Genomic DNA, 68159 nt, shown 5'->3' with positions numbered 1-68159 from the left:
AGAGCAAGCTGAGAGCTTTGCTCATAGCAACAGTTGACACTTCCTGCCCCCAAAAAGCTTTTAACCTCTGTCACCCTGCAGAGTGAAGAGTAGGTGAAGCATTGTGCATTTTTACAGTCCTTTGTATGGTTTGTCTGTGTCAATTATGCTTCCCTGAAAAAATATCCCACACACAATCACAAGTTCTATTGTTCGTGTGACTGCTCTGAAGGCAGCAGCAGACGTGACAGTAGCGTCCACGTGCAGAGAAGTGCCCCACAATGTGATTCTGTCAAGCACTTTTAAATGTTTAAAATGAAAAGATTTTATCGAGAAAGCTCGGAAGAAGGAGAAGAAGAAGATGTTTGTTCAGCGAGTGCAGGCGCCTGCACAGCTGCCTGAGAGATGACTTGTTATGACAAGAAACATTACAGAGTTACATCAGCTGTCCAGAATCCATCCCATCCTGCCGTCTGCGAAGGGAAGCACGACGTGATCGTAATCTTCCGCTTTTGGGGCAGCGACTGAAATCGATCCAGACTGGATTACAGAAAGCAGAACAGATTAAAGGGAGGCAAAATCTTTAACATCACACGCACACACACGCACACACACACACACGCAGAGACTTTCATAGATATAACGCAGTAAGCAGCTAACTCTAAAGTAAATGGCTATCACACCCTCAACCTTAAGACCATGTCTTAACCCTCAAACAGTCCTTTGAAGTTATGAGGACCAGCCAAAATGGCCTCACTTCCCAAATATGTCCTCATTTTGCCAGTAGAATGAGCATTTGGTACTCAATATGTAGCAAGTACAAGAAGACACACACACACACACACACACACACACACACACACACACACACACACACACACACACAACACACACACACACACACACACACACACAGAGCAAAGTCTTGGGCAGGTGGCTCTCACAATAAGAGCTGCTGAGTGAAGTACTTGTATGAGATTAATAGTTGAGATAAGACTGTAATAAGAGACCATTGTGGGGGGGAAGAAGATATTAGGGGGGCAGGACAGACTACAAGAGTGTTTTCATGTGTAGAGGAGATAAAGGGAGGGGGAGACTGCAGTGAGAGTGGCAGACTTGTAGAGGCAGAACCCACCTGGGTGTGTGCCAATGGCATGTCAGCGCTCTCTAGATTAAGGGCTATATGTTACCCCAAGCGATTAAAATATTAGGCTGGCTGATTAACGCTGACAGCCTGACCACTGAGTGGTGACTGTATGGGCAAATGTGTCCGTCTTCCTTCAAGCCTGCTCCAAATTCTACTTCTGTGGCCAACGAGACTATGGATTTCTTGAGGTTGTCCTGGCAGACCTTTAGCCAAAGAGGAATTAAGAGATCGGCATGCTTTCCAACAGCTTTAGCTCGGCTTCATCGTTCAGAACCAAAGATTGGGGATGCTGGAAGTAAAAATCCCGGTTACTCATATATCTTGTTTACTATAGGACAAATACACATTATGTAGGCTGTTACTTTTGGGATATTCAACATTTTTTTCTCATTATGAGAGCAAAATAAGTTCAGAGTTGGATGCAAATTGCATAAAGTGACGTGGGTAGAGGCCGCTTTCCATTACTTTTCCATTACTGTCACCCACCTCATGCGCCAGCCTGACACGGACCGATGTGAAATTGAAGGTTCTGTCGGCCAGATCAGTGAATAATTACAGGCAGCCAGACAGGCTGCGCTGTAATTGAATGTAGACCAAGTTGAGATACGATGACAGACAGATTCCCATTAAGCTAATCCACTTCATTGCAGTTTTCCTGTGGGTAAATTATGTTCGTGCAGGGCTTAATCCCCTTACAGAGGCGTCTGACACCTATGCTAAAAGCTCAGGATTGGCAGGGCAGGTTCACAGTCAAAGCCACTGAATGTCTTTGTTGCTTTGATTCTGTTACGTCCTCGGCCAGGCCGGTGACACCTGCTGTTGGTGATTCTTTCCTCTCAGTCTGGTCGGAAGCATCAGACGAGTATTTCGCTCCAAATTGCTACTGTGTTGACATCTGATGCGCTCGCAATTTGTCCTGTGGAGATGATTCCGGCCGAGTAACCTCGCTCCAGCCTCGTTGGTTCACGCATGGCAGACGCTCCCGTCATGTCAGCCGTAAAGGGCAACTCGTTTACTGCGCTGCTGTAGATTCAGTTCTGGTCTGTCATGTACAGAAAGCTGAATAATGTGAAATGAGAGGATAAATGGGAATTTCTTTTAACTTCGCCCTCCCGTAAATTTCACCTAAACGCCTCCTTACACCAACCTCATCATCTTTTCTGAAAGATAACACTTCAGTCAGAGCTTTACTTGTATTTAACAGTTTATGTTCCTTTGTGTGACTGTTTAATAGGTTATTCATTTATCTCCCCACCATTTTAAATCATTTCCAATGCTGTGCTGCATATGTGAATGGACTCACGATTCACGATGTGTGAAGGAGCTGTCTCCTTTATTTTCCGAAGGCAGCCAGCAGCTTCACGCGATCCTGACGGTGATCATGCAAGGTCAGTCTATACTCTGGTGACTCCGAATGAGGCTGAACTTTGCCCAGGTTGTCTCCGAGACATAACACCCCCGCCTGTCGACGCACAACCACAAGCTCAAAGAGACCACGATTCACTCTTGAGAGGGTTGTGTTTCCTCCTCCACAGTCAGTGTGTTGTGAGCTCTGAGTTGTGAGTGATACACATACAATATGAGCAATCTGTGTCATATATATATATATATATATATATATATATATATATATATATATATATATATATATATATATATATATATATATATTTGTGTACATACCAAACAATAAAAGAAAAAACAGCTTTACATGATTATTATAACATTGGCTTTCCCTGTGAGTGATTGCTCACTGGAAGTATCTGCACTGATAGAAATAATAGGAATTTGATGCCCTGGGGGTACTTTACATGCTGCTGAGCAACATGTAAAGCCCTTGAAATGTTCCCTATAATCACATGCACATAAATGCCGCAATTTAACAAGTTAGCCATGCGTTATGTTAATACAAGCATGCCAAAAAACTGAAGCAAAGCAGAATAACTACATAAAAAATTGAATTACAAAGATGAATAAATTCAAGCTTTAACATTTTTAAAAACTCTGCTACTGATATCATTTTAATACAAGCAAAATAAATTAAAATTGAGATACGGTTAATCAGATAAATATTATATTACAATTTGAATTTGTATTTATGCATGAAACCTCCTCAAGGCATATGGAGGGGTCATCTCATTTTAAAGAAGCATAAATCCAGAGCACCCAGTTCACTTTCAGTGACAGCGTAGGATCTTTTCACATTTATCTGCTTGATCTGTCGCTATCTTCCTGCAGCAGTTCCTGCTAAATGAGGAGCTTCTCTTTTATCAGCTGATCTGCGAGCGAGGTAGCCATAGCGAGGAAAGGGCTCAAAACAAAAACAACAAAAAGCATTCGGAATTCCAAGCATAGCTCTGTCAGGCACTCATGAGTCACCACAGAAGGTAAGCAGACTTTGAAAACTACACTTAAATCCCAGCTCCCCATCGCGAGCATGTGAACTCCCAGCATGACTTGCTTTGAGCTGAAGGAAGAGAGTTTAATTCCAGATAAAAGCCTCTCCCATCAGCTTAAACAGAGACACACCAAGCGTCTCCCTGTTTAAGCTGATGGGAGATTTTTTAGAAACTTTTGTTTTTTTCAGGTGTTTTATAATGTCTTAACGTTTGTCACTGCAGATGAGACTAACAGGATCACTGGCAAGAATTACCAGATTTGTCAGCTACCTCGCTAATATCGAATGCAGTGTTTATTAGACACATAGAACCATCAACATGTCTGGTGCTACAAATAAAGGAACATTGTTATTAATCTAAGATAATCTCTTAGCATTGGAGTTTGATGTAATCGCACAGAAATAGAGATAGAATCTTTGATTATCTTCCAATGAAGTGTTTCGCCTTCTATCCAGAAGAAGCCTTCTGGATAGAAGGCGAAACGTCTTCAAGAGAAGAAACCCAGTCCAGTTGACAGAGAAAACTACCTTGGATACAATGACCTGGATGACTGAGAATTTACACAGACATCTTACTTTAATCTATTCTTTTCCAGTCTTAATTTCCATTTCCCCCCGACATGCCTCTAAATTTGCTCTGTCTCTGCAGAGGCAGGGGTCCATCATCAAAAGTCCTTTGCCCCAATTCCAAAAAAGAGACTCCAGTCAGGAGCACAAGCTCTCACTGTACCTGAGGGACAGACCGCATTTTCCACCAAAGTAATAACAGGTTTTCGCTCTGTTTGGAATTTTGGTGAGATGAGAGTGAGAAGGAGGGGAACAGAGGTGCTGGCTTTACTTGCAGACTTCATTTTGTGCTGTGTAAAAATTGTAATCAGCCATTTCGATTTTAAAAATTGCAGATTTAACAGCTTGTCTGTTAAAAAAAAATCGAATCACTGCCTTCTTCCCTGCTTCATTAGTATTCAGGTAACATCTCACTGGAAGGACCGATGTGATAGCATCCAAGTAGTGTATTAGATTAAATCTAACTAAACTGATTTCCCCTCAAAGATCTCCTAACAAGATTTCTCTTTAAAACTCTCCAGCCTTTGGCCTCTGTTCTCCGACCTCTAAATTTCCAATGCTGTTCCTACCGAATGGACTCCTAATAAATAACAAAGTATTTCTGTCTCCTTCCTCCTCTTCTCCTGCAGCTCCGTGGGTGTATGAGTCTCCAGTGGTCATACTTTATAAGGCTTCTCTCTTCTTTTTAAATGATACCAGACCTGCCCTCTGCAGAAGTGTCAGATAAGAGCGTAATGCATCAACCCGCGGGGCCGCATCCAGCTCGTAAATCACATCACACTTGTGTTGGAGTTTTAGCACTTTGTCCGTATGAGCCGGCGGTAGATGGAGGCTTGAGATGATAAATAAGGAGTATTTACATGCTTGTTTGTTGATGTAAAATGGATTTTTTCATCTTTACTCCCCTCCCTCACAGGCGTTTCCATGGCGGTGCCGTCAGCTGAGACATTCAAGCAGAAACATATTTTATTAATGAACGAGATGGATGTGGAAGCATCCATCATTCCCTGGGTTGACAGAGAGAAAAAAAAGCATACGCCAGGCCAATTGGCTGGAGTTTACACAGCAGACCCGGGCAGATGTCATCAGCACGCCTGACAATGAGGCCAGAAAGGAAACGAGCTGACGCCAGAAGAGCTGGCAAATGTCGTCTCTGTCTTTTTCTGCATGTTTGTCAAGTAAACTCTGACAGGAAAAAAACGAATCTGGTCTGACTGTCGACCGTGTGATGTAACCACTGTGGCGACTGGAAGAGAAACCATGTATGTCTCTAGTTAACCGGCAAGTTGTAGGATGAAAATCTGAATAACCGCTGTAGATAACGCGGCGCTCAAATGAACATTATGTGACAAGAATGTGCAAAACAGATCCCTGTTTTTCTGGCTTGGACCAGAATGACGTCTCTCCACTGTCCCAACCCCTAACCAGTGAGGGCAGTAATGTAGAAAACGTCCCTCCAGGTCAAATTAGACAAGCGGGTAGAAACAACCCTTTACGTGGGCCTAATGTGGTCACACTGGTTGGAGTGCATGCTGAAATGTCATTAACCCTCATTTTGGTTTCTCAAAGGTGGTTCCTGAGTCCAGAGTGACTCAGCGACCCCAGAGATCATTGTTCATGAGTGTTTTGTCCGAGTGGCCTCGGCACTCTATTGTCCCCCCCCGCCCTGTCTACGTGCCAGCAGAGGTCATTCTGGGTGGCCGTGCGGTGACAGCACCACAGCCGCTGCTCCGTGCAGAGGAAGGTGTGTTTGTGTAGCACATGGGGCAGACAGTGATACCTATCTCAGGCATGTCGAGTGGGTTTGGCCGACCGCAGTTTGAGTCTTTGTGACTTCCAGCCACGACAAGCTCAGTTAAAGGCATCTGCAAACCCTTTAGGAAACTCCACCTCATTTTCAAGGAGTGACCTCACCTACCAGATGGCTCATTGTTGTTGAACCGCCTGTCTGAGTTTTAATTACAGCCCACACGTCTTTTACCTTAACCCGCTGCATTAAATGCATTCAGCATGGCTACAGAAACCTAAAGCACCAGGTGCATCTCCCAAATATACAAGGATCTGACAGAGATTTCATTATCAGAAAACGGTGTACGTGAAGGCATCTGCGTCTCAGCGCCTCCAGTCTGGTTCCAATGTATGCGCTTCAACTAATGTGTGGAACACATTCTCTACGTGGACCTCAGAAGGAAGTATAATCCCAGCTGTACCGAGCCGACGTGGTGGGTCTATCATATCATGTTGCATGGATGGAGCCTCCTTTTGGACTCAGAAGGGAAGGCTGCCAATCCTTCAGGGTCACATGCTCGCCACTTGACGTCGTCTTACCTCTATGTAAAGGCCAGGGTCACTGACCCCGATGATGTCATCAGTGGGAAGCAACAGTCCAGGCGCGTCTCATTTACAACTGGAGATGAAGACTGAGTCCGGCTTGTAGTCTCTGACCAAAGGTCAATGTTTCCATGGTGCCAACCACGGTGATCACAACGTGAAGGAGACCGTCACGCAGTTGTTGTGACAGGTAAACACACACAGCCAGCCGCAGCCTGACGATAAGGTGTGTGTGCTTGAAGTCTTATCTTCCCCCCCCCCCGTCTCCATTACAGGTAGGGGAGCAGAAACGCTGTTTGCGGAGCGTCAGCCTCAGACGACTAAGTGGTTCATGAAAACAGTCACGGCAAACTAAAACAGCCCGTGTTTCTTTGCAAAGTCAACACTGTGGGCACACACATGCAGATGTCCACTCACACCGACGCACACACCAAGAGTGATGACCCTTATCTCCGGCGCCCATTAAGCGGTTTGAGCATGCCGCACTTGTCGATTTCTAATGAATTCCCCACGTGAGAAATGGAGGCAATAAAAAGGGAAGGGATGAGGAGAGGACCCGGCACCGTGTGCAGTCTGCGCCGTATTAAAATAAGGGTTGTGTATAACGTGCACTGCCCTGGCCATGGTCATAGTCCGCGCCCTGTATCATTTTTATGGCATGATCACTCTCACATGCCAGCGCGCAACCAAAGGACAACTCTCCAACACCCAGGCAGACCGGATCACCTACTATCATTCAGTCTGTCCTACCTTCTGCCACCCTCAGCCATTTGTCACATTTTTATCATGTCAACTGTCAGTCTGGATTCAGCTTGTGTGGTGTGTTTATGCATCTCTTTATTCACGCATCCACTCCCACCAGCCTTGGGAAGTAAGCGCCATAATAATCACAATCAGCAGTTTAGTATCACCCTAAATCTTGTTGCATGAAGCCTAATGTACTTACGGCTTATGCAATTTTGTTTTGTCAGTCAGGTTAACCTCAAAACGTACCTGTATTTCTTTGTCCATTTGCTTGTATTTATTTTCCCTTGCTAATGAAAACACATTTGGTCTATCCCATAGACTAAATAAAGGAACACCTATATTCTGTTTACATCCCATCCTATTTGTCTCTGTTGAACACGCTCAGGCTGGAGCCACAGTGACTCACCCTTTATGTACAAAACACACTGATGACATCGTGTTTAATATGTAATGTTGAAACTGAAATATTTGCATGCGTTTATAAGTATATATTTGCACTATGGAGGAGTTAATGTGGATGTATATGTATGTAAATGGATGTGGGTGTAAAGTTTCCCACACTCTCCTGTTTCAAAAGTGGCTTCATATTCGATGTAATCAGGTGCATTTTCATTCAGATAAAGCTTCGTTATCCATTATGAAGGAATTCCCGAGTCTCTTTAAAGCGCCTTTTGTTTTTATTCTGACACATTCTGTAGTTGATAAAATATACCAATTCGAAAAAAAACATAATCTGACTAAACACAGCTTTGTTTGCACGACAGCGGTAAAATGCCCTGAATGATCAAGCTATACTTCATGCAGAACACTGCATATAGAAATAAAATTCATTGATAAAGTTTCACCCAATGACCCAGTCGTCGTGAGTGACGATTGTATGTAGATTGAGCTCTTGTTGCTGTTTCCTGTTTGAATACTTCAACATTTTTACTCCCTATAAATCCAGTTGTGGTGAGGAAAGAAAACAATTGTGTCTTAATTGCATTGGAAGCCAAATCTTCATTTATTGCAGCATTATAATCATGTTATTCTCAAATTAGCATCAGTGATTGAGCCTCTCAGTTTGTAACGTTGTATTTTCACCCAAATTTGAATAGTCCTGATAGATTTGTCCAATAATGTTGGATAATAAGGACCGCATTTGGGTATGAAGTGACGAACCTTTTGAGTCATATCGTGTTAGCTTTGTCATTACTTCCTGTTGTGTGGCTTTATGAGAAACAGAAGCGCAGCATCTGCTCTTCTCTTTGGTGCCTGCGCACCGACTCTTCATCTGTGAGCTCTGCATTCAAATGTTTCTATTCACGTAAGAGTTGGAGAGACACACAGTGGGAGTGTGGGTGGGCAGGACGAAGGTTTGCGACTCCAACTCTGAATATATTCCTTTTTCAAAAGGAGATTATCTTCTGGACGGCAGCTCTGAGCACCTAAGAATCACATTATTATTAACCAGTTTTAAATGGACAACCATACACCTTCACCTTCCTTTAGAGATCAAACCAATCTGTCCCACCACCTGAGCTTGTTTTTATATTTGTTCATCCTGACCATGGCTCGTGTGACCTCAATCTTCTGTTTGATGAAACTTAATGAATGAACAGTCGCACATGCTTTGGAATGTCACACCTCTAAGCTCATTAAAAGGCGTGTTGAAGCTATTCCTGTGTGTGCTTGCCTTGACTGGGATGTTTGACTTTAGCTTTACGGTCACGAGCAACTGTGTGGAGGGAAAGAGGGTGAAAACATGCAATTTAAAAGTGTTTCATCGAACAATCTTCAATTTCCCCTGCATTCAACATCTTAAAGCCTGAAAAACATATTACTCCCTGTATCTGCTTAGAGAAAAAGAACCGCCCTGAGTCCCTGTAGTGTAACCGGAGTTCATTCCAGTTGGAATGAAATACAATCCTCATATGATGCTGCAGACCACACTGAAGAAACAACGTACGCACAGCTCAAGTTAACCTGTTGCCCTGGAACACCAAACTTATACGGCCTGTAAGCAAAGTGGCGTGCACAAATACAGCAGAAGCCAACATAGCGCTGATTATTCCCAAATGATTATTCCCAAACCTGCATAATTTCACCATGGAAACGCTGAAGCTTCATCTGAAGCGTGATTCCTTGTTTTCCACTCACTGCATCATTCAGATGCAGGACAAGGCCCCAGCACCTCATCTTTTTTTAAATGTTGAATTGATTCTCTGTCAGATGCAGAAAAAGAAAGTTCAAGAAAACTTTAGAGGCACGGTTGTACTCGTCGACGTCGGTCCAACCGCCCAAACCGCCCAAGCGTGGTGGTCGCCCATCAGCTCGATGAAGCGAAGAGGGCGTCAAATATTAATGCCCACGACGTCTTCCCGCACGCACCAAATGTGATACGCGGTAAATTATTGAACGTGTTCAGCAACAATGGAGGGGGAGCGCCTGATATAGACCCCGCGGGCGGCGATGGAGAGACGAGTTAAGAAAAACTGCCGTCTGGCTACGTTTCGCAGTCCATCATCAACAATTCATGAATGTTTTACAGCATCTGCAGGTATGAACAACGCAAAACAATATGATGGTACGCTCAGATCTACAGTCTGTCAGCAATTTACCCTCAAAATCAAAATAAATTGTGTTGATCGAGGCTGCTGCGTGGAACAATGGATTTTTTTCTTTCTTCCCACCTTTTTGTTTTAATTCTGCTTCACTGTGGGGAGGATATTAAACCCGCCCAACAGGATTTCAACCAGGACCTCTTGTTCTTATGCATGAAGATGATTAGCAGAGATAATGAGATACAATGATCCTTCCTGCTGGGGCTACTGTATGTGACTGCCTGAACCACATTCCAGCCCACAGAAAAAAAGAAGAAACCTTCTGAAAGCACAATGTATGTTCCGCATACGGTGCAAAGAGCGCCGCATGCCGCCAATTCTCCTCTAATGTCTCCTTCCGGAGTTAAATGACAAACACCAGGTTACCGGCTCTTCTCTCCAGTGCCCCAAATGGTCACTCAGCGGGGAGCTAACAAGTGGATGACATCCTGTCCCAGGGGGTGACACCAGTGGCAACAAATCCGGGGGGGGTGAAGAGGTGAGGAGGAGGGGTAGCAATGGGAGGAGAGGTGAGAAAACCCTGCAGTCCCAGGACGGCCAAACAAAACATTCGGCTCTCCTCCAATTATAAGGCAGCAGGTGCCAAATGTTGCCAATCCTGCTCATCGCACTAAAGCTCTTTTCGTTATTTATGTGAAAGGTTTCAAGGTTTCGATCAGACGCCTTCCACAATGTTGAGAAATCAACAGTTTTGTCAAGATTTCCACTGAAAGTTTGAAGCTGATGCTAATTTTTATGAATGGTTCAGAGGGCGGGGGATGGCGGCGTTGGGGATGGCGGTGGTGGCGGCTGGTGTGTGTGTGTGTGTGTGTGGGGGGGGGGGTCTGTTGCGTTCTTTTAAGCCAATCAAATCCGTCGTGTCAGAGTGTGTTGTATTCCTCACACGTGCGTCTGCGAGATTAATCGGGGTCTGTTTGGGTGCCTGTAGAAGACGGTCCTACGGGTTCTTTACGAAAACATATGTGAGCGATTATGACAGATGGGGCCCCCGGACACAGTCTGTGGGGGGGGGGGGGGGGGGGCAGGGTGATGCAGGGTTGTAAGATGCGTGCAGAAGAGCCACTTCTAATGTCTTTTTAACTGGTGCATCGGTGAGACTACTTTAGCTCCGGGAGGCTGATTTTCTGGCATATCAGTTCTTAAGGTCTGGCTGACCACTGGTTTTCCTTCTCATACAAAAAAAAAACATTGACAGATGTTGTTTTTGCAAATTCAAAGAATGACCCCCCCATAATCTCAGAGAATGCTCATCTATCATTGTTTTTGCAACATCTTTTAAGGATTAACTTTCAGTAACCAGAGACGATGCACCAAATTACTCACGCCATCATTCTGCAGTCTGTGTTCTTGTCTCAATACTTCTGCAAGGACAAAAAAATAAAATAATAAGTCACCCCTTACCTAACCTGTTTGGTGAAGCTAAAACTGTCTGGGCCAAGTATAGATCCCTGAGTCACTCCTGAAATAAATCCTACATACTTTAATACAATCCCAATCAAAATCTTACAAATTGCCATATAAAAGAGCAGTAATGCTCGTAACAGCTGACATAATATATCATAATATATTGTATTTACTGATGTCATTCTGTAAGGACAAACAATTACCTAAAAGTGCTTTTCAAACATCATCTGTTTAAAACTAGTCTCGTCACGTTGCATGCGGATGACATGTCGAAGTGTCATTTCACAAGGTGTTGCAACATCACAGTCGGCTATTCTCGTGTCCTCGTAGGTGTGAATGTTACGGAGTGAAAATAGCAAAGGTCAGTAGAGACGGGTCAACGACGCAGAATCCTCATCCGCCAGAATACCGAGCATGTGTTTGTGCACTAAACAAGGTGGTTCCAGTGTGAATGTTTCACCTTTTGTGCGACTAAATTTGATTTTCAGATGCATTAAAACTTACTGAGCTGGGAAAAATATCCATAAAATGCATAAATAAAGGAGTGAACCGACCGTTGAGAAGATGATGGTGTGGGAAAAAATGAATTCCCACCATATGTGCTTTACTCTGTCAATACTTCCAAACTGATTCCTGCTCATTTATTTCCCTTATCTCTTATCGGCTAGCTGGAACTCACCAGCAGCATCTTTCCTTTTGACTGTCAGTTTGAGAAATGGATGGAAACATTACAATCTTATCTTTCACCATATTTGCACTCTTAATAATGCCGGTGAAGAGCTTTGCCGTGACTCCTGTGCATTGTGATCACTTCCTGAAGCCTTTCAACACCGATGAATGATTGTCCCATTTATGCTTCGTTACCTTTGTTACCTTCTGAGAATTAACAGTTCCTAGATCAGCTGAAACAACAAAAGTGCTGCCCTACCCACAATGCCACAGTGAGTCAGTTTATCCTGTTATTGCTCCTCAACAGAAAACTTCATGTCGAAAGTAAACAAGGCTTGGGAAACGCACACAGCGGAGTAGATGCAGAAACATTCACACAGGCAGAGGTACTTATTGTCATGCAGCATGAAGTTTAATTTCTGGGGACACGCAGCAGTTCTCACTATTTAAATGTGGCGAGAATGGTTTCACAGCTCGGGGGGGTGCGGTGGAAATCCCATTACAGGGTACACATACTGGAAAAATGCTGGCTCCGGGGTAAATTAAACGGCTTCTCCCGAATTTCAATAGGCTTGTTAGGATTTTAATGTGGAAATGTACGACAGCGGGCGGGAGGGGGTGGGGGGTGGGGGGGCTGGCTGACATGACCTGAGCTCTGCAACAAGCGTGCTGAGGCTGTAACCTCTGCTTTGCTACGACCTGCCGAGTGGGAGCCACAGGAGGTGATTTGCATGAGACGTGACTGCAGGAATTTCCGTTGCGGAACAAAGCGATAGCCTGAAGCGCAGTGGCAGGTGCATCGCGCCCAGGAAAAACTCATTGATATTCGGGTCAATTCACGTTCCGTTGTTGAGCTTTTCTGTGACGAAGGCTCCAGGAGACCGCCTCCCTTCTTGCCACATTATTGTAACGAGCAGCAAATATAGTAATATGGTGTATTTTCACCATCAACTCAGGATATTTGTTGTGTAAACCCCTTCAAATATTTACGGTGCCCAAGCCTCTCCAAGAATTTGTCTTGCCAAAATAAAACCAAAACATAGCAAAGCTAAGTCTTTTTAGCTAAAGAAAACCGAGTGTTCACCGAGCCTGTTTCCAACTGTGACTGTGTCACAACATAAATCAGTCGGATTTAAAAACAAATAAAAGTAAGCTTGCTGTCTAAATCCAAACTGCAATCTGAACGGTCAGCTCAGCTAATTTCATTCATTTAAGCTGCTGTGTGATGTGGTAGATTATGTTGTCAAGGAACAATGTTTTTCATGAGTTCCTGTTGATATGAAAGCAGAGCTTCAAAGTAGTCGACTCTAGATTCTTCATATTCTGTGTTTATGTTATTATACTGTATCTCTCTGGAGATCAACCACATGCCTATAACATTTTAGTGTCAATTATCATTCCAGCGTGTCCAAGGGGCCTCGGGGGCAGCCTTGGATAACAAATGCTAACAGCGTATGACCCCACCTGAGCGTCACAACCTGAAGATACCCCCACAAAAATGTCAGTCTTCAGTTGACTCTGGGACCTTTAGTGACAGGGTTAACGACAAGGTTTCGATCTTTACGCTCGGGAAAATACTAAATATAAAATATAATTGACTGGTCCACAGGGCCGGGGGGAATGGGGTCTAGATTTGATCGATATAGTCAAGCTGCAGTGACCAGTGAGACTCCTACACTGTTAAATGGCAAATTCTCACATCAGTGTACCAGAGGCAGGCATGTTTAAACTAGATGGGATTTCTGAAGATGAAGAGGATGAATTACATGTGTGTCATTGTACAAAAAAAACACCATATGGAGATCCTATCCAGATCAAAACACACAGCCAGACGGTTGTTCTCTGCAGCAGTAATTTCACATTATCAGCTGAGGAAATCACATCATGACATGAGAGCTTTATTCTGCAGTTTACTATAGGTTTAAAAAAAAAAAAACAAGATTGCGGAAGCAAGAGGTCCGGATTTCATTTGAATTATCCTTATCGAGCAGCAATCTGTTAAAATGATCGGGATTACGTTAAAAGGAAGGAAGGAAGCTGGAACTGTATCACCGTGATCATGGCAGCTACACATCAAAGCAACTTTATGCAGTCACATTTTTACAGATTAAGCACTATATAAGTTTTGAGGCCTGGACTTGCCCTCTCAACTTTTGCTGTGAAATTTACTCTAATGTATATAAGTAGATGATATAAGTAATTTCAGTGTAATTTTGCATTCTTCATCAAGATTACTGGTAAATAATAGTTTGAGCTAACTCTAACTGCATAGACTGTACTCATTAATCACATTTCTAAATTATGTGATTAAAAGTTGCACTGAAACCCTTTAAAACTAAGCTAAAATTGTTAGCCACTATTAGCATAAAAGACTCATCTCTCACCAAACTGACTGAATATAATTAAGATTAATGCAAGTGCAAGGATTTAAGGTTTGATATTATCTTTAATACTCTTTTACTCGCCGGCCTTGATTCTGACAGCGTTAGAGGAGAGAAAAGGAGTGGGGGGGACGTGACACTGCAGTAGGTCATTTCCAGATGGTGGCCATATTGGGAGGTGAAGTCAAGAGTTCGCATCAGTGGGAGAGCGTGATACGCCGCGTTTTTTGGAGGAAAACTGTTCCAGCTGATTAGTCAGCAAGGGAGGAGAGGACTCGGACGTGGCCTCTTTAGGGGATTTGACGGATGGAGCATTTCTGAAGCTCTTCCACAGAAGTGAAGAAAAGTTGAAAGTTGAAAAGAAGGTTAGCGCTGTCTCATCGTCATGACAATCTCAAACTTTGGCACATAATGGAGGAGCTTTTCTCTTTGGATAAGCAGAACTAGAAGCATCTCTCCGGCTCTTTCTTACTCATTCAATGGGAAGTCCTCCAGTTCCTATAAATTCTGAGGATTATTGGGTGTGAAGCTTTTGTGCAGGATGAGAACTCCAGGCTGAGTTGTTGTGCAGGGATTTTTCCCTACAGATCTATACAGAAAAAAAAGCTGTTTTTCCACTGCGACAATTAAATTATGAAAATGTTGTTGCATCCCATATATAATATTTAAAATTCATGTACTTTACACCTAGATTAGAACCACTTCAAACGGCAAAACAGTCAACTAGTATAATTTAGCAGACAGGGGAAGGAGACTGCAGGCAAATGCCTGGTTAATTCATCTTGCTGTCATGGACACTGAAATTCTGCATCGCTGCTTCATTACAATAACAGTTTAAAGCCATAACTCGGCTGCGGTTCAGAATTCAGCCTTAAATCTTGAATTAATCCTCTTGGAGGTGCAGGTAAGCGGGTTTCTCAGCATCATTCGCCGTCTTTCATCCTGCAGCTGACAAAAAACAACAATCAAATTTAGAATAAGCCCTCAACAACGGCTTGTTGGGCTCCTTCCAGTAGCATCTTACAAACCCCTTAACGGCACTAACGATATCAAACACGAGGAAAAAACAAGCCAGTCGGGAAATGTGGGGAGGACAGTGAGAAATGAGGCACTGGACAGTGGAGAGAAAAGACAGTTGTGGGAAAAAGAGCTAAATAAGCGTGATAAGAAGACATTCTTTGAAGCATGTTAACCTCGTTAAGCTGCAGTATATCATCAGCTCTCCAGCCTATTACTCATTAGCAGCGAGGGCTGTGTGTGTTATCACACTCCAGCACACTCAGACCAAGGTTATATCCCCCCATATTTACGCCGATGCACTCTTCAGCCATTTAACACACGGTTAAACATTGGGCAATTCACTGTGCAGGAGTGGCAACAAGGTGAGGCTAAGGTACAGTAAATACGAAATAATGACAAAATAACAACAATAGTAAAAAAAATAATCTCACAAGCACCGCATGGTTGCGGCTTACCCTCTTTTCTGGTGGCAAATGTTAGCGTGGATCCAACATTAATCTTTGTCTCCAGCAACATGTCTTCTTGTGATTCAGTGCTGTTGTTCTTGGTATCACAACAGAAACTGAACCACAGAGAGCAGACATATCAGATCATAAATGCCTCTGGAAACGTTGGCTTTCTCATTCATCGTCACCGATTTTTAAGCAAACAAAAATGGCACAAAATGTAATTTATTGCTACAAACCAGCAACTGAGTTTTGTTTTTATAGCAGAGTGTTCTTAGCAGTTAGAGGGTTACTGTTTTCCCAGGAAAGCGGGCGTGGCCTCATTACTCAGGTTATCATGGATACCAGTTCCCACTGTTGTCTGTGAGACGCCGACAGTATCGGCTCTGACTGCATGCTTCATCCCCTCGTTCTGCTCTCTCTGTTCTGATGTGGGCCACGAGGAAGACTCCCACCGGTATCAGACACACATCCCGTTTGTTTCTCTCCATGGTGCGCATGAAAAGGTTTGGTCACACTCGCAGAGAGTGGTGCCGGCGCCCAGCGCTGTCAGCTTCCCCCGTGAGCCCTGCAGCTAAATCCTCCCGCTAATCTCCAATTAAAATGCTGATAATAGGTGTTTGCCTAACTGGGTGCCCACAACTGCGCCCCTGCTCCGGCCTCCTCGCTCGCAACTTCCCGTCAAACCTGTCGTGGGGGACTTAAACACACATGCACACACACACACACAGACACACACCAGACTCTTTCTGAAGTAAAGGATTGACCTAGATTGAGTCCACTTCACAAACTAATTTCTGCCAACACAAAGGAGGATTAGCAGAGATTAAGATGACAAGGTCTGAGGATTGAGGCACTGCAGGCATAGGCCAATTATAATTGCTGCCCTAATAAAAGGCTCTCCGGGACTAAACCGGCCACTGGAGAGCCTGTACTGAATCTGTTTTGCTCTTTTATTCTTTCATATCTTTTTTCCCCAATGACTGGATACCTTTAAGTCTATCCATAATCCAGTCAAGCACTTAATGGCGACAGCAAAACAAAGCCACATTAATTGTTGATGATGTCAAACATTCCAGCTTGTTTTCCTTGTGGTTGGTCTGGTTGCTTTTCTCCCCGTGTTGTTGTGTCGCTGCTTCCAAACAGGTCACGCCGTGAGCTGCTAACGTGCTCCATATGCGGCTCGCCTTTGTTAGGGGTGCATGTCTGCTCTTCCACCTCTGCTACAATATTCTATAAATGGGCTTTAACATATTCCACTGCTGAAAGGGTGGGATTATAAAACGTAAGGAAATGTGGGAAAAGTCAATCCTCCGAGGATTACGTGGATGGTCTCTATTCCCGCAGTATGTCGGCCATCTCAGAGCGACTCGACAGCTTATTCTATTTTATTTTTTAAGACGTATTTTCTTAATGTAAATCCCTTTCCACCCGAGAATGCACATATAAGGCCCAGAATGACTGGAAGCGAAACAGGGGGCGAAAACATCTGCGAAAGAGAGCCGAACACTTCACACACTTCTCAGCACCTTCTTGAGCAAAAGCTGCTGTCTGAGCAACTCCGGCTGATTGTGGCCGCGACTGTGGGTGTTTGGAAGTGTGTTCAAGCCTGCGTGCGGTCTGCCATGTTTACGCGCACGTGAGTGTGTGTGTGGTCCGGCGCAGAACAAAAGCGGACACTCATCACCAGAGGTTGGCGTCTGTAGGAGAGAGAGGCATCCTTTCATCTTCCTTCATGCTAGCCAAGACCCTGGTGGGGACCACATGCCTGAGCCAGGCCAGGAATCCCTTTTGTGTGATTAATACTATCCCCTGCTGGCGGGGCCTGAGATATGGACACAGAGAGCCCCAACAGGGGTGAGGGCGGCCAAAGGAATCTCTCTGAGGCACAGATAACACTCTGCCAAGGGGGAAAGACAGTTAAAAAGCATTACTCTGCTAATTACAAACTCAGTGGGCCTCTGGATCCTCCCTCTCTTCCCATTTACTGCCATCCCAGCTTCACCTCTGCCACATCTTTAAACCCGGCATGTAGCTAATTGATGAAAGAGATGCGAGAAATGCAGTTTCCAAACCGCAGCCTGCCCTTCAAGTGCTTATAAAAATGCCTGAGGAATTACAGTTGTGTGCACGCCTCATTCGTTAGCTACGTCACAGCAGCGCTGCGTTAATCATCAACATGAAGAGGCTTCGGCAACGCCACTTTCCTACTTTATTTCAGTCTTTTCAGTATAAGTGTGCAGAGTTGCAGCGTGGAGACGTTTGTGCTGGGGTGTCTGCGCGAATAAGAGCAGCACTGACCTTCCTCTGACAGGTAGTTTCAGTGAGAGCAGGATGGGTAATAAGGAGTATCGGTCATTCTAAAACTATTTATGGGGACAGACTGCAGCAGTCCGTAAATGAACATTTAGAGACTATCTTGTAGTCTTGCATCATGTTTGCAAAAATTATAACATCCCTTTGGCCTTTGGATACACAACGTTAACTTTGTTTGTGCTTTTATTTGTTCAGTTTGAATCGGGCCAGGCTGTATGTTTTAAAGGATCTTTGTCGAAGAGCCACCACCTTTCCTGTAAATTCAATGGCTTGATTAGAAGGCCAGATCGTTTTAGCTGCTCATTCACGTCAGGGGAGAATAATGTTTACCCTTTAACAGAGTTTCCTCGAACTGCACGACTCTAAAGTGCCACCAGATTCCCCCGTCATCCCACCTAAACCGCGGGGCCCCGCTCTCCCTCCCTCTTTCCTTTACCCAAGGCGAGACTCCACCCAAATGAAAATCCGTATAACAGCAGAAATTGCAGGGGAAAATGCTTTTGAGCCGCGCTGATTAAAAGACTCAACAGGGCGATTTCAAAGAGAACGTAAACAGCGTTATGAGCCTGCAGCCTGCAGTGACTCACCCCAAACTGTTATTACATTTAGGTGCTTTATGAAACCGCCACATTTCATCTGTCTGTGGTTTTCTTCAATGAGATAAGCAGTGAGGTAAGATAAGTGCCCTTAAAAGCTTCCTTAAGCAGTTAATAAGTATGTACTAATGACCTCCAAACACGCCTTATCAACAGAAAAAATCCCGATAAAGCTGTGGGATTTCCAAAGGGTGAAAGGGTGGTGTGTGTGTGTGTGGGGGGGGGGGGGGGGGGCGGTTCACAGGATCATAAATCTGCAGCTGTCCAAAAACATGACGCTAACATTGTGGATCATCAGGATGGTTATGACGGTGCACATCAGTCTTGTGTCTCTACCTGACATCTGTTGCCAATCAGATAACTGATAGCAAGTTTCACAATGGTGCAATTGTGTTGGTTTGTCGGCACATTGACTGTAGTATGCAGCTAAATCAACATTGTTCAGGTAGCCAACGAAAGCTGAAATTGAATCAAATGCACATCTAAGTGAATGTGGCGGTTATCGAAATGAATCATTTTATCTGCTGTGCATCTGGAAATTGTAGCTCTTGACAAATTTTGACTGGTTTCAATGCAGAATTTCTGCCCAGTTTAAGGTTGCAAACCAACTAATGGTGCATTGAAGTTTTTGCTTTTGAGTATTCATACCTGATTCAACTAAACCTGAAAGAGGCAGGTGAGATATGTGTGGCAGCACGAGAGCATCTGGTTTTAGATCTGACCTTTTAGCCACGTGTGTGTGTCAAACCCCGCTGCTCGAGTAACAACAGCATTTTTCCAAAGGTCTCATTTTCTTCAGAATTATTTCAAAACTGGAGATTAAGATTATGACCCTGGCTGAAGCAACATAACCGCCTCAGATTTCAAAGAGTTGGCCGACAGGTTCATCCAAGCTTGGAAAAATTTGGAAACACATTAAAAACAGCAAATGGAGAAACAAACGGGAAAGCATTATGCATATGTTTCTTCTTGGTTTCCATTCATCTGTTGGTTAATGGAGTCAAAATTAAGTGGAAAATGCTATAAAGAAGGAAAATCAGAGGCCCAATAACCCTTTAAAATCTGTTTTTGTATTCTATGGAGACTGGCTAGATTTCAACAGGGAAATATTTAAAAGAAAAAGAAAAAACAAAGCTTCGCCATGTTCAGAACCTCTGAAATTGACACTGCACTTCCTGACACTGCCGGCTTGCCGGAGGCAGTTTGGTCACCGGCTGCCCAGCTCAATGCTGATGTAAACTCAGGAAACACAGCCGACATGATGACACCGTCTGTGTGTTCAGCGGCACCACCCTCGTGCTGAGGGTGAAGGCTCGGCAGCTCTGCAGCCTTTCACATCACATTTCTGTACAACTGAGATGATCCAACGACCTTATGGATCCGGCAGAGTTGTAAGACTGATATCAGCCCACGTAGTAATTCAGTGTAAATATTCTAAACAATGAAAGCGCCTCTTCTCCCTTCAGTTTGAAGTGTGCTTAAGTGTCCCAGCAGTGCTGGAAAGTTATCCAATTAAACTGGAATTTATGGACATAAATTTGTTTTTAAATCCTGTCGGGAAGAACTGCCCGATAATGAGAGAGCATCTTAAAAGTTGTTAAAGGCTGGAAAACATTCCTACATGTGCACACTTTTGCCGTGCGAATCTCCGTTGCCAGGCAACTGGAGCGTATAGGTAAATAGTTTTGTTTTTTATTGATGCAGGCACAAAAATTCGGGACTTTAGTCTGTTGAGCTGAGCGCCGTCTGAGCCGACAGCACCCGAAGGATTCATGGTGTTGAAGTCTTGAGCTGTCAGGGGGAACGCTCCGGATGAAGGGGGATAACAACTACTTCCTGGAAGACAGGAAGCTTCACTTCCTGTCTTGATTAATGGGGGGACTTTTGGAGCATACATGAGGGACCTCCCACACACAAAATCCTTATTTCACCTCTTTTTTAATCTGTACCTCTTTTGAAAAAAAAAAAAAATTAAATATTTCCAAGGAACCTTAAGAAGAGATATTTATCTGTTGCTTTTGACGTGTCAGCAGGTACTGAGAGAGCTAAAACAGCTCTCAGCTCAGGCTCACCCCTTCCCCCAAGTGTGGAGGTGTACTTTGTTTGGGAATGCGAGGATGAAGGGGGGGTGAGGATCTAGAAAAACTTGTGTCTCTCATTATCGCGTCACTGCTGGTCAGGAGACGTGTCAGCGACTAGAATGTAAACAGTGGGCTCCTGATTTTGGGGGGGGGTATGCATCTGCATCTGCTCACTCTCTGCATTAAACCAAAGGACGCATAACTGGCGCGCTGCTCTGCATTGCATTTCACTGATGAAGGGGGGTTGGGGGGGGCAGGAAGTGAGAGGGGGCAGGCAGTCCAGGCTGGGAGGGAGGAGGGGAGCGGAGAGAGGTCCTTTTTGAGATTTCATGTTCTTCTCCAGCCCCCACAGTTTGCAGATAAAGGTTGCCGTTGCCAAGGTGACTCAGTGGAGAAAGGGAAAGTATCTGGCTGTGTTTCGCCTGTTGTTACGCAGGAAGCCTAGAAGCCAGAGGCATAGATAAGACGGTTCCAGTCCCTCCTCCACACAACAAAAGATGCACGCCTGATACACAGCTCTAAATACCTCCAAACATGCTGGCTGCCGCACGGAAAGATAAACATGTGAACCGGATGATCAAGAGAAACCATTTGCACCACGTTTACAGTCAAGAGGAAAAAACTCTTATGTTTTATTTAGCCATGAATTTCACATTGTGAAAAAAAATCACATGTACAAAATAACACCATAAAAATAGAAATAAACTCTTACATGACAAAAGATATTACTGACGCACATTTGACAGTGCCCCCCCCCCCCCCCGTCTAATTTACATCATTACGAGAAGTAAGACGGTCTGAGACACTCGGTTTTCCAGATAAATCAAAGAATGAGGAGGGCAGGAGCCCAAAGGGAAAAATGCCACTCAGCAATTAGGAGCAAATTGAAGGAGCATTCATTACTCACTGTTGCTGGGGAAACTTGGGCCGAGAGTGGGAGCGGAAGGCTCTTATCTGATTGGTGGGCCAACAATACGGAGCCATGAGGGTCTCCGTTTGAATTGGCCAAGAAAAGGAGGGACTTTTGAGTGTCTTAATAGGCCGAAAATAGGAATCCGCAGAGCTGTCCACTTTGACTTGTTTCATGAATCCGCTCAGAAGGACAAAGTATATACACACATAGCACCAAAACACAACGTCTTACAATGAAATTCAATGAAACCATTAATATTCAATTGTAAAATGTCAATGTTCAGGTCACCAAGACAAACACAGAGACAAAAAACACTGACAAAACTCACTGTAGCAAGTGTTTTATAGGGCGATTAAGACATTTTCTCTTTTTTGGTCTTTAATATCTCGCTTGCCTTTGCTTTTTTTCTGTTTATATGCACATTATTGAGACTATTGTGAAAGCACTGCGGTGTCTGCCCTTGTGGATGCACAGCTCACTGGGTATGACTCTTTTTCTACCTAATGCCAAAGAATACTGCCGGTGACGCCCCCCCACACTTGAGGATACATGTTCGCGCAGGAAACAGTTGTCCAGCTGTCCTGAGGACAGTTGCAAAGACAGTTGCACTCTCGTCTGCGTCAGGGTTACGTTGCAATGTCCACTGACAGATTCTGGTCTAGCTGGATCATCTCTTTTATTCTTCATCTTTTCTGGCAACCAGTCAATTTAAAGTCTTTCGTAGGCTAAATCAGTACGTTTTCAGTGATCTGAGTCATCTCGACATACTCTGGGAGAGGCGTACCTCTGTCTCTTTAAAAATCTCCCCCTAGTAAAGTCGAAACTGTGCAAAATGCAGCCCAACTGAGAGCAAATTGAACGCAACACCTTGCCATGCATGACAAAACCAAGACATACATTCGCTGTAAGAATGCAGGCAGAGATAGAAATAAATAGGATTAAACATATTAACATCACACAATAATCATCGCGATATAAATTAAGACACATTGCAGCAAGTTGAACAAGAAAGTTTCCCAGTTGAGGTTAAGGTGACACGTTTGCCGTGAGCGCGGGGAAAGGACGGATGGGCTCTAAAGGGGTTCAGCTTTTTATCAGATGAACACAAGGAGCGCGCTGCTGAACACGGATCCCCTTTGACCTCAGCTGGCATTAGCCATCCACAACCGCAGCGGGGGTAAAATACAAAAACCTGTTTCAGAAGTGGAACGCTTCTGCATCAGGGTCAAACAAAAGCTTATATAAGAGGAGTGAGGGGAGACTTGCTCCTTCTGTGTGTCCTGTATAAATCAGCTAAACTCTGTCAAAACCGAGTTGCGTTTCGTTATTTAGCACACCGATCATTGCTTTCTCCCCTTTCCTCCCTCAAAAGAAAAAAAACATCCCTCATGCTACTACCGCCACAGCATCTTTGTTTTTTTTAAAATTCACACAAAGAAAAAAAAAAAGAAATTCAGATGCAGCTCTCGCAAACCTTTAGAAAGCTGATGTTCTCGATATGTTTTGCAGTCCTCATATGGCAGCACGAAAGCACTGGAAGGCGACCCATAGCAGGAGTCTGAGCAGCTTGTTCAGTTTTGTTTAGGCTAGCGACCGTTCCACGCCCCCCCCACTTCCTCCGCAGAAGCACGAGGTGACATCATTCCTGGTGAATCGTCCAGCGTCTCTGTCTCTGCATCTTTAGCAACAGCGAGGTGAGTGCAAGCGTCTGTACATTGGTGGTCAGGGAGGGGGGGAGATGGGGTGCTTTTCTTCACATTTAAAGACCAGGAGATGATAGGAAACAGAAAATACCTGCGGAAAAGGAAAGAACTCGTTAATGATTTTTGCATAATAGAATTATCTCTAGACTCTAAAGCAAATAAAGTCGTTAATCCCCGGAGCTCTGTTTGTTTCATTTCAGCATTTGCTGATCAAAACACCATCTGCTATCAACACCTCTAAGGCTCTAACTCGCTAATCCTCCCTTTAACATCTCCCAAGAAGCCACGTAACATCGTTGTTTTACTGACTGGCCGTGTCTTCGGCCATGTCTCGGACGACCAAACCAGCTGTGCGCGTCCTAAAGTGCAATATGATCCCTATAAACGTGTAAACATTCCGTCCCCTATGTTTAAATGTTAAGATGCCACAGCACCGTGAGAACTGCAAACCAGCTGAGGCCGATCGGGTGAATTCAGGAGGGCATGAGTCACTTGTCAACAACCTATATTTACTCACGTAGTTGAATTCTTGGAATACATATCCATGGGGTGATGTCACCTTTGTGACATAATGGTAAGGTGGTGTTTTGCTGGGACAAGAGCTGAACCTCTGTTGAACTAATGAGATCATCAGCGTGGGAATTAGTCATCAGGTTTGATGATGACACTCACCTTCTGAAGCCAACCTGTTGTGGGTCTTTATTAGTCATAATGGATAACAATAGATTTATTTTCCAAAGTATATCATATAATTCAGGTGGCACTGCCACGAAAACAAGCAAGGATCCTCTGCTTACAGCTACAGGCTACTAGAGAAATACAAAATACCCTCCTCGGAGTGAGATTCTTATATTTTCCTTCATAGCTACCATCTCCATTAGCAATGTTCCTTTGCCATTTATTCCTTATCCTCAGGCCTCTTTAGTCTCCCTTCACGGTTCGCACACATCCACTGAGTGGTCTGTCAGTTGCTCTGACAAGCGGGCGCACAAAAAACTAATTTTGTATTAAATGGGTGACAGGATTACAGTCTGCTGGATGAATGAATGTTCCGAGTTAAAGTCTCCTTCCTGGCATTATTAAATGAAAGATTGCGATGTGCCAGACAGTGTTGCTGTCATTCGCTTCTTTAGGGTCCATTTAAGCTTTTAACAGCAAAAACGAAAACATGTGGAACCCCTGGGGGGGTCTTGAAGGGTGCGAGGACTGGGAGAGAGGTGAACGATTACGGCTGACCACATGAGCCCCGCAAACGTCTGGACGGTTTATCATCACTGCACGGGAGTGGGGTTAGAATGAGGCCAAGACGGAGGCAGAAAGACTGTCAAGTTCATGGATAAATGTCCGGAGCGGGCCGCCACTGTCAGGGATTGAGTACATCCAAAGAGGGGGGCAAAAGCCCCCACAACTGTCCCTCGTCTCGGCCCCTGCTGCCACTTCCCTCAGCCGCCTCCACTTGTAACCGATGATAAACGCCCTCCGTTTGGCTGCCTCCCTCTCGGTGCAAAGACCGTAACCTCATCAAAGGGAGGCAGCCGAGAGTGGATTAGCCTCGTCGGGGCGTCGCAGCCCGCTGCTGGCGGCTTGTCTAATTGGTGGAACCCTATTTCCATCTTGGAGGGATTTCCCCCACAGGAGCAATAAAAGCATCCCATTCTCTTTCAATTACCCTCTCTGTCCTTCGGCCCATCCCCACAGTCACATAACTCAGTTAACTAACACACACGAGCCCCCTCAATACCCCCAACGGCCCATTCACTTTTCCTTAAGAGCTCTTTTCATCTAAATCTGTTTCTTAATGAAAGTTTTAGCCTATTGTTGTATTTAGTCCTCTATTTTTTTCTATAGTAAAATATCACTAGATGGATGCATTTGCACCGTGATTTTCAAAGGACCGAGTGACTCAGCGTTGATGCTGCAGGAAAAACGGCGCATTCACGCTGGATTTTATCACGATTCCTTATGAAGAAGCAAAACCAGAAACCGCCAGTCTCCACATGATTTGCGAGGAAACACACAGTGCAACAAAGTTCCTAGCTTTAAGCTTTTCCCTCCAGGAACTCTTGTGCTCATTGTGCACGCTGAACAGAAAATCAATATTGATGCAGCGGAGCCACGATGTTTATTCCATTCTTCAAAACCAGGCACTTACATTAACCACGACGGCTAGCCTGGTCTCGAATACTGGTTTCTGTCTCCATGCTAGTGACTAATGCTACCCACAATGTAACCTCTGAGATGCAGAGGAGGCCGCAGAGGTCAGTTTAGCTCTTTGAAGGGATGATTTTATTTTTTAGTTTCAGTTTTTCCCGTCATGTCTGCGAGGCCAGCCATGGATGGCGTAGACCTTCCACTTCCACAATCCCCTCATGTGGCTCGGATTTGCAGCCTTGTAGTTTTTAATAGAACTCTAATACTTTATTTTGGTCAAACGTACCTCATAGATAGGGTGTCAGTGGATGCTTTGGGGTTCAAGCTGGAAGATGTTTCCAGGTGCTGACGAACGCGGTGGGGATGAGCGAGTACGGCACGGTGGTGATGCTGTTCCAAGCGTCCAAAGTGGGGTCGTAGCAGTCCAGCGTTTTGCATCGCTGCGTGCCAAAGTACCCGCCGACCACGTAGAGTTTGTTCCCCGATGCCACAGCCTGACAGCTCATCCGTTTGGCTGTCACATCGCCCACCTTAGTCCACTGGTAGCTCTCGCTGCTGAACTTGTAGGCCGAGCACGCCGAGAACTCCGTATCCCCGCCCATGACAAAGATCTGGTTCCCCAGCACAGCTGCGGCCGTGTAGCGCCACGGCTGTGGGCAGGAGGCCGGCACAGTCCATCGGTTCTCCAGCGGGTCGTAGCACTGCACCTTGGGCAGTTTGTCGTGCGTGACGCTGGTCCCTCCAAAGGCGAAGAGCTTGAGCTTGACGCTAACCACCGCAGCGTTGCTAACACCCTCTCTCAGAGGAGCCACCATGGTCCACTTGTTGGCCACTGGGTCAAACTGCTCCACCTGTTTGAGCGACACGGATGGAGACGCTGGGAGGCAACCGGTTGCTGCAGTATGGCCTCCGACCACATAGAGGCAGTGTTTCAGCTCTGCAGATCCGTGGCCGAACCTGGCAATCAGCATGGGTGCTGCCTTTGACCATTCCTCATGGACGGTGTCGTAGACCCAGACGTCTTTGGAGACCCCATTTTCCGAGCCCCTCCCGCCCGTGATGTATACCTTACAGCCAATGGCGCAGGCACTGAACTCCTTCCTCGGACTGGGAATGTCAGCCTTGGGGATAATCTCTTTGGCCTTCTGGTCCACCAGGTACAACTTATCGCACATGAAGGTCTGCCCTCCGAGGAGAAAGAGGGCGTGGCTAGTCTTTCGTGGTCGTGCGCACGGGCTGTTGACGACGCCATCGTTCTGCAGGATCCTCAGCTTACAGCGGATAGCTTCGTCCACCAGTTCCTTGCTCTTGGCCTGGGCGTTGATCAGCTCTTCTGTAGAAACGTTCTCCATGAGGAAGATGGCAGGCAGAAGCGCCAGACGAACCGTCCTCAGGAGCTCCGGCAGGTGGCCGTGCCTCTTCTCCAGGTCGTAGTTGATCCAGTTGAGGGCAGCTTCATAAACCAGCCTCTCGTCTTCGGTTTCCAGCTCCTCGTGGGACAACAGTTGCACCACGATATCTTTGGGCAGTTGGAGGAACTCTTCGGTCTTGCAAATAGCGGGAAAGTTGCTGAGGCACATGCCCCAGGACAGCTCTGAGAGCTTGGTGCACTGGTGGGCATCGGAGAGCAACAGCATGCCAAGGCAGTTGGACGGATGCAGGTTTCTCTCCAGGAATTCAGCGCAGGCGTCGCGGATGTCCTGAAACTCCAGCATGTCTCCAGCCTCCAACAGTGACTCCGCGTTCTCCTCGTTGATGACCACCCGTGATGAGTACGCATAATCGAGCAGGAGCTCCAACACCTCCGGGTGGATGGAGTCGCGGAAGTCCACCTCGCTGGCCTGGCTCTCCCTCAGTCCACCACTGAACATGGCCTCGAAGTATCGGCTGCAGGCGGCGAGCACGGCGCGGTGGCACGGGAAGGACCGACTGCCGGCATGGAGGAGGACGTCTGTGAAGAGCCTTTGCTGCCGCAGTGAGTTTAGGTGCATGAGGACGCTGTCAGCGTACGAAGACTTGTGGAAAAGGTAGATGTTCATGGAGCCGGTGCTGGCTCTGGATTTTCGATTCTCATGGACGCACACGGACATTTTCATTGAATCCTGGAAAAAGAAAAGACGGCCATCATTCCGGCATTCATCTTAAGTGCAAATTCAGATAGATTTTAAACATTCTCCGGAGACCGGAGCGCTAAAATTAAATAGGTTCTCATGAAGAGCCCCTAAGCTGAGCAGTTCTCAGACAAGAGTCTGTCACTCACGCAGTGAAAGAAGGAAATAATAGATAATTAGTGCTCTTGATGCTCCATCATTCAAACAACATTCCTGCAGACTCCCGCCCCAACATGAAACTGTCAATCACTCAGCTGCAGCACCGACTCACACAACCCTTTCCCACCAAACACTTACTTCACACAAGGTCAAATGGACTCACACTCACTGAAGTATACACACTAGGTATTTCCTCTAATACAATAAACAGAGTATAACCCACATGAGGAATGATGGAGGCAGGATTTCATTTGACAAGAATGTGAGCAAACAGACATTAAAAAGAAAGGTTTAATGTAAAACAGGCTGTCGGCTGGAAGTGTGGGAATCTCAGTCCAAGGCTTTCCGGATGTCACTGCTGATTTATTCTGGGCCGGGACGCCGACAGGAAAAGGACAGTGTCTGTTTTCTTGCAGTTGCATCATCTCTGAACTCATGGATGGTCAGTCGGCTGTGACTCCGCACGCAAAGAAAAAGTCCGGTGAGGCTTTTCTGAGTGCTCTTATTCATGCCTTTTGGTTCCAACAGAGCTGTTTTGTTCATCGCTCTGAATTCCGCAGACATAATTAAATTCCAATTAAAGTAACTCCCCGAGCCAGCTGCTCTGTCTAATGTTTTTATTTTCACCCAGGTTTGGTGCAGCTGTGACTGGAGAACAACTTGCAGCATCCGTTAGCGTAAATTGCTCAATTTGCGCAAATGCCCAGATTTGATTTAAAGCTAATTTAATAATCCAATCAAGTCTAGTCTAATCTAATAATATATAAGATGTTAACAATTGTTGTTGGTAGTGTCTGCACTGAGACTGACATTAGTTCTGAAACAAATTCTGCAGGAATTTAATGAAATGTGTTGTGTTTTTATTGGAGTTTTGAATTCAACGCTTTATTATACAACAATTATATCATTCCAACTATGTAATAAATATGTGATGGTTCATAACATACTCATTATATGTTATGAAATCATTTTATTACACTTTTTTTAAAGGAAGCAAAAAAACCTTCACTGGTGCATAATGTACAGGAAATAAAATGGCAAATTGTTAATTGTTTCATCTGCTTGAAAGTAATTATGTTTGCATGATCATGACGGTTCATGATGCTTTGATCAGATTAACTAACATGGTGGAAGAAGTTAGTCACATTATTTTTAATTATATTTTTAAAATTGAAAAGACAAAGCCTGGTCCAAAATATTTCTCTCTCATTCACTACTGGGATGAGAAATAAAGCCGAGCTCTTTAAACATGTGTCATTTAAAAGAAACACAGGCAGGAGGAACGAAAATGATTTATCACAAGTTGATGAAATTCCAAACCCAGAGTGACCTTGGTTCGGCAGGACCGGCCGCATTCCAGCACTGACAAAACTGGCAAGTCGTCACCCTTCTGGCCTTTGGCTCAGCTTTAATGAGAAAAGCCTATAAACTACTGTCTCACCTGCTTCTCTCTCATACACAAACACACACTTGGCACTGATTAGACCTTCTGTGTTCCAACTGGAAGCTGAAAACTGTCTGATTTGACTAAGAGATCCTGATAAATCTGTCACCAGATCGCTGATTTTTTTAAATCCTACTCATATAACTATAGGAGGTGAACATAATCATTACAGAGGCGCTGTTGTGTCATTGCCAGTGCTCTGAATTCCAACCATTTCCTCCCCGAGTCCTCATGTTGACAATGGCGAAGCTGGAACTGGTCTTTAAAGCAACAGCAAATAATCCGAGTGAGTCGATGAATTTCCTGGTTATTCAGTCTGTAATTTCCTCTTGAACTTTGAGGCCACTGAACGGTGCAAACAAGTGTAAAATGAAGATAACAGCAACTTAATGTGGCCTTTATTCCTTCGTTCCAGGGACACTTGTGAAAGCTATTTTGTGTGTTTAGCATGAGGTCAGTGTTTAATCAAATACGTGGAGACGTGAAGGAGATGACTTAATCTGCAGGTCCCGATTCTGTGTTTGCACATTTGCAATTTAGATGGAAATTTGAGGAAGATTCGGTTTGGGTTTTGGTGGGTTGAGATGTTAAAGCAATGTTTCCACAAGCGCGTTCTGGGAATGTTCCTGCAAGCCGCCGTGCTTTAATGTGCACGTGTAATCACAGATTATTGGTGAGCTCAGATTAGCTCAGTCACACAGCCATGCAAGAATGCAGATTATTGCTCTAATCTGTTGTGGGTAAACAGGTTACCAGCGACTTGTGCAAAAAGTTCTGGCATTTTTCTGCCAAACGTCTCGTGCCTGATATAGTTTTTGTTCAACAAACAAGGGCGTGTGGAGTTAGAAGTATTGATCAGTCCGTGCGTTTAAACATTTTGTTGCGAAATTCTACAGCTCATTCCCTCAAAAACTTCCTCTTTCTGATCTTTAAATGAAAAAGAAACTGCACATGTATCATTTAAGACCTTTTTCATTTCATTTGCAGTTGATTTAGGATCTGTTTGACTTTTCAAATATCCAAAATGGATGCATTCTCACCACTTCCACGCAGTTAATGAGTAACAGCAGACCAACAAAAGCAGCTATTAATTATCTAATTACCACTGGTGTTTATAGCATTGATGCATTTCCTGGTACAGACTCGGGGAAAAAAGCTATGGAAGCAAATAAATAGGCCAGCAAGGTAACAGACTGAGTGTCTGGGCGGCTTGTCATCATCATCCCCTCACTGCAAACAAATCCACGGGCACCGGAAAGTCTCAGATCTACACAATCGCCATAAGGACCTGAGTGAAAAGGCACGCAGAGCCTCTGGACCCCATCTGAGGCCTGTTCTAAAATCATTGCCAGGTGTTCAGTCAACGAGCGCGGCAGGAAGAGAGACGAGAGGCAGAAACTTCAAAAGTAAACACGGGGGTCATCTGCACCACTGACACGATGCTGGCAGTCAGTTAGGAGAAACATGACAGATGATGCAAAAAAATAAATAAAAAAAAAGATCTAAAAGGATCAGATTTATAAGGTCAAATCCGATCTGTCTTTAAACCAACTGTGGCGTCCAGCCGTGGCCGCGCGGAGACGCGCACACCGGCGACTTTCAAACACCATTACTCACTAACAGATCCCACAGGAAGCGACGAGAAATGACCGATAGATTTACCAGGAATAAATGAAATTAAATATTCTGCGTGCACGCGGGCAACATGACCAAAACTGGTTCAACGATCTTTTGTCCTTCGGCGTGTTTACGCGTCCAGCGCGTCGGTTTCCACCAGCGAGCCGGCGTGAGCATGAAAGAATTCCTGCGTCTATAATGGAGGGTTTGGATGACAAGTGGTGTGAGATTTACCTCTTTGGCCGAAAGCAGGAGTTCAACAGTGTCCGCAGGATCCTTGGAGCATGCCACTTGCGAGTGAGCCACGATGCTAGCCGTGCGCTCTCGGCCAGTCCAACAACTCTTCGGTCGCCTTCCCAAACGCCTAAGACGCGGTCGATGTCATTCGAGTTGACCCTTCTGGGTTTCTTCCCGTTTCCGTTCTGAACGCAGACGCAAAGTTCATGTGCTGATTGAGCTGAGGTGTCGCTCCGGCGCCGCTGCTCAGCTGCAGAGTGTCGCTCCTCCGCCTGCGCTCCCTCTTCTCTTTCTGTTCCATCAATGGGTGTGTTTACAATGGGAGGAGGAGGGGAGGAGGAAGATGAGGTGGGGGTGACTGATGGGGTCTGTGGAGCTTCTCCTCATGCAGGAAATCAAGTGAGGCAAAGATAATACATTGGAGTTTTGCTTTTTGCCCAGTCGTGACGCGTTTTTTGTTTGATTATAATTTGTTTGATTTATAATGATAAAAGTTTTTGGTTTTTTTTAAAATAATGTGTTCTCTTATGTCACAAAACATATACTGTTGCCTTATAATAAATGGAATGTCGCACTTCTTCTCATCTGTTCAAATCCTTCCCCCACACTGCATGGTGCTATAGGGCTTAGCCTCCGTTCTTTTCTTTTCTTTTCTTTTTTCTCTGAGTAAAAAGCAACAGTGGATGCCAAAGCTGTTTGTTTGTCTCAGTGAACCTCACCGTGAATGTCACCGACAGTGTCATCATGCGGAATTATGAAGGCATTTTGGGGTTTTGGGTTGGGGAGGTCCGGAGGAGGAAGTCCATTTTTATCCAACTTGCATGAGTCACATCTGTGGCCCTCCATCTGTGGTCTGATGTGGTCCTGGTATTTCTGGCTGTGAACTCCTCATTGGACCTCCGAGGCCATAATGCTACTATTATCGTTATTGTTTTGTTGTGGACAATCGAGCTGTTACACAACTATATCCTGTTTCTCCCCCTCCAGGACCCATAAAAAAACGGGAGGGGGGGATGGGGGGGAGTAAAGTTAAACTTCGAAATAAAGTAATCTCACACGTTTACTGCAAATTGAGTCTGGTTGATGCTTGTGGCAAGAGCGACACCTAGGGGACAGATTGGTCCAAACGCACAATTATCAGGATAAATATTTAAACGCTGGCTCAGAAACAACCTCCTCCCTACAGCAGTAATTTGATTGTATTTCCTTAACCTGATAAACGATTGACACATTGACTTCAGCACATACATAAAAAGATAATGTACACCTAGGAACAAAAGGCATTTGCTCTTTTGAAGATAACCAAACGGTGGAAGGTTTTTGTGTGGAACGCTATGATAGTTATTCCTGCTAAGCCAACAGAATCAAGGACACATGACCAGGAAGTAAAAGGAACACCTTAACGATCATGGGTGAGATTTACATGGGAACAAGGCTGCATTAGTAGAACTAAGGTGTCACATTGTCCACAGTCCCTAAACCGGTTTCTGTCAGTGCCAACAAATAATACTGTGTACAACAGTATTTTAACACAGATAGCCATCTCACCTTCTAACTTATCTTTACTTACAGTACAAATAAGATGCATAGAAATTCTGAACAATAGATTCAGTGGTCAGATTGATGTGACGCAAAAAATGTTTGATTAATTAGACCTTTTAATTTTGGATCTGCATGGGTCCTTATGCAAAAAACTGACAATGCCGATTTCTTTCACTGATATAATCAAAGTCAGCGGGTGGTGGTGTAATATAATAGGGTATTATTTATTTAGCCGCCATTATGTTGAACGTTTAACTCAACTAGGTGTAAAAGCCTGAACTACGGCTTCTGCTTGCGCGGTTACTCAACCTTCTAAGTTCTCACAAACCCATGTATCAAATGTTATATACTTGAGATGACAAGAGTTACAGCTGATCTCATATAGGATAACCATATGAAAACAAAAACCGTTGCAAACATATTTAGTTCTAAGGACAATATTTTAAAGATAATTAATTAAAAGTTAATATTGATACGTTTCGCACTCATTGATATAAAGCGCGTGATTCCCCTTTAAAGGTTTCACTCTACGGTTTACTTCCGCATCACAAGCCCCGCCCACCCGGCGACAACATATTGCCGCTCACGAGACCCGGAGATAATAAATCAGTTTTCCTACAGCCATGAACGTGTCCACGAACATCCTCGCGCTGCTCTTTCTCGCCCTGGGCTCGTGCCAGGGGCTGCGGCGACACCACGTCGATGGAATCGTAGAAGAAGAGATCGAGTTTGTGGCGCAGCCGTCCAAATTTGGCTCCCTGTGGCCTCTGCCGCAGAAAGTGCAGATCTCTCAGGTTTCGTTCAAGTTGACGGGCTTCAGCTTCAATATCGTTGACGCCAAACAGTCCTCGGCCGGGCCGAGCTGCGCCCTCCTGCAGGACGCTTACAGAAGGTGCCAACCGTGTTTGGTCTTCGCTTTTTTCGTGACTCGACATGTGGTGACTTGTGTGACAAACTTCCCTTTTTTCTCCCTGTCCTTTTGCAGATATTATGAATACATGTTCGGCAACGCTAAAAGGTCCGGTAAAAGCAAAAGCAGGCGAGCTGGTCCCTCTGATCTGACAGAGCTGCAGGTGTGGATCACCTCAGCGGACTCCGACTGTGATGCTTACCCCAGTGTGAAGTCTGACGAGTCATGTGAGTGGCCTCTTTCTGGAATCATCCGTATCCGTTTATGGAGCCGATTTGTGCCTCTGCAGCATTAAGGTGTCGATCCCAGAATTATTACTTAAAAACACAGTGATGTGGGGAGAAAAACAGGTAGTAGGAAATGTGTTCACACTTTACAGGAACCGAGAGAGCGCCATGAAGATACAGTATTACACAATCATACCCTGATTCTTTTAGATTAGAAAACTGATTCACTTCCTTGGTTGCAGTTGCTAACAGTGAATTTATAGGGCAGAGTCCGTGTTATTATAGCAGACTATAATCTTCTAACCCTGTCAGTCCTGTTTCTACAGATGAGCTGACAGTGGATCAACCCTTTGCTGTGCTGAAAGCACCGAAGGTGTGGGGAGCCCTCCACGGTGAGTAATCTCTTCTAAAGCTGATTTTAATTGCTCTGTTTATGCCCCTTCACACTATACTATCCCCCTTTTTTCCCTATTACTCACTATAAAGTTATATTCACCTATGTTACCTGAAATATTCCCCTTAGGCTTGGAAACTTTCAGCCAGTTGATTTATGAGGACGACTATGGCGCTGTAAGAGATTCTGAGAATATTTGAGTTGTTTTTGGATTGTGTGAGCTCATTGAGGCTGATTTATTCTTTGCGTGCAGAAAAGCATCAATGTAACGTCCATCAGCGACTTCCCCAGGTTCCCTCACCGGGGCATCCTGCTGGACACCTCTCGGCATTTCCTGCCGGTCAAAGTAATCCTGGCCAACCTGGTGAGCCTGTTTGACTTTGGAAAAGATACATTGCTTTCGTATTTGCTCATTCCCGTTTTTCCCCCCGGTTTACACAGGAAACCATGGCAATGAATAAAATAAACGTCTTCCACTGGCACATTGTGGATGAACCGTCCTTTCCTTACATGAGCAAAACATTCCCACAGCTGAGCCAACAGGTGCGTGCTTAGTCTTTTATTCCTTCAGGTTCTCCTATTTTCACCTGTCAGAGGATTGACTGGGTTTTTTTTTTGTTGCTTTTCACGTGCTGATAGGGAGCATTCCACCCGTACACACATGTGTACACGCCTGCTGATGTGAAGATGGTGATTGAATTTGCCCGTCTGAGGGGTATTCGTGTTGTGGTGGAGTTTGACACGCCCGGACACACTCAGTCTTGGGGCAAAGGTGAGTTTTTACGCATTCAAAATGCTGAAGTGTTTCTAAAATGATGAATTCATCCGCTTTGCCTCGTGTTCCCCGTCAGGCCAGAAAGATTTGCTCACACCGTGTTACTCCGGATCAAAGCTTTCTGGCTCCTTTGGACCGGTGAACCCCATCCTGAACACCACCTATACCTTCATGACCCAGTTCTTTAAAGAAGTCAGCACGGTGTTCCCCGATGGCTACGTTCACCTGGGGGGCGATGAGGTGGACTTCAGCTGCTGGTGAGGCCGGGCAAGGTGTCAGAAAACCTCTCAGCAGCATCAGTAATAAGGTGGATTCATATGTTTTTTTAAATCCTGTAGGAAGTCCAACCCAGATATTACAAAATTCATGGACCAACAGGGTTTTGGTCGAGACTACAGCAAGTTGGAATCTTTCTATATTCAAAGGTGGGCGGTTCCTCTCTGCTGAAGTAGACTCCACACCTTCTCTTCTTCGTATAAAACAAGATGAGTGAATTATTTTCTTGACATGTGACCCGACAGGCTCTTGGATATTGTGGCCACCACTAACAAGGGTTACATGGTGTGGCAGGAAGTCTTTGACAATGGTGTCAAGGTAAGTAAGGGTGACAGTGTGGAGCCAGTAAGGTTTTACATGTACGTGATCTGTGCTCTATCAACATTCACTGTTTTTGTTTCTAAAACGTGACAATTTGGGAAATAACTTCTCTCACTTTTGAATGCTAAATCGGAACCGGGTTAGATTATCATACAAAAGAAACCCAAGAATTGAACTATATGTTTAGTCCAATGCTTTTAAATCCACCCATTTCTGGTTTCAAGGCCTAGCTAGAATATCACTCTTCATGTGAATTTGCCACGCATTGTACAAATGTTGCCAGTGCAAAAAATTCTCCAAGCACAAGATGATCAAATATTTGCTTTTATTACCAAACTCGGCACAAAGTTCAGCTGTTTTAAAATAATTTTATATTTAAACATACTGCACATCAGTGAGACACTTTTGCAGGATACTTTGGTGCAGCCTACCAGCAGAGGGCAACCTTTATGCTTTATCCTTGTTTCTGGCATATAAAATCATTGCTTTGGGCCAGTTTTACATATTTTTTTGCTGCCATCAAATAATGTCTAATTGGTTAGCAATACTACCTCGCTGAAATTTTCTTTGATCAATCTTTGATTCACATTTAGCATTCTATAATGAAAGTGGTTATTCCCAACTTGTCAAGCCAAAGAAAACCACTCGCATAGTAAAAAAAGAAAAAAGTACTGGTGTGTAACTATTCCAGCTAAAGCCAGACACAGTAGTACACGTGTGGATCGGCGGCCGGTATAATGACGAGATGAGCAAGGTGACAGCAGCAGGCTATCCCACCCTCCTCTCTGCCCCGTGGTACCTAGATTACATTAGCTACGCACAGGACTGGCAGAACTACTACAAGGTTGAGCCGCTCAGCTTCAACGGTCAGTTTTTACAGAAACCTCTTCCTGTACCTGTGATCATTGTGCTGATTTAGGCCTGGTGTGTTGAGTGGTGAAAGGGCATTCTATTCAACAGGCTTATGCTAGAAAACTGCACAGTTGTGTGGAAACACTCTCACGAGTCCTTGGGGTTTGTGGGTTTTAAAGTGTTTTCTTTGCGTATTTCATTCTTGATCACTTTAACGCCATATGTGTGTGTATGTGTGTGTCATGTAGCTGAAACCAGACACTATTATCCACGTCTGGAAGGGAAACCAAGAGCAATACCAGAATGAGATGGCAAATGTTACAGCATCAGGGTACCAGACCCTGCTGTCCACTCCCTGGTACCTGAACCGTATCTCCTACGGCCAGGACTGGCAGGGCCATTACAAGGCCGACCCGCAGGATTTCAAGGGTTTGTCACTGCTTGCTTCCAGAATGCTAGCCCCACTTATGCGACCTGATAGTGTTTAACTGGCATCGCCGGTATTGCTCGTTATGGAGTTGAGATGTTTGTCACTCCTGTGCACATATGTGTAAGCCTGTTGAATGAACAGAGGGAACCTAGCAACCAATAACAATCACACGTTTCCTGAGCTTTGGATTTTGCAGCATTTTCTGATGAGGTAACACATTTTGAAACAGGCACTGATGCACAAAAGAAGCTTGTCATTGGTGGAGAGGCCTGCCTCTGGGGGGAGTATGTGGATTCCACCAACGTGACACCAAGGCTCTGGTAATAAAAAAACTAATGTAACCATCATTTAACGACTTCAAATCAGATAAATATAGTGGTTTATTTATATTTTTTTCCCTCTTCGCTAGGCCTCGTGCCAGCGCTGTGGCCGAGCGATTGTGGAGTTCCAAGGATGTGAGGGACGTCAACGACGCCTACAACAGACTGTCCGGGCATCGCTGTCGCATGGTGGAGTAAGTGTTGCCAATCCCAAAATGTCCTATAACACATGTTCAACAGGCTCATTTCTCCATCATTCCCATCAGGCGAGGGATCCCGGCGGAGCCGCTGTTCACCAGCTATTGCCCCCGCGAGTACAGGGGGGTTTGAGAACACCGGTGTGTAGGCACACCGAAAGAGAAGCAGAGAATTCTATGGATCAAAACACTTAACAGACTTTTACAATCTACATAAGTTGGTTACATCTCATGTCCTTCATTTTTAATGCACTGTGCCATGAATGAATGTTCAAAATATTGTGGTTTTAACAAATTACTTCCTTTTATTAATAAAAAGTATGAAGTGATTTGCTCTGAATTTTTGTTCAGTAGTAAAATTTAGAATGACTTAAATCTTGTCACTTAAATGCATCTTTTTTTCTTTTATCCATAATGGGCTTTTTTCCTACTTTGATCAAACCACATTTTAAGTGGTCTCACCTTGAAACATTACAATCAATATAATCAAGTTTTGTGTCATCATTAAACCTCAAAAACAGACTGTTTGACTTGCACTGTGTATTTGCATTATAAATAACAGTATTAAACTGTGACTTAAGTTCATGACAAGCATCACAGCAGGCCGGATATTTTTTTCAGGAGGGTGTTCTGGTCCTGGGGGTTCATGGCCTCGTATGTGTCCAGCTCCAGTGAGAAGGTGGCATTGCCAGATGTGAGCGTTCGCAAAATGGTGGAATAGCCCTTTAAAATGAAACCAGTTAAAAACCCTCAAATCATTAAATACAAAACCAACAAGAATATGAATTGGACAACAACTCACCATCATCTCTGCCAGCGGCACGTTTGCCAGCAACACCTTATTGTTATGGCGACTCTGGATGTCTCTGACGGTCCCTCGTCTTTGAGCCAGATCTCCTAACACAACGCTGAGGTGCTCCTCCCCCACGGTCACCTCCAGTGACATCAGTGGCTCCAGGATTTGGCCCCCTGCCAGCCGCAGAGCCTGTTTCCAAAAGGCCAAAGCTGCAGATTAGAATCCTACAGTATGTTAACAGGAGGTCGATTATTTACCTTCGTTGTGCAGCGGGATGCGCAAGCCGACACCATGGCAGGAGACGTTCCTGGTTCCATCCTGACATTCTGGATGAGTGAAGACACACCCAACAGAGGGTAACCAAGTACAGGTCCTGACAGCAGAAGAACATCATGTAAACATTTACATCGGGCTGCGTCAGGAGCCAAAATTGGACGAGTTGACCGGTACCCTGAAGATATGAGCTCTGCACTCCATTTTCCACCGCCTGTTTGACTTCGGCCGACAGCAACTGCTCCATTTCTTCCGTGAAGGTAGATTCACACGTGCCGCCAGCGGACGTGACGTCACTGGGTTTGACGGCCAGCTCCACAGTCACAACATGTCGCCTGTCCCCAACAGTGCGGTCCAGCATATCTATGATTTAAGAATGGGACGTGTGCTATCTTTAAAAGGTCTAAAAATGAATACAAGGATATAAAGAACAAACCTGTTGCAGAAACTTCACGGAGGACGGTCTCCCTGTACGCCACCTGTAGGGGTCCCAGGTCAGTTTCGATGCCGTACTCTCTTCTGATTCGATCGTGAATGATCTCGATGTGAAGCTCTCCCATCCCACACAGGATGGTCTGAAGGGCAAAGCATTTTATTGGACTCTGCAACAGCTCTCCCATTAAAAGAAAAAGGTGATGATGTTACTCACCTGCCCAGAATCAGGGTCCACCCTGACTTTAAGACTGGGGTCTTCCCTCTGGAGGCATTTGAGAGCATTTTCAAGATCTTTCCAGAGAAAAAAACACCAGTTACTACATGCTTGCTGGGCCATGAAGTTGCAATCACTGTGACTGACCAGCCTGCTTGGCCATTGTGGGTGGTTCTATGGTGCAGAAAAAGACTGGATCAGGGACCTCTACCCCCGAGAGGACCACAGTGGTCTGTTCCTCAGTTTTCTTTCTGGCCACACTGTCGCTGCTGGCCCGACGGGCTGCGGCTGCTGCTGAAGCCTTGGATGATACGATGGTGTCCCCTGTGATGGTCTTAAAGGAAGTCGGCAATCTTGAGTAACCTTTCTGAATGAAAATGCAAATACATTGTGTGATGTGTGGAGCTTTACCTGCTTCAGCCCCACAGTCAGGGCAATGTTTCCTGCCGTCATTGAGGGAATTTCTACATGCTGATCAGCGAATGGCACCATGAGTCGACTCATCCTCTCCCTAAACACATTGAAGGAAATGCATGGCGTTTCGGGTCAGAATTAATTGAGCATGTCAGCTCAAACACTGGTGGGAGGGAGTAATGGAAACGGCATACACGCTGTTCCTGTTGATGTTGTGGACAGCAGTCTGAGGTTTCAGGCAGCCGGAGTAAATCCGAAGAAAGACAAGAGGACCCCGCTGCTTGTCGTGGACCACCTTGAAGGCCAGAGCACACAAGTCGTCCTTGTACCAACGCCTGGGGAAAAGAAACATAAAGAAAGGTGATTAACTTGTCAGTAAACTCTCCCTCTCCAGGAATTTGCAGGAGCCATCTTATTTACTCACACCAGGTCATGGTGCCGTTCATTCGGGGCTGGCAGGTAAGCTGCTATGGCGTCTAAAAGAGGCTGAACACCTTTGTTTCTCAACGAGCTCCCACAGAGAACGGGAACACCTTTGCGAGCGAGAGTCACCCGCCGTATAGCCTCCTGCAGCTGAGACACAAGTAAAGTTTTTTATTTTTTTTATTTTTCCCTGCCTGTATTCAGGCCCAGGACAAGAACACTTACTTTGGAGGAGGGTATTGCATCAAAGTTGTCACTAAAATCTGTCAGCAGCAGTTCTGCAAACTGGTCGTCCAGATCAGCGACCTGTGAGAGCAGAGGTACGCAGTGGAACAGATACCAAAGAGAGGGAAATATTTAAAAGGTTCAACATACTGAAACGTACCTGCTCAATTAAGGACAGCCTGGCTTCTCTGACCTCCTTCACAAGCTCTGCCTCATCAGACTGGTCAAGAGGGCTGCTGTCAAAATTTCGTCCGTCATCTCTCAAAGATTCTTGCTTCCAGATCAGCTTCTGGTTGGTTACCAAGTCAACCACACCTAAGAAGTTTTTGCCACTGCCAATAGGAATCTACAAAGTGCATATGCTCATGTGAGATGAACTAAATCTCATGCCTATATCATATAAAGGTGCTCAAGTTTAATTGAGGAACTGTATACTTTATCATTAATGTTAATCTTCTAACTTGTTCCACAAACCTACCTGCAGCAGGACTGGATTGGCTTTTAACTTCTGTCTTATGCTTTCAATAGAAAGAGTAAAGCTGTAAGAAAAAGACAAATGAACAATTGCTTTCTTTTGACTTTCAAGAAGTTATTTTTTTAAAATGTGAATATTCTTAGACTACTAAGTCACTCACTTTGCTGTAGGTTTATCCATCTTATTAAGGAAACAAACACAGGGGACATGGTGCTTCTCTGCTTGCCGCCACACAGTCAGAGTCTGAGCCTGTTACAAGATTCAAAGCAACAGATAAAGGTGTATTCAGAACAGGCAAGTATAGGTAAAACAATAGATCAATGAAAAGGGGCAGCATGTAAGCTGTGACCAACCTCAACACCAGCAGAAGCATCAAACACTGCAACAGCCCCGTCCAGAACACGAAGTGCCCGCTCCACCTCCAGAGTGAAATCAACATGTCCTGTAATCCCACACAGAGTCATGTCTGATCTTTTCACACAAAATTCATCTCCACAACGCTGGCGATTCTACCTGGGGTATCAATGAGGTTTATTCTATAACTTTTCCAATCAAATGTGACAGCAGCTGATTGTATAGTGATGCCGCGCTCTCTTTCTTGTGCCATGAAATCTGTGACCGTGTCCCCATCATCCACATCTGAAATAAGGAGTGGAAATATACATTAAATGGGTAAGTCCTAGAAGGAGATAACAGGATGGTAACCACATAATTCCACACACCTCCTAGTGTTCTCGTATATCCGGAATAATATAGCATCCTTTCAGTGGTTGTTGTCTTTCCAGCATCAATGTGAGCCATAATGCCAATGTTTCGAATTCTGAAGAGCCCCAGTTGACCCATAAACAAAAAAGCCTTGAACACATCATCAGAAACTGCAGAGTGCACCTACTTACCTGGATACATCAGGACTGATCACAGCTCGCAGCGATTTGACATCATCTGTAAAATGGAATAAATGTGTTGTTTACAATAGCCAGACAAAAGAAACTACTGATTCTTCCTATTAGTTGTGGGGGTGCTGGGGGCCACTAGGGGTGGAAAACAGTTACTGGACTCCTGACTTGTGGCAATTTATTGTCCCTCATGAACCTAATTTGCATGTTTTGAACGGTGGGAGGAATCAGGCGTTACTATTAAATACTCACGCGGCCAAGACAACATTCAAAGAAACATGCAAACATACAATAGAGGAAGATATCTTTTTTCTTTAAACGATGAAATAACAGAAATAAAAACTGTAAAAAGTAGCTTGTATGAAGGAGTGGGCATCCTTTGATAAAAGCAACGCACCTGGAAGAAATCTGCTCAGTAGTCTTATATGACCGCTGACTGTACATCTGCAGCACCTCAGCCCAGCGCTGAATAGATACCTTCCCTATTTAAGACAACGACTTAGTTACAAGGTATTCATTCTATACACACAATCTGCTGCACATCGCTGTTTAGAGGTGATGTCTTACAATAATCATTCTGCCTGGTGTCTGAGAAATCCAACATGAAGACTTATTCTGTGCTAAGCTTTCAAAGCTTTCCCCATTGTGGTGACGATAGGACACAACAATGTCACATCATCTATAATGGCAACGGTAAAAAAAAGAAGTAAATAAACAAGATATTACGTTAAAATTAGGAAATAAAATCTAGCTTGTTAACAACAGTATTCTTACAAATCTCCACAATGTATTATGATGTAAAATGTCACACTTTTGTGAGGTACAGCACCAAATTACATCCCGATACCACGCATCTGTGTTATTTGTTTCCGGCCACTGGCATAAATGTCTCGTCTTTAGATTACTCCTTTAATAAGGACGCGTTAGACTCTGTATACATTGGTTAATATAGACCAATACACTGTATTTGCTGCACTTTCGTGTCACTGCTATAGTTGTCGTAAAATAAACATATTTGCATCTCTTTTTGTTTTAGAACAAGCCGTGCATTTTTCACCAACGCACAATTCGCAACGTCATATGACGCACTTCCTTTACGTATCGGCTACGGGGAAAACAACATCCAAGAAACCCCAGCCTGAAGGAACAAACACCGAATATTCTGCATCTTTACAAGCTCTTGTCTCTTTCAGCATTTCACTGTAACTCTTAACTCCTTACAAAGAAGATGGTAAGAAAATACCTTGTTTTATTACGTAGTTTATCTTGTATCAGGAAGTTCAACAGATTAGCTCAGTCAGCTAGCGTTAGCCTGGGTTGACATGTGGTCCGGTGACGTTTTACTGCCTTCCAGTATTTGTTATTTTACTTTTACGAACAGCAATACTGGTAATATTATAGAAGTATGTGAGGCTATTTTATTAACTCAGCACTCACAGCTTCATTAGTGCTGTTTTTAATTCTTCGTAGGTTTGATTCCCGAGAAGAATTAAAAGTAAAATAATTTGTTTATCTTATATTTCTCAGTTTCTTAACGAGGTATAGGTATAATTGGAGCAACATGTAAATTGTTGCATAAATTGTGATTGATCACTAAATATATTTTGACATGCTTTCATGTCATGTAGAAATTCCAGATGTGTACACGTTTGTACACAAACAAAATTGAGACTGATTAGAATTCAACTTTACATGAGAACTTTTGGATTGAATTGTTGCTTTCTTAGAATATTAAATTGAGAATTTGCATGAACCCGATAAGAACAAAAGTTGCCATGAATCCTCCACAGCAACAAACCTGTACTTGTATAATACTCAGCAATATGGCATGCAGTTGAAGTGTGCATGTATGCTTTTTCTTTTGTAGCCTCAGAACGAGCACATCGAGTTGCATCGCAAGCGGCACGGTTATCGCCTTGACCATCATGAAAAGAAAAGGAAGAAGGAGAGCCGTGAGGCTCATGAAAGGTCTCACAAAGCCAGGAAGCTGATCGGATTGAAGGCCAAATTGTACCACAAACAAAGACATGCTGAAAAGATTCAGATGAAGAAAACGTGAGTACATTCAGAGGAAGATAAACATTATAATTGTAGCCATGTAACCCTATATTTGTGCGTATAATCATTTCTTGTATCTTTCCAGTATCAAAATGCATGAACAGAGAAATACCAAGCAGAAGAATGATGATAAAACACCACAGGGAGCCGTGCCGGCATACTTGTTGGACAGAGAGGGTCAGTCCCGCGCTAAGGTTCTGTCCAACATGATCAAACAGAAGAGGAAAGAGAAGGCTGTAAGTATCTTCCCTCAGCACTGTCAATGTAGGGAAATGAAATGAATACGATTTAGTCTGGCTTGTTGGCAAAATATTTCCCAGGAAAATAAAAATGTGTTTCTGGATGCAAATGCTCATATTTTATAGGGCAAATGGGAGGTGCCTCTTCCCAAAGTGCGAGCACAAGGAGAAACAGAAGTTCTTAAAGTCATCAAAACTGGAAAGAGACAGAAAAAGGCATGGAAGAGAATGGTCACAAAGGTTTGCTTTGTCGGCGATGGCTTCACCCGGAAACCTCCAAAGTATGAGCGTTTCATCAGGCCCATGGTAAGTACGGTTACCAAATGGTTGTAAATGTTGCATTCAGGGCCAGCGATATTATTAAAATGACAAATGTGTTTTATCATGGTCTTGTTGTGTGACTAAGTAAATAACCAATCAAAATTATTCAGGCTTAATGTTTGATTTGCCATCTGTGTGTTCCTTTATGACCTTTTTTCTGTCACTGTAGGGTTTACGATTCAAAAAGGCTCACGTCACACACCCAGAGCTGAAGGCTACGTTCTGCCTCCCCCTCCTCGGAGTAAAGAAGAACCCGTCCTCTCCCCTTTACACCTCCTTGGGCGTCATCACAAAAGGAACAGTCATAGAGGTCAACGTCAGTGAGCTGGGACTGGTCACACAGGGAGGAAAAGTTATATGGGGTGAGTTCCCACCAGTCTCTTTAATCCTTGCAACAAAACCATCTTCTGTTTCCACAAGAAGATATGGCTCTAGAATGTCATCAGGTTTTTATTCGATAAACTTTTTGGTAGATTCATAGATCTGAAGATGTTACTTAATTGGACATTGTTATTTTCCAGGTAAATATGCTCAGGTGACAAACAATCCAGAGAACGATGGCTGCATTAATGCTGTTCTGCTGGTATGAGACTCCTGACCCTTTCATATAGACTGTGCCTGGAAACATGGTTGTGACTACAACAGGGAATACAACAACAACGAAGCAGCCAAGGGGCTTCAAGTGACCATCGGGAAGTTCACTAATGCTGTGCTCGCTACCAGATGTTTTTGTAAGAGGACACTCAAAAAGATTGAAAAAAAGGTGTTTAATGTGACATAAATAAACTTTGTATGACAGATTGTTTGTAGATCCTTTTTTTTAACCATTGAAACCAAATACAAGTACAGATTTTCTCAAATGTCAGGTTTCAAGTTATTACAATAAAATATCTCAATGGGAAGACAGTTTTAAGTTCAATAAACCTCGTGTCTGTCATTCCCCTCTGCTGGGTAAACATTTTCTAATATTTCCTCATAACTAAACTATGATGAAACCAACAAATTGAATAAAACAGGACCAAATGACACATCATTTTCATTTATTGGAATTGTTTTCCAATAAAATACAACTTTAGAGGAATACTGTGAACATTTCTAAAAGTATATGACATAATTTGTTGGTTTTAAGATCACATGGCTCTTGAATTTAAGTGGAGACACATTGTGAGATCTAAAAAATACTTGCAGGTGAGAAGCAGCAATGCTGCATTCGATTTTACTCGGAAATTTCAAATCCCAACATAAATGCGTTTCATTGCACCTCCTCAGAAACATGCTCACCCACAGCGAGGTCATGTTTGTTCAAATGCTTTTTGAGCTAAACTAGCAACATAAAAGGTAAAATTGAAGGAGTGAGTGAGTGTTTAACTCAGTGGGTGGTGCCATTATGCTACGACGTCAATTCATCCAACTTGGTCTACTTGGTCAGAGCCCCGAGTTAAGCTGTTGTAATGCAGTTTTCCAAATTACAGGTCAGATCATTCTGAGTTACAAGTATTATCAACTACAGCATAAGGCCTGACTTGTAATAATCCATGTAAAAGTAGCACACAACACTGAGTCATTAAATTTAAATAAAAAGAGTGCTCATTAAAGAGAGCAAACTTAGGCCTCAGACTGTCACTGCTACTGGGAATAAAGGCAGATTTTAACTCTGATCAGTGACACAAAATTGCATTTTCAGGCTTGAGCCTTCAGTATTCAGTGTAAGAAAGCAGAAACATGGGGAAAAGCCTGTTAAAATCCGACATGATGCCAGTGTTGTGCATGGCAAACTGCAGAATCCTTCAGTGCTTCCTCAGAGTTCAGTCAAAACGACTTCTTCTCTCTGATCCTTTGGGGTCGAGTCTCTGTCTTTGACAAATGCACATGGTGATAAAACGTGACATGTCCATGTTTTGTCGCCGTTAGGTGTAGTAGTCCAACTTGCTCTGTATCGTCTTGCAGCCTTTAACGGCGAAAACTCTCTCGGATTTTGGGAAGAAGACGAGATCCCGAGCCACTTCATCCGCCACGTTCAGATCCGGCTCATGTCCCCTGACTTTCATCTCATTCATGGCACACTGGACCACATGATGGTACTCCAGAGGCAGAAAAGGGACAAAGAAGTCCACCAGGTTCTTATCGATCAAACTTGTGTGCCACAATCCACCTAGAAACAGAAACAAACAAACCTCAATTAATCTGGAATTGGAATGAGGATCCTTCCTGACATTTAGCTCAAACTCACTTTTCTTATTGTTAAACACCGATAGGGAGAGCACAGTCTCTAGGTCGCGGAGCTCGATCTCTTCCCGACTTCTTCCTGCTTTCCAGAAATCTAAAGCGATATCAACGATGCTCTCCCCTCCAGCATTGCTAGGAAATGAGAAGAAATAGGCAACATAAGATTTCTTTCAATTAAAGTCAAATGTACACAGCATTAAAAATGTGTAGTGTTCACTATAAATGTTGCAGGAGGAAGTTTAGTCAACCTGACTTTAAATCTTGGTTCTCAGAACTACTTGTCATTCTGTCTTTAACTCTAGATATTATTACAAAAAATAGCTGAAGTTTTAAGCCACAATGTCAAACCAGTGTAAGTGATCTTTATAAATAGCTTAAACATGTTCACTAAGTGCACACGGTAGTGATTTGATTAATTTTTTACCTTAAGAAAATGAAGATTGCTTTCCGATAAGAAACTCCATCCAACTTGTCGTAGTAATCCAGATATGGTTTTATGCTGTCAATCAAGCCAGGGTGCATCTTGTCCATTTCATCAAATACGAACATTGAGCGTCCACATTCGCTGACGTTGCCTTTAATCCACTGCTGTAATTGGGTCTAATAAAAGACAATAAGGTTCAGAGAATGAATTCAGTCCATATGAAATGACATGTTAAACATTTGCCATCCTACCTTGTATGTATCCGACTGACTGGAATGTGGAAAATGAAGTTCCGATGTGAAAACATGGACGTATTTGCTGTCCATTCCTTCCTTAAAAATGTTTTCAGCAATGAGTTCACTAACAAAGTTTTTCCCTGTACCAGTCCAACCGTGCAGAGACAGCACCAAAGGCTTCTTTGGGTTTTCATTGCTCATGAATCCACTCACAGCTTTCAGGATGATACGTGAGGCAATGTGCTGTCCAAACAGCTTGCTTTCCAGGTCAGCCTCAAGACCTGGAGAAAGCACAGAGCACAATAAACACGATGATTCCCAAAGAACACGTTGTTGTTACAGCTTTATGCGCTTCCCGGAAGTATATACAAATATAAAGTAACGGTATGTACAAAGTAACACCCGTGCACGTAAAATTTGGACACAATCACCTTTTGCATTATAGTTCACCCATTTTGGAATGCAACTTTCACGCAAATAATTCCACACTGTCCGTCCGAGTGTAGCACCTAAACCTACGACCACTGTTGTTGTGATCGGATCCACGGCGTTCGTTAAAATACCGGTTGTCAAAAAAACGTAAAGCAACAAATAAATATATGTCGACTTCATAATTTAAGGCCATCAATTATTAACACAAACTGCAAATATCTGTTAAAACTATCATGTATAAACTGTAAAAACGAACAGAGCAAACGTGCTAAATAACTAGCTTTTTGACAACGGGGAACTTCCTCATACGTCATAACCACGCGACAGAATAAACGATCTGTTGTCGTTATAGTTTAAGTAGGCGCATACGCAATTTACTAAAGCACTTTTGTACAAATCTACTGTCGTTTAACCAAATGTTGCTTTTTAATGACATATTAATAATATACGAAAAACAGAATCACGTTTAACGACTTTTTCTTTTTATATTTACGATTCTCACCCGTTCTGTTGAAATAAACCCACTCGGGACGACAGCACTCATTAAAATAGTACAATATATTCTGGTAGCTGGCTAAGAAGCCGGTGAGAGCCGCGGCCATGCCAACCGCTATGCTGGTGCTAATGGGTTCGATAGCATCCGTCACTCCGGTGCAGAGCAGCAACGACAACAGCAGGACGTGTCGCTTTGCTCTTTGCATTTTATACAAAACAGCTGCCTTTTAAAAGTAGAGCGAAACGAAAGAAAATGCTGTCTGGGCGAACGTTAAACCAGAAGCGTGTCGCGCTTGCCAAACTTGTTTACTAAGTCAACAGGAACTGCCTGATATGCAACCGGAACTCGATCTTCCTCTTTAGATTTTAACGGCAGTTGACACCCGTAAAGTTGCGCTACTGCTACCTACAGGTCTTCTTCCTCACTTGCGTCTCGTTAAATCCTTTTTAATGGTATAAGAAATTTAAGGTCTTTCCTCTCTCTTGAAATGTCTCCATTCCTCAAAATGCTCTTCTCATCACTGTCCACTATTCCCAGTTTCCTCACTTTAATCATTGCTTTCCTTTTTTCTGTATAGTCCCGGCATAATAAAAGTATAAGTTCTGTATAAGTTCTCATTACTCTATTGTATTCATCGCTTGATCTTGATGCCATTTTGATGCTCATGTTTTAATGCTTTTTAAGGCTGCTACTGAACCACTGTAGTTTACTGACTGCTTGAGGCAACTACTGCTGTCCTACAAGGAATCTCATGTTCAATACTCTTTTACATTTGTTTATTATCTGATTGGGTTCCTTCCATCTCAGCCTCTGATCATTGATCGGAACTTGACATATTGACATGATTTTCCCGTCATATATTCATTTATATCATCACAATGAACAAGACAAGACATAAAAGACATCAGACAATATTTGAAGACATGATACTTTTACCATAAAATGAAAATAAAGAAAAGCACACAGATAAATAAGTTGATGTGCAATAAGCTATTCTTAATATGACAACAAATATTTATCTTAATGTAGTGACTTTAAATGAATGACATAATTTCTTTCATATGAAAAAAATATATTCCAAAATAAAAATCTGATTCTGAATGCTAATGTTCATATAACAAATGGAGCACACGTTCAGAAACAGAAAATCTTTAAGTCATCAAACCTGGAAAGACAGAAAAAGGCATGGAAGAGAATTGGCCCAAAGGTTTGTTTTCACTCTGAAACCTCCAAAGTATGAGCTTTTCATCACATTTATGGATCTGAAACATTTATTATGTGTTACTGAATGGCACATTGTTACTTTCCAGGTAAATATGCCAAGGTGACAAATAATTTAGAGGGTGACCGCTGTATTGATGGAGTTCTGCAGGCACGAATCTGTAACTGCAAACACGTGTTGAAGACAACAGACTCAGCAAGACAGCAGGGAGCTTCGAGGAACGGCCAGCAAATGGCATCAGACCACTTGTAGAGCTTCATTCTTTACCATCTAAAGAAAAAAAACAAACAAGTTTTGTCAGTTTTGTCTCACTGGCATTTTCAGTGTTTCAAAAGAAGAGACTTCTGAGGTAAGCACTGAGTTCATTCAGCCTCGTTCCCCTCTGCTGGGCAAATATTCTGTAATTTCTTCATAACTAAACTATGATGAAACCAATGGGTTAATAAGGGGCCAAAGGACACTTTGTTTGTGTGTATTGGACTTATTTTACAAATTAAAGTACATCCAGTTTAATGTTTTTCATGATATGTGATCGATGTGATCTTAAAAGAAAGATCAGTGCAGCCAACACAAATTAAAGAAATGGGACCAAAGAAGTGGACCAGCTCAATGGTGCAGCATGTATTTCACTTTAACCCTCACCACCAGTACCAGGTCCTCCCCCCCTCCAGTCTTGGACCTTTTGTGACTCCTTCTACACAGACAGAAAGACTAATGCTCATTGAAGAGCTTAAAAGAGAACAAAAATATTCTCACTGCTACAGGGAATAAAAGCAGATTTTAACTCTGATCAGTGACACAAAATAGCATTTTCATTCTCAGGCCTCCGTTATTCAGTGTAAGAAAGCACCAATGTGGGGAAAAGCCTGTTAAAATCCTCACACAGTAATTTTCTATGACACTGGAACAAAATAAATTATTGCCTTAATCTGACTACAACTGGACAATTGAAGTGCGTGTAAACAGTCCGACTAATATCAGAGTCCTCCTTGTTCAACCAAAACACACAGATGATGGGATTGGAAATTGGAAAAAAGCTTCCAGGAAAGCTGGTTGCAGAAGTTAACAAGAGATAGCACACACTTTACCTGCACAATACGTAACGTGTACAATACGTACAGGATAAAATCTGCTGGAGTATCCATCTTCAAGTTGCTATGTGAAGACGTTGGTCTTCTGGAAAGAGGGCCGTATTAACTCGCTGCAAAGATCCACATCGCCACCTAGTGGTGAAGAGGAGGTCATGTTCCTGTCAGTTATTCGATTTTCTCCATGCATGTAAACTGTGACAAATAATGAATTCTGACAAGAAGCTAAAGTCGAATTTTGAGCATAGCTCCTTGTTGCAACCTGGAGAATCCTTTAGATCTTCCTCAGAGGCACGACCTCCTTTCTCGGGTCGTTTCATGGTGATAAAACGTGACATGTCCATGTTTTCTTGCCATTAGGTGTAGTAGTCCAACTTGCTCTGTATCGTCTTGCAGCCTTTAAAGGCAAAAATACCCTCGCGTTTGGGGAAGTCGATGTGAAACCGAGCCACTTCATCCGCCACGTTTAGATCCGGCTCATGTCCCCTGACTTTCATCTCATTCATGGCACACTGGACCACATGATGGTATTCCAGAGGCAGAAAAGGGACGAAGAAGTCCACCAGGTTCTTATCGATCAAACTTGTGTGCCACAATCCACCTAGAAACAGAAACAAACAAACCTCAATTAATCTGGAATTGGAATGAGGATCCTTCCTGACATTTAGCTCAAACTCACTTTTCTTATTGTTAAACACCGATAGGGAGAGCACAGTCTCTAGGTCGCGGAGCTCGATCTCTTCCCGACTTCTTCCTGCTTTCCAGAAATCTAAAGCGATATCAACGATGCTCTCCCCTCCAGCATTGCTAGGGAGTGAGAAGAAATAGGCAACATAAGATTTCTTTCAATTAAAGTCAAATGTACACAGCATTAAAAATGTGTAGTGTTCACTATAAATGTTGCAGGAGGAAGTTTAGTCAACCTGACTTTAAATCTTGGTTCTCAGAACTACTTGTCATTCTGTCTTTAACTCTAGATATTATTACAGAAAATAGCTGAAGTTTTAAGCCACAATGTCAAACCAGTGTAAGTGATCTTTATAAATAGCTTAAACATGTTCACTAAGTGCACACGGTAGTGATTTGATTAATTTTTTACCTTAAGAAAATGAAGATTGCTTTCCGATAAGAAACTCCATCCAACTTGTCGTAGTAATCCAGATATGGTTTTATGCTGTCAATCAAGCCAGGGTGCATCTTGTCCATCCCATCAAATACGAACATTGAGCGTCCACATTCGCTGACGTTGCCTTTAATCCACTGCTGTAATTGGGTCTAATAAAAGACAATAAGGTTCAGAGAATGATTCCAGTCCATATGAAATGACCTGTTAAACATTTGCCATCCTACCTTGTATGTATCCGACTGACTGGAATGTGGAAAATGAAGTTCCGATGTGAAAACATGGACGTATTTGCTGTCCATTCCTTTCTTGAAAATGTTTTCAGCAATGAGTTCACTAACAAAGTTTTTCCCTGTACCAGTCCAACCGTGCAGAGACAGCACCAAAGGCTTCTTTGGGTTTTCATTGCTCATGAATCCACTCACAGCTTTCAGGATGATACGTGAGGCAATGTGCTGTCCAAACAGCTTGCTTTCCAGGTCAGCCTCAAGACCTGGAGAGATCGGAGAGCACAATAAACACGATAATTCCCAAAGATCCCCACATGTAGTCCAGACTCGTCACCTATATCTGTGATTTAATCTGTAGTTGACATTATTTGTAACGGATTTTTGTTACAATTTGATTAACACCACCATTAATTCAGACACGTTGTCGTTATGGTTTTACACGCTTCACGCACGTTAAAATAAGTATATCCAAACACACAGCACATGTTAAATTTGGACACAATCGCCTGTTGCATTGTAGTCGACCCACTGCAACTTTCATGCAAATAATTCCATATCGGCCACCCTAGTGTGGCACATAAACCTTCGACCACATTTGCTGTCATCGGTGTTCGTTACAACACCGGTTGTCAAAAAAGTAATAAATAAAAGTATCATAAACCGCGGAGAGCAAACGACGAGCTGTTTGGCATCGGGGAACTCCCTCATATGTCATAATCACGCGACAGCATACGTACATTTAAAGCGTTTTATAGTTAAATACTATGAAGTGCACTTGTAAAAACCGACTTGTTTAACCAAACGCCACTTCATAATGGCATGTCAATAATAAACGTTAAATAATTTATATATTTATGACTCTCACCCGTTCTGTTAAAATAAACCCACTCGGGACGACAGCACTCATGAAAATAGTACAATATATTCTGGTAGCTGGCTAAGAAGCCGGTGAGAGCCGCAGCCATGCCAACCGCTATGCTGGTGCTAATGGGTTCGGTAGCATCCGTCACTCCGGAGAAGAGCAGCAAGAGCAGCAGAATGTGTGGCTTTAATGTTTGCATTTTCAAACAACAGCTGCCTCGTAAAAGCTGACAGAAATGTAAGAAAATGTTCAACCAAAAGGGTATCTCGAACGCCAAACTTGTTTAAGTCTGGACGTTGGAGTGTCAGTGCCCGATCTGCACCCGGAACTCGAGTTGCTCCGCGGATTTTTTTCCCCCTCCCGTCTTTATTTATATTAACACAATTAACAATACAAAAATACATCAAACCATATTGAAAAAGACATTTGCAATCAAAGTAAATGAAAAAATTAAATCAAAGCAAAAAGAGGAATAAACGTGGCACGAATATTTAAAAGAAATTGACAAATAAATTCAATTAAGTAAACGATCAAATATGAATGAATAAATAGACCCAAGGTTCCACTTCAAGTAAAGTAATTAAACATCCAATATTTCAAAAATTGAGAAAACATGAGATCATCTTTGTCCAAGCATGGCCAAAACTAACATTGTTCTACCAAATATAGTGCAATCGTTTATTTAAGATTTCTTTTCTATACATATCTATATGTTAACTAGGATAATTTTCCTTTCACATCAAAGCTTTTGGTGATTTAGATACCCCAACATTAAATCCCACTTTGGACATAAACGTTCAACTCAAAATGTTCTGCCAATCCTCAATTGGCAGAACATTTTTTATTGTTTTTAGTGTTAATGGAATCTGTTTTTTATTACAGGTTTTGTTGTTTAAAAAAAATCGTCAGCTGACTGACTAATTTGTAGTTGTCTGTATCTTACGGTGGCCGAGAGGTGCAAAACACTTTAACAATCGGATGAAACAAATTTACGGATGAAACAAATTTACAAATGACGAAACACTTTTACAAGCGACTGAAACAAATTTACAAGTAACGAAACACTTTAACAAGCGGCGGAAACAAATTTACAAGTAACGAAACACTTTAACAAGCGGCGTTTTTAAATGCCGCAGCACAGACTGAAGAACCAGCGGTACCGGGGACGTCTCAACAGCCTGTTAATGCTAAGCAAAGTAAGTGTAGCATAGCCGTCGCTATCTGAAGTACGTACAACGTGAATCAGCTGTACCATTGGTTAGCGGCTGCTAACTTTCTAACTGAAGAAAAGAAGGACATTGTGGCAGACAACGTCCGATGGTATGTTATTGACCTCAACTCATCTGTAATTGACAGGTAAGTTAAATTTTCATTTGTTTTTTGTCGTTCCACCCCACCCCCGAAAAAATGAAATTTGCTTGAAATGTCTCATGGCATGTATATCTATGGTGTTACAACTGCTAGCCTATATGATGTCTGTCTCTCCATTCTCTGCCTTATGCTAATCTATAAATACTCAATATAACAAACAAATATAACCTTATAAACTTATAAAATATATAAACTTAAGATAATACAATTTAGATAGTTTAATTGGTTGTTGCTGTTGGCACTACACAGCAGTGAAAGTGTTTGTGTTCACTTTGTAGATTCAAAGATGGCCTTTCAGCCCTTCAGTTTCTGACAGCACTACAGCAACACCCTTCTTTGCTGACCCCAGTTCTCTGCCACTCTGAAAAGCGACTAACTGGCTTTGACATTGAGAGACTCTTTACACCTGACGTCAGCCCTGCATTTGCATTTAGGCTACTGTCCTGATTAGTTGGATCTGCAGAGTATGTACTGGAAGCCAATAAATAAAATTCCTGAACAACATTTAGGGCTTGTTGTTATTGATATGCTCCGTAAGGTATCCCAGAGGGGGCTGCTAAATAAAACACCTGATTATTAAATTCATGTTTCAGCTCCCGTTTTTCTTTTCAGGCAGCCTCTGGGACACCTGGAGTGGTCAGGGCTACTTGCTGCCTGGGTTTGGACATGCCTGGTTCAAAGCCTGACATAAAAGGCACAACACCAAAGACTAAAACTCTAGTCCTAAACATAAATCCTTATATACTTAAACTATCTACTTGTGTTAGTAAAACAGCATAACAGAATAACATAACAGAAGCTGCTAAAGTGATCTACATTTTAAACAAAAAAGTAAGAACAGGAAGACCAATGGAGAAGATACAGGAAGAGAACAAAAAGCTGCTGAGGTCAGTGACGGAGCTTCAGCATGAAGTCAGGCAGCTAAAAGAACAGCTGGCTGAGAAGGACGAGCAGTTGAGCCGGAGCACCAAAAGGCGCCAGATAAGAACAGTGGCTCATATGGACGCCCTGACCCAGCTGAACCAGGCAAGGGCTGATCTCACAGTCAGCCAAGACAAGTGCTCTGATCTGGAGGAGAAGTTGCGCAGTGGAACCAATGACAGCCACCAGAGTCCGGAGCACGGAGACCACGTAGAGCTCTCCAAGAAAGAAGAGGCTCTGAAACTGCAATTCTCAGAAAAAGAACAGCAGATGGAGGCGTGGATGAGGCAGAGGCTCATTGGCGTGCAGGAAGAATTCCAGAGGAAGCTCCTGGAGGAGAAAGAGAAGGACCAGCGTGAGATGCGTGAGAGAGAGGAGAGGCTGAGACAGCAGCTTGAGAGAGGGATGAGGGAAGAGAGGGACGACTGCTTGAAGAAGCAGCTGACCACGTTGATCGAGTCCTGGCAGACCGAAGCTCAGCGGTGGAGAAAACACCAGTCAGAGCTGGAGGAGAAACTCCACGAACAAGAGACCCTGCGAAAACAGCAAGAGGAGGAGAGGAAGCAGGAAACTGAGCGCTTCCAAGAGAACTTCCAGCAGCTTTGGGTAAGCAGCCGCAGATTTGTTTGTCCCGTCACTCCTGGTTTTGGAAGTTTAAATGTGTGGGTGTGAAAACTAAAACCAATTCCTCCTTTCATCAGAACTACATTGAAAAGAAGGAGAAAAAGAAGAAGAAGAAAGGGGTCTGGAGCAGGATTCTAAAATTTTGGAAAAAGTGAACCCCAACTCTTTTCCTTGCTTCCTGCCCTCAGTAGTTTTCCACTCTACCTGTCAGCCACTCCCACCTCATCAGGCCAACTCCACTCACCTGTCGGCTCCGCTGCAGCTCATCCCAGACCTGCCTGTCTTCATCCTGCCCGCCTCGCCTGTTCCCCAGGAAACCTGCCTGCTTCCTGTCTCCGACCCACGCTCTGCCTCCGTGGCTCCAGCTATAATCTGCTTCCCCGGCTTCGACTCCTCTGCCTGGCCTCGACTCGTCTGCCGCTCGCCCCTCATCGGTACCTCTGCCTTGCCGCCCGGCTCTGGACCCCTCCCCTCGGCCGTTCCACCAAGAGTAAACCCATTCCCTTCCCCTAATCCTAAACCCAGAGGCTCCTTTTGGGCCACTGGTCTGAAGAAGACTGTTTCCTGAAATCACGGGGCTTCATAAATGCAGAAGTTGTCCTGGAAAAAATGTTCTATGTATCTAATGGCTTTTAGTTTTTGGGGATTTTTTTATGCTGAAGTAATTCACAACATAATTGTGGGATCCTAAAATGAGTTTTTCCATTAATATTGTAATTTAATATTTTTAATAATTTCAGACGGTTCAAATTATTTGCATCCTTTTAAAATGTAAAAAATGCAAACACTCTTTGAATCCAGCAGAAGATGAAGGTGTTCACACCCCCATGTGTATCTGCTTTCATTTATTTTATGCATTCTGTCATTTTTGCCATTTTCTGTTATAATTAAAATACATTGAAACAATCAAGCGTTTCCTTCAAAATAGTCAACAGGGTCGCAAGAAGCGTGTGGAAAAACCATTGCGCAAAATAACTGCCCATGAACTGAGAAAAGTCAAGCGTGCAGCTGCCAAGATGCCACTTGCCATCAGTTTTGGCCATATTTCAGAGCTGCAACATCACTGGAGTGCCCAAAAGCACAAGTGAGCAATACTCAGAGACATGGCCAAGGTAAGAAAGGCTAAAAAACGACCACCACTGAACAAGACACAAGCTGAAAAGTCAAGACTGGGCCAAGAAATATCTCAAGACTGATTTTTCTAGGGTTTTATGGACTGATGAAATGAGAGTGCTCCACAGCCTGGCTGGCAAGAAAGGGCCTAAAAGAAGAAAAACTAATGACATGGCCTCCTTGTTCACCTGATCTGAACCCCACAGAGAACCTGTGGTCCCTCATCAAATGTGAGATTTACAAGGAGGGGAAACAGTGTCTGGGAGGCTGTGGTTGCTGCTGCACGCAATGTTGATCGTGAACAGATCAAAACACCGACAGAATCCATGGATGGCAGGCTTTTGAGTGTGTTTGCAAAGAAAGGTGGCTATACTGGTCACTGATTTGTTTTTGAATGTCAGAAATGTATATTTGTGATTGTTGAGCTGTTATATTGGTTTCCCTGGTGAAAAGAAATAAGAATAAATAAATAAATAAGGTCCTGCAGTGTTTAAGTCAACAACAAAGGCGCGATGCAATGTTCAGGGTAGAAAGAGGCATTAGCATGTTGCATAAGATCAATAAGAGCCAGAACCAGGCAGATATTGTTGTGGGGAGATCTTCCTTAAAGAAAACCAGATTGTGTCGAGTTTATTATTTCAGTTATTCCTATTTTTAATCTAATTGCCAATACATTTGTGACGATTTTATAATCTGTATTTAACAGTTATTGGTCTCAGATTTTTCTTTGATTTTTTTCCCCCTCCCGACAGTCGCGAGGGGACATCTGTCCGACCATCCCAGGTAAACAGTCTGTCTCAACGTAGATTAATAACGGACAAGCAAAACCAAAACCATAAATGCTATTATTGAAGATAACAGTCAAAGTGGAGTTTGACTAATTTTGTTTTATTTGCCGTCATTTTATAAATTTGAATTTAATTGAAATTTTAAGCATCATCATTATATTTGCAACACTGTTGATTCTTCCTTTAAATTTTGTTTCCAGTAAACTATAGAAACAATTCAAGTGTCCATTCAAACCATTATGCAAAAGAGACTTCCAACCCTTTTCACTATAAGGTTTTATTTATATGTAGAAGTCTAACCTAGCGTGAATGGTCTTGCACCCTTGCGCACTGAACACTCGCATTTGATTAGGATAAAACACTAAATCATCCGCCAGCTGCTTTGCAATGTCTCCATTTGGACTTAAGTTCCGAGCTTTCATCTCAGCAAGAACACACTGAAGAACGTGTCTGTACTCCAGAGGCAGAAACGGGACGTAGAAGTTCACCAGGTTCCTATCGATCAACGGGGAGTGCCACAAGCCCCCCGCTGGGAGAAATCAGAAGAAAGAAACTTGCTGCGTGTTAAAAAACCACAATACATTTCCAGCCAAACAGAAAGGCAACTCACTTTTGTGGTTAAATGCTGATTGGGAGATCACTTTCTCCAGGTCTTTCAGTTTAATGTCTTCTCGAGTTCGCCCAGATTGCCAGAAATCTAAAGCTATCTCTGTTATGTTGGACGCTCCGGCATTGCTAAGAAGAGGATATCTATTTAATTTTATCGATTCAAGATTAAATAAACAGTGACATAAGACTTCTCCTTTCACCTGAGGAAGATGAAGATGGCGTTTTTGTATGAAACTCCCTGCAGCTGGTTGTGGTGATCCAGGTATGGATAGATACTGTCAAACAAGCCAGGGTGTATCTTATCGACCTCATCAAAGACGAATACGGAGTGGGCGCACCTAGAGACGTTCCCTTTGATCCACTGCTGCAACTGAGACTGAAAAACATTTTTAAAAAAAATAAAAATAGCTGCTGCAGATCCAAAATCTCAACGCCCATCCTCTCGTTCCTACCTTGTACGTCTCAATCCGACTTTGATGCGGGAAGTTAAGTTGATACGTGAAGACGTGAAAAAACTGACTGACATTTCCCTTTTTGTAAATGTTGTTGGCGATCATCTGAGCAACAAAGTTCTTCCCTGTGCCAGTGGGTCCCTGCAGAAACAGCACCAAGGGCTTTCTGGGGTGGGGGTTTTTCATGAATCCAGCCACAGCCTTGAAGATGATGGGAGAGGCGATGTGTTGTCCCACCAGCTTGTTTTCCAGGTCAGAACGGAGACCTGAAGAACACAGATGGATGGGTCATGGGCTGTTTTTGCTATATAATATAAGAACGAACTCATTCTACTAATGAAATCTATTAATCAATATAATTTAAAAACATTTGATCATTAATAACACTAAATATAACACAACAAACCAAATGATACAAGGAGGCATTTCTGTAAGCCTTTCTGATAGTTTTCTACTGGCCGGTTAACTACAACAGTATAACGATATCCTGAAAGTATGGCTTTTAGTTTTGGTGGGCCACCCCACGATTTTAAGTGTCCCCATCTGGTCACCCACATGAAGTTTCTGGAGGCGCCACCTCTACCCCGTCACAGACAGGAAGACGTGCGGTTGTGGTAATTTAGTAATCATTTTTAGTAGTAATTTAGTAGGCTATTCGACTTAAGGAAATTCCAATGAGGTTAAGGGAGATACAAATGGATCATCCGGTTGCGGGGTTATTTGCTCCAATTAGGACGACATATGAACTATGAACTAAATATGAAATATGAAAAAAAGTCAGACATTTTCGAAACTGCGCGCCACTTTCACTTTTGACTATGAACGCGAATTCCTCGAGTTGCAAATGCGCCCCCCCCCAAAACCAGACATTCTCACCTGTTTCGTTGAAGCGAATCCATGTGGAATCACATCTTTCGTTGAAATGGCCCCAGGTTACCCAGGCCAGTGGTGCCAGTGTGGACCCAGCACCTACAAGAACCGCAACAGTTAATGGATCAAAGGTGTTCACTGGGCTGAGAGTCCAAAACATAAGCAGCGACAGATAAAAGACCCTCGCTTTCATATTCCAATAGTCTTTTATTTCGAGATGGACAAAAAGAAGGAGCGCCAAGAAACTCCTGCGACAGGAAATTTTCTGTCGGGAAAATTATATAGGATCTTTGGATCCGGAAGTAGGACACGCAACCTTTGAGTAGTGTCAAAAGTATTGATCAGTGGCCACTTTAAATACTATGCATACATTTAGTCAATTTTTAGCTGTTTGAAAACAGAAATTAGGAGTTGTAGTTTTAATGTTTTTTTTTTTTTTTCAAATAGCAGAAAGCAATGAGTGAGTGAAAGCACCAGCGTTTACCAGCAGAGGGCAGCAGCGCACAGCGAAAGGAGCGGTGGCGCTTTAGCGTTTGGCGTTTCAACTCCAGGAAGGATTCATTTATCTTATGTCAGAGTGATGCAGTGAGTCCAACAAGTTTAAGTTTTAATAATAATTTTTAAAAAGCGGGAAAAGATCTAGTCAGCACATGCTGGGAGTATTGTTCCCACGTTTTTTTTGTTTTGTTTTATAAACACTACTAGAATTCATATTTCTGGATGTTTGAATTTCAAATCAAAGTTCCTCTGTGGTTGAGGAAGAGGAGATTTCATTTGTGGGTGTGTCAGGTTTGAGGGAAAGCAGAGAGAACAGGTCATGACTCTAATCTCATCATGAACAGAGGGCACTGACCCCCAACACCCCCTCGTCTTAAAACCCGCCTTATGTAGAGGTATGAATGGACACTTATAGAAAACACATTCCTGTGAAGTGACTGATAAGAGGATCTTCAGAAAGAAGGTTGGGATAAAACTGGACAATTGTGGGAGGGGGGATGGATGATAGTAAGTATATTTAAACCAGGATAAACCTGGTAACTGCTACTATCACAAGTGATGCTTGTTACTTGTTACAATTATCCCCTTTGTTACCACCAGGGGGAGCTGGTCACTTTAGCCTGTACACTCCTTAAATTGTTGGTTTTCTTGGTAAGTGGAAGATAAATGATCAAATTACAGTAATTCCACTACTAGGTAATGGAAACTCAAATAGGATAAAAACAAAAAGACAAAAACAGATGCCATAGAGGCTGAGATCAAAAAGGTGGCAGACATTTCTTATGAAGCCAGATCCCTTCTCTTTTTCACTGTTACCTTCATTTTAGGTAAAATAATTACTCTTTAACACCTGGAAAACCACAAAAAAGACATTTTATATTATGGGTCCAATTTAAATTCAACAATTGTCCATTCAGCAATATAAAAATTACTAAACAAATAAATCACAGACACGATTTTTTAAAAATGCACACAGACTGTTAACAATGGACAGGTTTGCATTAATGTGAAAAGAACATTTAATACAATAAAAATAATTGAATAATCATGCTGCCCCAATTTAACTCTAAAGGTTTTGTATGATGCAAAATGACTCAGTTGTTGGGCTAAAATGGATCTTTGGAACTCATTCTAGGCTATCTAATCAGCAAAAATAAACATATTCACATATAACTGGTTTGTTCCACTCTGGACATTAAGTTATTCAGCTCTGCCACTTTAATTTGATGTTTCAAAAACTTGCCTATAATGTCCTTCAGCAGCAGGTCTTTATTTCATCCTCAGACTGCAATTAAGCATCTGTAACTTTTGAGAATAAATTCAGAAACACGTTCTTGTGCACCATCGCAAATATCCCAGCATGCAGCAGGACTGTGAGGAGAGCCACATAGAACCGATGGCGCTCACCTTGGAGGCTACGGGAGGGAGAAAGAGAACACATTTCAATGCTTGTTGTCATCGAGCAAACACGCTGAGAGCTGTCCCTATTGTGTTGGGAGACCCTGAGTCTACTATGTAAACAAAGCTAAATTCAGACAGCGGGCAGGAAGTGATTTCATGCCCAACATCCGCCTCAGTCTTCCTCTCAGGTGGTCAGCAATGCCGGCAGCAAACCTCTCAGACCAGGCGATTGGCGGAAAAAGACTTTATTAAACTTTTAGTATTCATTTCTTATTGCATTATCACGACACAAAACAGGGGGAACGGCCTGGGATTAACCTGTCAAACTGAGAGATGGTGCTCGGATCGATTTACAATGTTATGCCCGGACACACTGGCCAGACACTGACGCCATTTTCCCACCGCTAAAGTAGCAAGATGCAAGTTAAACCTACACCACAAGAAATGGCTCGGCTTTGGCAGTAAATAAATAAATAAATAATAATTAAAAAAATTTTTTTTAAGGCACCCTGGTGCTGAAACCTAGCAGATGCTACTACATTACTGGTGAACCTTGACATCCCGTGACCCAAACCCATCCACGGCTTCAAAAGGTGGTTCAAAGGCGACGGGATTGTTTTGGACAGAAACAGTGGAAGGACGGGGACAGTCAAACACACCTGTGGACACCTTTCAGGCTTGTTTGACTGGTGTGTGTTAAACAGGTGTGTGTTAAACACTAAACCGGGGGTCAGTTATACCCCCCAGCCGATCCGAGAGTGGGATTTTTATCATCAATTGCGGCCTGGGTACTGAACTAACACAGAAGCAGGGGCGAAGTATTTATTTACCATCTGTGGACCCCCCGCTGTGAGACGAGCTCGGGAACAACCTGAGAGGAAGGAGACGGATACAGCAGGTGGGGAAACCAGGGCGGGGGTGCGTGAACAAACAAACATGAGACTTGTTTTACACCCACCTGCTCTTCTGATTGGTCTTTATCTGATCCTGACAGGACAGGGCAGATTTAGACTGTTGAAAGGGGGCCAAACTGACACTTTAAACTAGTGCTCTTTAAATCATGTTTGACTTGAATTGTGCATGAATAAAAAGGTCACATGGCGAAAGGGCCAAATTCACGCCATCCATAATGTTTGTACACCCTGGGGTATTCCAGGTGGTCATTAGAGGGTCTGGAAATGAACCAGGAAGTGTCCGAGGCTGCTCATGCCTTTGAAATTGATCAATTAGGATCTCAAAGCGCAGTCGGGGGGGTGCCGCGCAGGACAAACGAGTCAGCCGCAGCAGCAGAGAGCTCTCTGATTTGACAGATCGCACACGTTGGCGAGCAGGAGGCCAACATGTGCGTGAGCCATGTTGGGAAAGGTTCTCTCAAATGTTCTCTCAAACATTGAAAGCACCGAGCCGGGGAAGAAAGAGGGGAAAGGGGAAACGTCAAACCGCCGCCGTAAACTGACAAGGGTTAAGCACCCACAATGCATCAGTTAGCCACTAACAGCTGTAAGGTCGAGATGGATGAGAACGACTTGGCTCTGAGATAAAAGATAATTGTTAAAGAAGATGGAGGACAAGCTGTTGGTAAACCCCATCTGCTAACTTTATACCTGACAGCTGTGGGAATCCTTTTCATTCGCTCGACCTCCTTTGCCCTTTGACCCCCCCCCCCACCTTTACACCGACGCAAACAGGAGATAATAAAGTCACAATCAGAACGCTGATTGAACTGTGAAAGTGACTCCAGGCAGACGCAGATAAGGGCTCAACGGTCAGACTCTGTTTGTGCGTGTGCACATCTGGACCTCTCTGCTCCTTCCAAACGCACACACACACACACACACACACACACACACACACACACACACACTGGTCAACTCTCCATCTTGGACAAATCTGTGCTTGCAAGTATAATTCATGGTTTTGGAAATTATTAACATACACATAAATGTAATTTCACAGGGTTGTCAGGGAAACGTCTTCCAAAAAAAAATCTTAAAAATACAACCATGTTATTTTATATGGGTTGGGGATAGAAAAGAGAGGAGGGTTATATTATTTTCATGCATTAGTTGAGTTATTGTTTAGATAAAAGCAACATTTGTAGAAGCAACGTGGTTGGTACCCGGTAGCCTCCAGCGGCGCCGTTTCAGCTGAGATTTGGGTCATTTTTCAAGCTGATAAGTTCCTGCAGGAACACTGACAGCCTCTCTAGGAAGACGGATGGGCCTGTGGAGAAAAAAAAAGCTGAGAAGGGAGGACCTCGCTGCACTGCCCGGGCTAGGAGCCGAGGGAGGGGGTGCTCTCTTGAGGTCCGATGTCCCACGCATTAGCTGGCTTTACATTTCACGATAGTGAACGCAGGGCTTTAAGAGTTTTTGCCTGCACGCATGTGATTAAAGGGAGCAGGTTTTCCTTTTATGAAATGTCAGCACTTTGTTGAGTTTTGGGGGGGCTACACTTACGTGACACACTGGGGAGAGTGCAGGCGGTGCCAGTGACAGACCTACATGGATGATTAAGAGAGAACATGAAAATCTGAAACAAGCCCTCTGGAACCAGTCAGCCGGCCTGTTTTTATTCCTGTTCCCTTGATGCAACCCAATCCAGACCCCTCGTGGCTGAGCAAGAATCGAATTTATTTTTGTTAAGTTAGGGTCAAAATAAACTGTCAGCGTGCTCGTCCTGCACGCCCGATTACCTCCTGCTGGGAAATATAGACCCGGTGTTCATCTGCTATCTCTTTGCAGTACAAGTCACATACGCAGGTCAATGTGGGAACGTCACCCCCCCACCCCCCCCAACCCCCGCCGAAATCCAAACAGAAGCTTCGGCAGACAAAATTACTGCCAAAACAGACCACCCCCCCCCTTCCCGTTCCCCCTGACTATGGGCTCCTCAATATCGTTTAATTTCTTATTTTACCACTGCACAGTGCGGGTTTTCTCCAGTTTTTCTCCCACCCTTCACTCCTGTTCATCTCCTCATCTATCAGCCGGCACCCTGACGCACATATTATTGTAACGTTAAGGCAGGGAAGCGCCCGACAACCGGAAGATCTGCTTCTGGAGATTGAGTCAGAGACTGGATGGCTCTTCCTGTCTCCCACACCTAACGTAAGAATCATTACATCAACAAGTCCCGAGTCTTAAAGGTTTTGCTAAACGCTTCATGGTCCTTTACGATCTGATTAATAGTACTTAAGTGTCATTCACCTTGCAGCCAACTGTATTGGTGGCTGCTGTGGGAGGAAAAAAGGGCTATTATTACCCAGAAAACTGCTGAAGATTTCCGTTAAAAATTCAATCACAGTATGAACATTTTTGAGACTGTAGCAGCCGTCAGGCAGCTTCCTGCAGCTTTGATTTTTGCCCAGCATCCCAGCATTACAACACCATATGAGTCAGAGGTCAGGGGTCACAGCAGGTTTGCATTGGAACGAGCAGCAAACACACAAATGTATCCTTCACCTAACCGCAGCAACACACCTACATGAACGCGCACAAAGGGCGGAGAACTCCGGGTCCAGGCCAGACGCGCAGATAATTACAACCAGGTTGGTTTCGAGTGAAAGAACGAGCAAAAGCCAAAGGGTGCAAAATGTGTGTTTGGTTTTGTTTTGTTTTGTTAAATGATGGAGTTAATTGAACATCATGCAAAGCCTGGGGCGCTGAATTTGCTGGTTTTTCTTGGCATTCGATGAGGTGGGGGTGGGGGGGGCACAAATGAGAGGTGTGGGCAAACGGGTCTGCAGGATTGAGATAAATTCAGAGGGGAGTCTGCAGGAAGCGCTCTCACATCAGTTCCTCTCTTTGTTATAGCAAAAGCTCGGAATGTAGTTCCTGTCAGGAGGTTTAGGAATTCAAAACAAGTTCATCAGCCCGCGGCTGGAGTGTCCAGGGGTGGGAAATGCCACCGGGTGTGGTTGTTGTCATGTTTATGAATGAATAACGACTGGAGAGAAGGTCTCAATGAGAACCTCAAGGTCCTCACCATAACGTTCGCTTTCAAAATGGAAGCACATTCAATCATATGCAAAATGGTTCCCTAACAGCCTTGCATGTCCTGTTTCTAATGGTCTCCGAAAGAATGAGAACACTGGCATACCACACCCGCCTCACATCCTGTTGCGGGTCTGTCCTTGTCTCATGCAGGGGTCCAGAGACATACCAAAACCCTGCAGTCCCAGAACAATGACACACAAACAATCAAACCCCAAAAGGAAGGAAGCATGTAGGTCTAGATGAGTTTACTTGAAGAATTGCATGTCTGAGCATTACAATAAACTCTGAATTCATCATAAGGGTTACAAATCTTACACAAATTTAGGAACCGGTACATTTACTGATGCGCATCTATTGTGTGGGATAGGTGAGGTCAGGATTCCAGTCGTGCTGCGCTCACAAACACTCTTTATTGGAAAATGGGCATACCTCTCCTGGGACGTCTAAATGTTGCCCAGATCTCCGCAGACAGACATCCGGAAGCCCACCACTTTTCTCCAGCAAAGGCCTTGGCCTTGCTAATGACTCTAGGAAACTACAGTCAGCAGCCCGGGGATTTGAGGTAGAACATGGAAAACCTTGTCCAAATCCAGGCTGACAACCTCTCAGGAATGCTCATAATCATTGGTGACATTTGGAAATTGATTGGTGTTACTATGAAGCCAAATCAGGGTTGCTGACCGAACCAATGAGGAATTTGTGCATACTTCCCTGGACACAGCACCCACTGGCTTTGGCAGGAAAATCAGCAATTATCAAGAATTCAGTGTAAGACACACCCACATTTGATGTAATCAACGAGACTCTAGTATGTATTTATGAACTATCTGAGATGATTAGAACTGGAATTCTTCAGTTCAATGTCCCTAAATCCTCTCGAGCCTCGTCTAATCACTTGTGAAATGGCATTTCTTTATTTTTTTTAACAGTTCATAAAGCATCCATCTTTCTGCAATGTCTCTTTAGAGATCAAAATAATGTATATTTATTACGGGACTCTGCTCCACTGCACCTCCAATCTTGCTTTTTTAATGCCCTCAGCGGTGGAGTTACAGTTTGTTAATCGGGCCATGTAAGCTACATTTTGTGGGCACATTAGCGGCTCACTGCTTACATCTCTTAACGTCATTATGGGAGCGCTGTGCCTCATAAAGCTGGCATGCGGCAGCAGGCAGTAGCTGTAAACTATGTCAGAGAGCAGCCATTTTTTATTATTAATATTTTTTAAACATGCTTGTTTTTTGCTTGTATAGTAGCACAAAAACAATGCACGTATATATTTTTTCTCCTTTGGAGCTCAGGTAGAAGCAGAGACAGATCAGAGATCAAATAGTTGTAACGTTGAGACGGCTGCCCTCGCTTCTATAGGCTCAGGTTTGGATTGACATAAATCTCCACGGTCACCGTCTGACACAACATTACTGCTTCTCGCCCATCTGTGCTCAGTTAGTGAGCTACAGTAGATGTGTGCTTAACGAGCAGATCATTAAGACTCTTGGACTGGTATTCCTTCTGCGGTCCACTAACAAGTTCTCTCGGTGCAACAGTTGAGTAGTGCTTCACGACAGGCCTGCGCTGCTAAGCTGCCGCTAAGACAACATCAGTATCAATAAAGCTATATTGTGACAGCAGTCGGGCTGAGCATAAAGCCCCCCTCAGCTCTGGCTTTTGTTTCAACCTATGTGGAAATCCGAAGCTGGAAAACAAGATCTACCATCTGTGGATCCATCTGATATAGTGGAAAATGTAGGTTTTAGCAGCGTAATAGTTACAGCATAGTAAGATAACATTTGAGAAGGCCTTATTCTTCTCAGGCCATGGGTTTATATTTGAACTTCAAAAGGAAATATAAGATGACAGATATGAGTATACCACCTCTTCATGCTAGTCTGGGAACTGATCCCAGGCTGCTCGACTGCTTCAGCTCCAGCCTGCTGCCATAACATTGCTCCTCATAGGAGGTACTGTAAATCACCTTTGTGCCCTCTCTCTGGTTATTAAACTGGCAACAGCCTCTCAGAGGCCAGTTTGATTTGCAACTGTGGATTTGAGCCCTGCTGTCTGCAGGTATGCTGCCACAACACTGAAAACCAAGCTGGAAGTGACTGGAACTGTAGTAAAAAAGGGGGGTTATGGGTTGTCCTCCATATACAGATAATTTATATTGTATTTACATTTAAACCCTTCACTGCAGAAATATTATAGCTGTAAAATATCAGTCACTTTGAATAAAGATGATATGAGACTTCTTTGAAAGTGGGATGAAAACCTTCTGGGTTATCACAGGTAATTATAATATAATCAATTCTATTAGCAAGAAAAACAGCATCATGATACAACTTTCTGGTCAAAGATGTGATCTGATGATGTTGCTGGATATTTTCAACTGAATTTATTGTCAATCCATCCAACAGTGTGCCACAAACCCTTTTCCCTGCAGATGTGGGAATGCTAATTCCCATCAACACTCTATAAAATCAGCTTTCCCATTTGCTGCAGGTAGGTTGATTATGTGCAGACAAAGGGGGGGGGGGGGGGTCAAAGGGGTCAAAGAAACTTCCCGAGACACGCTCGGATTGCCTGAACTTCTCGTACACTCGCCTTCTAAATTAGGCCGATCGTTGTCGTTTCCCGGCCTGACAACGAAGAGCGCTGAGGAGGAAACGTGTATACGAACCGAGCCGTCAGAACACCCGACTGCCGTGCCTCAGATATAAATGTTTTCATTTGAAACGTCAGACATTTTCAAAGCTCGGGAGTATAAAATGCGGTAAGCCACCTCCATTATTCCGTCCCAATGCTGCCAAATCCGGGATTCTGCCATTAAAGATGTTTCTTTTTGGGGCGAGGAGCGTCAAACCTCTTGCACATATTGACTTAAATCTAAATTCTTAACATGTGTCGTGAGGGACAAGGATTTAAAATATACTCAGATTGCACTCAGAATACATTTTGCAGATGGAAATATTTGCATCCATGGTGGACCTCTGTGAACTCTTCATGAGATGAGGAAATGTGTAATAGTGGGGGACCGGCTGTGATGGACAGGCAACCTGCCCAAGGTGTTTTCCCGCCTGTCGTCTAATGACCGCTGGGATGGGCTCAAGCAGCCCCCAGGACCTCTGTGGGGGAGCAGCAGTTA

The 68159-nt window shown here is 43.6% G+C and overlaps 8 protein-coding genes and 1 long non-coding RNA gene across 16 annotated transcripts; 3 read left to right on the top strand and 6 right to left on the bottom strand.

Annotated features, from left to right (window-relative positions):
• Positions 1–21286: 21286 nt before the first annotated feature.
• Positions 21287–31369, bottom strand: enc1 (ectodermal-neural cortex 1). Its single transcript, XM_057019740.1, has 3 exons — positions 31018–31369; positions 25739–27554; positions 21287–23392 (listed from the first exon to the last, which is right to left on the bottom strand). The coding sequence occupies exon 2, from the start codon at positions 27546–27548 to the stop codon at positions 25773–25775; it is 1776 nt and encodes a 591-aa protein (XP_056875720.1). The 5' UTR covers positions 27549–27554; positions 31018–31369; the 3' UTR covers positions 21287–23392; positions 25739–25772.
• A 1744-nt stretch (positions 31370–33113) lies between these two features.
• hexb (hexosaminidase B (beta polypeptide)) lies at positions 33114–37593 on the top strand. Of its 2 annotated transcripts, none has more exons than XM_057019741.1 (14): positions 33114–33454; positions 33548–33699; positions 34026–34091; positions 34223–34269; positions 34347–34457; positions 34535–34636; positions 34733–34865; positions 34945–35125; positions 35207–35293; positions 35390–35462; positions 36566–36746; positions 36977–37067; positions 37157–37261; positions 37334–37593. In XM_057019741.1, exons 1-14 carry the CDS (start codon positions 33186–33188, stop codon positions 37395–37397), a joined length of 1662 nt encoding a protein of 553 aa, XP_056875721.1. In that variant the 5' UTR covers positions 33114–33185; the 3' UTR covers positions 37398–37593. The 2 variants fall into 2 exon arrangements, with proteins under 2 accessions (XP_056875721.1, XP_056875722.1); XM_057019742.1 differs by lacking the exon at positions 36566–36746 and adding an exon at positions 36157–36331 and having other exon boundaries at positions 33117–33454.
• gfm2 (GTP dependent ribosome recycling factor mitochondrial 2) lies at positions 37110–42336 on the bottom strand. Its single transcript, XM_057019738.1, has 21 exons — positions 42190–42336; positions 41983–42094; positions 41813–41897; positions 41416–41461; positions 41242–41339; positions 41033–41158; positions 40873–40961; positions 40680–40768; positions 40523–40583; positions 40205–40390; positions 40045–40125; positions 39821–39969; positions 39591–39731; positions 39394–39493; positions 39130–39316; positions 38983–39059; positions 38770–38908; positions 38511–38696; positions 38318–38433; positions 38067–38249; positions 37110–37987 (listed from the first exon to the last, which is right to left on the bottom strand). Exons 2-21 carry the CDS (start codon positions 41989–41991, stop codon positions 37859–37861), a joined length of 2277 nt encoding a protein of 758 aa, XP_056875718.1. The 5' UTR covers positions 41992–42094; positions 42190–42336; the 3' UTR covers positions 37110–37858.
• Positions 42337–42487: 151 nt separating this feature from the next.
• nsa2 (NSA2 ribosome biogenesis homolog (S. cerevisiae)) lies at positions 42488–44833 on the top strand. The gene is made up of 6 exons (XM_057019750.1): positions 42488–42646; positions 43283–43470; positions 43559–43709; positions 43839–44018; positions 44203–44395; positions 44555–44833. Exons 1-6 carry the CDS (start codon positions 42644–42646, stop codon positions 44620–44622), a joined length of 783 nt encoding a protein of 260 aa, XP_056875730.1. The 5' UTR covers positions 42488–42643; the 3' UTR covers positions 44623–44833.
• Positions 44834–45056: 223 nt separating this feature from the next.
• LOC130517704 (torsin-1A-like) lies at positions 45057–48193 on the bottom strand. Of its 2 annotated transcripts, none has more exons than XM_057019743.1 (5): positions 47854–48193; positions 46935–47200; positions 46684–46859; positions 46264–46391; positions 45057–46185 (listed from the first exon to the last, which is right to left on the bottom strand). In XM_057019743.1, the coding sequence occupies exons 1-5, from the start codon at positions 48050–48052 to the stop codon at positions 45941–45943; spliced, it is 1014 nt and encodes a 337-aa protein (XP_056875723.1). In that variant the 5' UTR covers positions 48053–48193; the 3' UTR covers positions 45057–45940. The 2 variants fall into 2 exon arrangements, with proteins under 2 accessions (XP_056875723.1, XP_056875724.1); XM_057019744.1 differs by lacking the exon at positions 47854–48193 and adding an exon at positions 47351–47829.
• Positions 48194–48606: 413 nt separating this feature from the next.
• Positions 48607–53166, bottom strand: LOC130517705 (torsin-1A-like). Of its 3 annotated transcripts, none has more exons than XM_057019746.1 (7): positions 52376–53166; positions 51508–51773; positions 51257–51432; positions 50837–50964; positions 50420–50758; positions 50189–50292; positions 48607–49339 (listed from the first exon to the last, which is right to left on the bottom strand). In XM_057019746.1, the coding sequence occupies exons 1-5, from the start codon at positions 52569–52571 to the stop codon at positions 50514–50516; spliced, it is 1011 nt and encodes a 336-aa protein (XP_056875726.1). In that variant the 5' UTR covers positions 52572–53166; the 3' UTR covers positions 48607–49339; positions 50189–50292; positions 50420–50513. The 3 variants fall into 3 exon arrangements, with proteins under 3 accessions (XP_056875726.1, XP_056875727.1, XP_056875725.1); XM_057019747.1 differs by having other exon boundaries at positions 50512–50758; XM_057019745.1 differs by having other exon boundaries at positions 50189–50758.
• Positions 53167–53488: 322 nt separating this feature from the next.
• Positions 53489–56194, top strand: LOC130517709 (golgin subfamily A member 6-like protein 26). Of its 3 annotated transcripts, XM_057019751.1 has the most exons (4): positions 53496–53728; positions 54022–54207; positions 54356–55270; positions 55366–56194. In XM_057019751.1, the coding sequence occupies exons 3-4, from the start codon at positions 54593–54595 to the stop codon at positions 55441–55443; spliced, it is 756 nt and encodes a 251-aa protein (XP_056875731.1). In that variant the 5' UTR covers positions 53496–53728; positions 54022–54207; positions 54356–54592; the 3' UTR covers positions 55444–56194. The 3 variants fall into 3 exon arrangements, with proteins under 3 accessions (XP_056875734.1, XP_056875731.1, XP_056875733.1); XM_057019754.1 differs by lacking the exon at positions 54022–54207 and having other exon boundaries at positions 53489–53568; XM_057019753.1 differs by lacking the exon at positions 54022–54207.
• A 1074-nt stretch (positions 56195–57268) lies between these two features.
• LOC130517707 (torsin-1A-like) lies at positions 57269–59420 on the bottom strand. The gene is made up of 5 exons (XM_057019749.1): positions 59127–59420; positions 58251–58516; positions 57999–58174; positions 57800–57924; positions 57269–57718 (listed from the first exon to the last, which is right to left on the bottom strand). The coding sequence occupies exons 1-5, from the start codon at positions 59311–59313 to the stop codon at positions 57471–57473; spliced, it is 1002 nt and encodes a 333-aa protein (XP_056875729.1). The 5' UTR covers positions 59314–59420; the 3' UTR covers positions 57269–57470.
• Positions 59421–60473: 1053 nt separating this feature from the next.
• On the bottom strand, positions 60474–63795 carry LOC130517166 (uncharacterized). 2 transcript variants are annotated; one of them, XR_008947649.1, is made up of 3 exons: positions 63479–63795; positions 63139–63242; positions 60474–61033 (listed from the first exon to the last, which is right to left on the bottom strand). It is a non-coding gene; the product is annotated as an uncharacterized LOC130517166 (long non-coding RNA). The 2 variants fall into 2 exon arrangements; XR_008947648.1 differs by having other exon boundaries at positions 63139–63795.
• Positions 63796–68159: the final 4364 nt, after the last annotated feature.

This window comes from Takifugu flavidus, chromosome 20 (assembly GCF_003711565.1).
Source record: "Takifugu flavidus isolate HTHZ2018 chromosome 20, ASM371156v2, whole genome shotgun sequence".
In the NCBI taxonomy this organism is placed as follows: Eukaryota; Metazoa; Chordata; class Actinopteri; order Tetraodontiformes; family Tetraodontidae; genus Takifugu; species Takifugu flavidus.
Note: the sequence above shows the minus strand (reverse complement) of the source record. Positions and strands in the feature narration are given on the sequence as shown.

Bases quoted from the DNA above. Each gene is read 5' to 3' on its own strand.
- LOC130517705 (XM_057019745.1), bottom strand. From the start codon at position 52,571: ATGCAAACATTAAAGCCACACATTCTGCTGCTCTTGCTGCTCTTCTCC. The intron at 51,774-52,375 runs GTGAGAGTCATA...CGATCTCTCCAG, and splicing joins GGTTTATTTTAACAGAACGG to GTCTTGAGGCTGACCTGGAA. The intron at 51,433-51,507 runs GTAGGATGGCAA...GTCTTTTATTAG, and splicing joins GTCAGTCGGATACATACAAG to ACCCAATTACAGCAGTGGAT.
- hexb (XM_057019741.1), top strand. From the start codon at position 33,186: ATGAACGTGTCCACGAACATCCTCGCGCTGCTCTTTCTCGCCCTGGGC. The intron at 37,068-37,156 runs GTAATAAAAAAA...CCTCTTCGCTAG, and splicing joins AACGTGACACCAAGGCTCTG to GCCTCGTGCCAGCGCTGTGG. The intron at 37,262-37,333 runs GTAAGTGTTGCC...CATTCCCATCAG, and splicing joins CATCGCTGTCGCATGGTGGA to GCGAGGGATCCCGGCGGAGC.
- enc1 (XM_057019740.1), bottom strand. From the start codon at position 27,548: ATGAAAATGTCCGTGTGCGTCCATGAGAATCGAAAATCCAGAGCCAGC.
- LOC130517707 (XM_057019749.1), bottom strand. From the start codon at position 59,313: ATGAAAGCGAGGGTCTTTTATCTGTCGCTGCTTATGTTTTGGACTCTC. The intron at 58,517-59,126 runs GTGAGAATGTCT...TGTGTTCTTCAG, and splicing joins GATTCGCTTCAACGAAACAG to GTCTCCGTTCTGACCTGGAA. The intron at 57,925-57,998 runs GTGAAAGGAGAA...TCCTCTTCTTAG, and splicing joins GCCATCTTCATCTTCCTCAG to CAATGCCGGAGCGTCCAACA.
- LOC130517704 (XM_057019743.1), bottom strand. From the start codon at position 48,052: ATGCAAAGAGCAAAGCGACACGTCCTGCTGTTGTCGTTGCTGCTCTGC. The intron at 47,201-47,853 runs GTGAGAATCGTA...TGCTTTCTCCAG, and splicing joins GGTTTATTTCAACAGAACGG to GTCTTGAGGCTGACCTGGAA. The intron at 46,186-46,263 runs GTGAGTTTGAGC...TTCTGTTTCTAG, and splicing joins GGTGTTTAACAATAAGAAAA to GTGGATTGTGGCACACAAGT.
- LOC130517709 (XM_057019754.1), top strand. From the start codon at position 54,593: ATGGAGAAGATACAGGAAGAGAACAAAAAGCTGCTGAGGTCAGTGACG. The intron at 55,271-55,365 runs GTAAGCAGCCGC...TCCTTTCATCAG, and splicing joins AGAACTTCCAGCAGCTTTGG to AACTACATTGAAAAGAAGGA.
- gfm2 (XM_057019738.1), bottom strand. The intron at 41,159-41,241 runs GTGTGTGGAATT...TCCTTATTTCAG, and splicing joins ATATACGAGAACACTAGGAG to ATGTGGATGATGGGGACACG. The intron at 39,060-39,129 runs GTCAGTCACAGT...TTCTCTGGAAAG, and splicing joins CACAATGGCCAAGCAGGCTG to ATCTTGAAAATGCTCTCAAA.
- nsa2 (XM_057019750.1), top strand. The intron at 43,710-43,838 runs GTAAGTATCTTC...CATATTTTATAG, and splicing joins AGAAGAGGAAAGAGAAGGCT to GGCAAATGGGAGGTGCCTCT. The intron at 44,019-44,202 runs GTAAGTACGGTT...CTGTCACTGTAG, and splicing joins AGCGTTTCATCAGGCCCATG to GGTTTACGATTCAAAAAGGC.